General features: G+C 36.7%; 1 protein-coding gene across 1 annotated transcript; it reads right to left on the bottom strand.

Annotated features, from left to right (window-relative positions):
- Positions 1 to 16,323: 16,323 nt before the first annotated feature.
- LOC131155722 (uncharacterized) lies at positions 16,324 to 32,133 on the bottom strand. The gene is made up of 6 exons (XM_058109079.1): positions 30,089 to 32,133; positions 23,704 to 24,137; positions 23,389 to 23,550; positions 17,208 to 17,283; positions 16,844 to 16,999; positions 16,324 to 16,683 (listed from the first exon to the last, which is right to left on the bottom strand). Exons 1-6 carry the CDS (start codon positions 31,952 to 31,954, stop codon positions 16,597 to 16,599), a joined length of 2,781 nt encoding a protein of 926 aa, XP_057965062.1. The 5' UTR covers positions 31,955 to 32,133; the 3' UTR covers positions 16,324 to 16,596.
- Between the last annotated feature and the right edge of the window lie 39,956 nt (positions 32,134 to 72,089).

Here is a 72,089-nt window from a genome sequence, read left to right as displayed (position 1 = left end):
CTTCACTCATTCTTCTCTTGTATTTTAAGTGTGTCTATTAATTTTTGTTTAAAATCATATAAGTGGTAATGTTGATTGTTTAAATGCTTGTTCTTATATAAAATCATGAGTTTTGTAAAGAAAGATCTCATCTAGAATGTGTCATGTGTGAAATCATAGTTTAATTCATGAAAAAAATTGCATTAGGTTTCATTAAAAAACTACATTTGTCATTGAAAGGGCATTAAAACAATCACCGGGCTCTTGGGTTTTTGAAAAGTCATTGGCTGCAAGTCGACGGTCGACCGGCTTCTATAGGCAGTTAATTGACCTGTCTAAAGGCCATTTTTTTGGCCATTTTCTCTAGACTTTCTTGGTTTTCTTGTAATTTTTATAGGTTTACACTCCCTAAAGTGTATGATTGAGTCTGAATGTTGATCTTATGATATAAATTCATGGTTTTTCCATAAAAAAAAATCATGATTTCATCTTAAAACATAATTTTCAAAAGATTTCAAGTGTCTTCGAGTTTTAAACCAAAATCTTGGAGTAAATGCCCATGATGTGGCTTTTGGGCATTCTCCAGAGTCTTCAAGTTTTCTAAAGATCAAGTTTTCAAGGCAAGTTTGTGGTTCTCCCACCAAAAATCCACAATTTTTCAAGTTTAAGGAAGCCAATTACCATTTTTCAGAGTAATCACCTTTGAAGTGGCTTGAGGGAGGAAACATATTGTGTTTTCAAATATAAACTTGCTTTCAAATCTCTACTTTTGTAGAGAATCCATTGGAAATTCAGAGTTCACAACAAAAACCCACTTGAACTGTCAATGAAAAGTTTAGAAAACGCTCAAACACCTCTTCATGGCTGTATAACCCAATTAAATTAAAAACTTTTGCAAAAACATTGATAGTTTTAAGAAAGCCCATGCAAATGCATTAGCTGTTGATGAAAACTTTATTTTTTGTAGAGAAACCATGAAAACTCTTGATACCCCAAAATCAATCACAAATACTGCACCATATATAGAGAACATGAAATCCTAAGGAAAATTAAAAGAGAAATCGTGAAGTATAAATCATATAAAGAGTCACACATATGCTTCAACATGCCAAAATCAACCATATGCATGGAAATGAATGAAGTAAACGATTTGATACTGACTTTTTGAAGAAGAACTCTTTGTAAATCTACCAAAAGATCTCTCACTTTGAATAACACCTCTCTTATGAAAAACGAATTGCACGGCGGAATAAATAGATCTTACAACACAACACTCAATGGTAAAATATACAAAACAACAACCACTTGGATTATAATGAAAGCAATAACAATAACACATGAAATTACATGGTTTGGTAATGTCTACATCCACGGGAGCAATCAGTAGTGTTTTTCTTACTATCTTGTGCCCAAAGACATCAATATTACAGAGTTACAACATATAAAACATATATATAACCCTCTTAGAAGTTTCCCCCTGAAATCGAACCTATCCAATGTCCCAAAATTCAAAATTCAAAAATCGACACTAGTACCCTTAGCCAAATTGTGAATTTCATGGTTCGACAATACCTACATCCATGGGAGCAATCAACAGTGTTTTTCTTATTATCTCGTGCCCAAAGACATCAATATTATAGAGTTACAACATATACAACATATATATAACCCTCTCAGAAGTTTCCCCCGTGAAAGCGAACCTATCCAATGTCCTAAATTCAAAATTCAAAAATCCATGCTAGTAACTCGAGCCAAGTCGTCGACAGTATAGTGATCCAAAATATATATATATATATATATATATATTATTAAAATTAAAATTTAAAAAAATTAAAATTAAATTAATTAAATAATTATTATAATTAAATAAATAATATAATATAATAATATTATAATATTATAATAATATATAGGATAGGTATAAGGAAAGCAAATCCTGAGATTTCAAATCTCAGGATTTGTAGAGAGCCTTGGTTGCTGTTGCTGCACACAGAAGGCCTTCGTCTCCTCTCTCCCACCTCCTCAATCTCTTCTCCAATATTTGGCCGATTGGAAATTCGAAGATACCGTTGGGTTCCTATCACCGCCACTGACAATCCTATTAGAGCAGATTTGTTATAGGAGCGGCGCAGGCATATCTCCTGGGGTAAGGCCAATTTTCACTCTTACCTCAGTTTCTCGTAAATCTTAAGCCCAATTGACGAAAGGAAATTTTTAGGAGATTCATAGGGAGATTCTTTACAATCTAATCAAAGCGGGTTTTCGAATTGGAGCTCTGGGGCACCAATCGTAAATCGGGGTAAGTTTAATAATTTAGGCTTTTGTAGGCTATCTAGGGTGTTCAGAACCTAGGAGGATTTTAGGAAAATTTACTCTCGGGATTGTGATGAATAATATGGTAAAGTTTGAATTTTAGGGTTTCAGGGGTTTTGAACATCGTGGGGCGTAGGTTGGGGTTTATCGGGCTTTTTCAGGAATCGGATAAGGGGATTAAGTTAAGTCAGTAATTTTATGGAAATTGAATCAATTTAATTGTTATGTTTAAATTTATTTATTTATTTATTTAAGAATTTAAAGGTTATTTTGAAAACCAACCGTTCGAAATGGATTTTACAAACTTAGGATATATGGTATGGTATTTTTGAATAAAATGAATGGTTGAAAGCTTATTTGTTTACATGGTTATGTTAAAATGTGGAAGTCGTGTGGTAGATGATTTAATTGGTATGGATTATTGTATATCTGAATTTGGGATTTTGAAATACTAAACTGTTTGTAAAACACTGAAATTGTTTGCGAAATACTAGAAATGCTTGTGAATAATGTAGAGATTTGATATGACAGCCGAGGGCTGGGGTTTTGTTTAAATGGCTATAAGCCGAATTGTATTTGTTGCCGGGGGCCGAATTTTTGAAATAATAGGAAATATATGTGAATTGATATTTTAAATGGTGATTTCTATTATCTAAATTGCATGATATGCTTTGAGAACCTTGGGGACCAGTGTGTTATGAGCATAGTACCGTTGCTAGGGATTTGTTATGTGGCCATGTGCGCCCAAACCTATGCTGAGAGGTGTAGGGTGGCCTTATCCGATTTGCCTACGTGAGGCGAATGTACCCCCTGGGTGAGGGCAATCGGGCCAGCAGTTGGAACTATATAGACCCACGGAGTATGATAGCGGAGAGTACAGATGACTATTGTCTAGGTGGATCCCCCAAGACAATAGTCCAGCCTTTGGACAGCACAACCCATGCCATGGGGGAAGTAAATGGCGTGTTTGTCATATGGAGTGTCTTATATGCATATTTGTTAATTTATGTGAATTTGAATAATTAATAAGATAATTCCGAGGGCTTGCTGAGAAAGGTGAGTGCCCTAATAGCAGTAATGGTATTAGAGTAGAGGGAAGCTACTTGTATAGGCGGGTAATCTTCCCTATCCTCAGCTAATTGTGTGCGTGAGTGTAAAATAAGAATGATTTCATAAATGTGTTTATTTACTTAGCGAATTGGTTATTTTTTGTACACTAAACGCATGCTGGCCACACACTGACATTAACCTAGTCTTTCCCTTACTGAGTTGTGCCTCACCCATACTTTACAAACTATGTTTTCAGGAAATCCTAGAGATCGGGTCTAGCAGGCTAGAGGAGCCGAGCTAGTAGTGTAAATTTATGTAGGTAGTCTGTATGGACAGAGAGATTATTTTTGTGGAGTTTTATGGGTTGTAATTATGTGAAAATGGATATATTTGTATATAAAGATAGTTAGAACTTTGGTAATGTAATTTGAGGATTTTGTAATTTATTTCCGCTGAGTATATGTGTTTTATATTTGATGAATAAGGTATCAGATACATTGACGTCACTAAAGTAGCACCCCAGACGCACGTGGCGGGTCGAGGTCGTTATAGGTGGTATTAGAGCCTAGATTTGCTAGGTTCTGCAAACTTTGAGGATTGATAATTACTACAGTATAGGTTGAGATAAGATAGGGATAGGATTGGGTAGGTTAAGATAGGTTTTAGTCTGGAAGCTTGGAGGCAGAAATCTTTTGATGGACTTCTGTGATTTTTTGAATCAGTCGCATGTTTTAGAAAACCATGGTAAATCCATCGATGGCTTCATTTCTGGGTTGAGGGACTGGAACTCCGAAAATTTAGGATGGAATTTTAGGATGGGTGGGTATGTGGATGAAGTTAATGTTAGGATGGAGATTTTTACCTCAATGGTTTTGTGATAGAATTGGAATATGAATTATTAAATTAGAACTCGTATATTATATCAATTCCATTATTCCATATTTGCATTAATTATGTTAGAGGTGAAATTTCTAAGTCGAGTTATATCATATTTACATACTGTCAGATAGTGCCATTGTATTATTTGATTCAGGTACAACCCACTCGTTTGTGTCTCGAGGATTTGTTAAACTATGCTAGTTAGAGGCTCAACTATTAGAGACTGAGTTAGTGGTGGGCACACCGACAGGGTCAATGTTACTATGTAGTAAGTTGATTAAGGATTATTCAGTAGAGATTCAAGGAAGAGTGATGCCTGCTAGCTTGATAGTCCTTGACATGCATGGTTTTGACATTATTCTGGACATGGACTAGCTAGCATCCAGCTACGCGAGCATTAACTGTCGCAGGAAGAAGGTGGTATTCAGACCTCCTTGGGAGCATGATTTTGTATTTGTTGGTCATATATATGTTTGTTCGGGACCACAGATCCTTTCTACTATCCATGCGAAGAAGTTACTTTTGGGGGGATGTCAGGGTTACATTGCAATTGTGAAGGAAGCGCAGAAGGAGGAGCTCAAGTTGGAAGATATCCCAATGATAAGGGAGTTCTATGATTTTTTTCTAGAGGATTTACCCGGGTTTCCTCTTGATTAGGAGGTGGAATTTGCAATTGATATGATCCCAGGGACAGCATCAATCTCCAAAGCTCCATACAGAATGGCTCCAGCTGAACTAAAGGAGTTAAAGGAGCAACTACAGGAGCTTCTAGACAGGGGGCTTATCAGACCGAGTGTATCACCCTGGGTGCACTGGTGTTGTTTGTGAAGAAGAAAGATGGGTCGATGAGGATGTAGATCAACTACCGGGAGATTAATAAAGTAATGGTGAAGAACAAGTATCCATTACCCCGAATTGATGACCTATTTGATCAGCTTTAGGGTACACAGATTTTCTCTAAAATTGATCTGCGATCTGGATATCATCAGGTGAAGGTTAGATCAGATTATGTATCAAAGACTACTTTTGGGACTCGGTATGACCATTACGAGTTCTTGGTTATGTCGTTCGGGTTGATGAATGCTCCAGCGGTATTTATGGATCTGATGAATAGGGTATTCCACGAGTACTTAGACTAGTTTGTTATTGTGTTCATAGATGATATTTTGGTCTATTCGAGGAGCCCTAAGGAGCATGAAGCTCATCTGAGACTAGTACTTTAGGTGCTCAGGGAAAAGAAGTTATTTTCTAAACTTAAGAAATGTGAATTCTGGCTAGAGTAGGTTGCATTTCTGGGTCATGTGGTATCCAAGGAAGGGATTTCGGTGGACCCGAGCAAAATAGAGGTTGTAGTCAATAGAGCCAGGCCGAAGAACATGCAGGAAGTTAGAAGTTTCCTAGGTCTTTCCAGATACTACCGTCGATTTATCAAGGGGTTCTCCAAATTATCAAGGTTTTTGACACGACTCACAAGAAAGAATGTGAAGTTTGACTAGACCGACAAATGCGAGTAGAACTTCCAGGGGTTGAAGCAGCGTCTAGTCACTGCCCCAGTGTTGACCCTTCCATCAAGTGAGGGTGGGTTTGTAATTTGCAGTGATGCATCGCAGAAGGGACTTGGTTGTGTTCTAATGCAGTAGGGGAAAGTCATTTCGTATGCGTGTCGCCAATTAAAAGAGTACAAAAAGAACTATCCTACGCACGACTTGGAGTTGGCAGCAGTTGTGTTTGCATTAAAGATCTAGCGGCACTACCTTTATGGTGTAAGGTGCGAGATCTGTACTGACCATAAGAGTCTCAAGTACTTCTTCACCGATAAGGAGTTGAATATAAGGCAACGCAGATGACTCGAATTGACAAAGGATTACGACTGCACCATTAGCTATCACCCAAGAAAGGCGAACGTGGTAGCCGATGCATTGAGTCGAAAATCTAGTGGTACCAAAAGTTATGGCTTCGCACCAGATCATGATGGACCTAGAGAGGTTGGGTGTAGAGTTGGTAGAAGGGAATCATCATGCATTCATTTCTAGTCTGGTGGTTCAACCGACTTTACAGGAGAGAATCAGAACAACTTAGTTGAAAAATGTATAGTTGATGGAGATTGTAGAGAAGATACAGGATGAGCAGCATACAAACTTTAATGTTTCTGAGGATGGAGTTCTCATATTTCACACTTGATTGTGTGTGCCAGATGACGTAGAAATAAAGAGGATGATTCTGGGGGAAGCTCACCGCTCTCTCTATACTATTCACCCACGTAGCACGAAGATGTATAGAGACTTGCAAGAATCGTTATTGTGGAGTAACATGAAGAGGGAGATTTCCAGATTTGTGGGACAATGCCTGACATGTCAGCAGGTGAAGGCAGAACACCAGAAGCTAGTGGGACCACTTCAACCATTTGACATCCCTACGTGAAAGTGGGAGCACATCTCGATGGACTTTGTAACAGGATTGCCTTTGGCGGTGCATAGGCAGAATGCCATATGGGTTGTTGTTGACAAATTGATGAAGATTGCTTATTTCATTCCAGTTAGAACCAATTAATCCATGGATAAGTTTATAGAACTCTATGTTCAGGAAATAGTCAGAATGCAAGGCGTGCTTGTGTCCATCGTTTCAGATTGAGATTCGTGGTTCACTTCTCAGTTCTGGAAGATCTGCAAGGAGCGTTGGGTTCTCAACTCACTTTCAATACAGCATTTCACCCTCAAATGGATGGACAGTCCAAACGAACCATTTAGATTCTCAAAGATATGCTACGACCATGTGTGTTAGATATTTGGGGAAGTTAGATCTGATATCTGCCGTTGGTTGAGTTTGCATGCAATAACAGTCACCAGACCAGCATTGGAATGGCACCATATGAGGCTTTGTATGGTCGTCGGTGCCGATCTCCGTTGTACTGCGATGAAGTAGGTGAGCTGCAAATTTTGGGGCTAAAACTTGTTTAGCAGGCCTCTGCAAAGTTTATCGGGGAAAGGATTAAAGTAACCTAGAGTCGGCAAAAGAGTTATGCGGATACTCATCGACAAGAGTTAGAATTCGAGATAGGTGATATAATATTCTTGAGGATTGCTCCGATGAAGGGGGTGATGTGGTATGGAAAGAAAGGCAAGTTGAGCCTTAGATACATTGCGTCATTCGAGATTCTGGAGAGGATTGGTTCGGTGGCGTACATGATAGCATTACCCCCAGCGCTATCTAGGGTACACGACATGTTCCATGTGTCCATGTTAAGGAGGTACGTTCCAGACCCCTCACATGTGATCAGTTATGAGTTGTTGGAGATCGGGGATGCTCTGGCATATGAGGAGGTACTAGTTCAGATTCTGGATCAAAAAATACAGGAATTGCGTACCAAGGATATACTGTTAGTAAAGGTTTTGTGGTGGAATCATACAATTGAGGAGACTTCTTGGGAGTTAGAAACGGAAGTACGGCAGAAGTACCTACAGTTGTTCAACGAGGGCTAGTGCTAGAAGGATAAGGGTATGGTTGCATATGGATGGATTATAGTAGGTTGTGTAGTTAGGTGTTTGTAGTTTTAATTATGGCTAGTCTTTGGGAAAAATTAGTTATGGATATTGTAATTTCCCAAAGGCAGTATTGTAACCACGGTATTCCTCCTCTATAAGTGAGGGTAGTTAATAAACGTGGGACGGGGTCACTATATGGGTGGCTACCGACTCTTCTATAGATAGAAATAGTGAGTTAAGTGTAACGACCCAAAGAATAATGATATTTAAATAATAAAGAGGGAGGGAAATAGAAACAGAAACAGAAGGAGGTAGCATACTTCGTCGACGAGGGTACAAGAGGGTCACGTCGATGAGGACATGTTTCGTTGACGAGAAGATACCGAGAGAATGTTTTGGGCGATTCTGAATTTTGTCGACGAAGGGGAGAGTTTGTCGACAAATTTCCTATTAGACTCATTGACATGATAACGTGGCTCGTTGACAAAGGCCGCAGTTAAATAGCCCTAAACTTGGTTTCTGTTCCTCTCTCTCTCTCTCCCCTACGGTCTCTCCTCCATTTCTCTTTGATTTCGGCCCCGTTGTTCGCCAGATCGACGATCTTAGGCCACCACGACGCTCCTGACAAAGTTCTCTCCAAGTTTACCGGGACGAATCGTCGGTGGGATTGAGTTGAATTTCTTCCCAGAATCAGGGTAAGGTCTTTTAGTCAATTTTTTGCCTTCTGGCAGTTGTAGGAAATGTTGAATTGTTTTTCAAGTGAATTAACTAGGCAAGCGGAGCAGGCTCGCATGTAGAGGGGCTGTTGTACTGTCCTTTTTGAGAGTGAATATTTTTGGGTGGCATGTTTTTGTAATTCCTTGGTATCAGTAAGGGTAATTTCGAGAGAACAGTGATGATTATATATTGTTTGTTGATTTGACACTCTAGTATTGTATTATGTGCGGATTTATTTTATGTGATTGGTCTTCCGCTGTTTAGGTTAATGATTGGATTTAAAACTAAGGAAAAAGAATTTTATTTTATTAGCAGGTCGTTACGTTAAGAATGTGATTGGTAATAGTTCACAAATTTCGAGGACGAAATTTTTGTAAGGAGGGAAGAATGTAGTGATCCAAAAAAATTTATATAAATTTTAATTTTAATTTTAAAAAAATTTAATTAATTAAATTATTATTATAATAAATAAATAATATAATAATAATATTATTATAATAATATATAGGATAAGTATAAGGAAAGCAAATCGATTTGCAGAGAGCCTTGGTTGCTGTTGCTGCGCACAGAAGGCCTTCGTCTCCTCTGTCTCCTCTCTCCCACCCTCCTTATTCTCTTCTCCAATATTTGGCCGATCGAAAATTCGAAGATACCGTTGGGTTCCTATCACCGCCACCGACAATCCTATTAGAGCGGATTTGTCGTAGGAACGACGTAGGCATATCTTCTGGGGTAAGGTCAATTTTCACTCTCACCTCAATTTTTCTTAAATCTTAAGTCCAATTGATGAACGGAAATTATCAAGAGATTCGTGAGGAGATTCTTTACAATCTAGTCGGAGCGAGTTTTCGAATTGGAGCTTTGGGGCACCAATCCTAAATCAGGGTAAGTTTAATAATTTAGACTTTTATAGGCTATCTAGGGTGTTCAGAACCTAGGGGGATTTTAGGAAAAGTTACTCTAGGGATTGTGATGAATAATATAGTAAAGTTTGAATTTCAAGGTTTCAGGGGTTTTGAACGTCGTGGGGCGTAGGTCGGGGTTTTATCGGACTTTTTCAAGAATTAGGTAAGGGGATTAAGTTAAGTTAGTAATTTTATGGAAATTGAATCAATTTAATTGTTATGTTTAAATTTATTTATTTATTTAAGAATTTAAAGGTTATTTTGAAAATCAACCGTTTGAAATGGATTTTACAAACTTAGGATATATGGTATGGTATTCTTGAATAAAATGAACGGTTGAAAGCTTGTTTGTTTACATGGTTATGTTAAAATGTGGAAATCGTGTGGTAGATGATTTAATTGGTATGGATTATTGTATATTTGGATTTGGAATTTTGAAATACTGAACTGTTTGTGAAATACTGAAATAGTTTGCGAAATATTGGAAATGCTTGTGAATAATGCATGGATTTGATATGACGGCCAAGAGCTGAGGTTTTGTTTAAATGGCTGTGAGCCGGATTGTATTTGTGGCTGGGGGCCGAATTTTTGGAATAACAGGAAATATATGTGAATTGATGTTTTAAATGGTGATTTCTAATATCTAAATTGCATGATATGCTTTAGGAATCCTGGGGACCAGTGTGTTGTGAGCACGGTACCATTGCTAGGGATTTGTTATGTGGTCGTGTGTGCCCACACCTGTGCTAAGAGGTGTAGGGTCTGATTTGCCTACGTGAGGTGAATGTACCCCCTAGGTGAGGGCAATCGGACCAGCATTGGAGTTGCATAGACCCACGGAGTATGTTAGCGGAGAGTACAGATGACTATTGTCTGGATGGAACCCCCAGGACAATAGTCCAGCCTTCGGGCCACACAACCTGTGTCATGGGAGAAGTAAATGGCGTGTTTGTCATAAGGAGTGTCTTATATGCATATCTATTAATTTATGTGAATATGAATAATTAATAAGATAATTTCGAGGACTTGCTGAGAAAGGTGAGTGCCTTAATAGCAGTAATGGTATTAGAGCAAAGGGAAGCTACTTGTATGGGTGGGTAATCTTCCCTATCCTCGGCTAATTGTGTGCATGAGTGTAAAATAAGAATGATTTCATAGATGTGTTTATTTACTTAGTGAACAGGTTATTTTTTGTACACCAAACGCATGTTGGTCACTCACTGACATTAACTTAGTCTTTCGCTTACTGAGTTGCGTCTCACCCCTACTTTACAAACTATATTTTTAGGAAATCCCAGAGATCGGGTCTAGCAGGCTAGAGGAGCTGAGCTAGCGATGTAAATTTATATAGGTAGTGTGTATGGACAAAGAGTTTATTTTTGTGGAGTTTTATGGGTTGTAATTATGTGAAAATGGATATATTTGTGTATAAAGATAATTAGAACTCTGGTAATATAATTTGAGGATTTTGTAATTTATTTTCGCTGCGTATATATGTTTTATATTTGATGAATAAGGTATCAGGTACACAGACGTCACTAAAGTAGCACCCCAGGCCCATGTGACGGGTCGGGGTCATTACAAACGGTTTCAGACATACCGTCAACGATTTAATACCAAGAGAAAATAGTTGCAAAAACAAACTCAGAACCGTCGAATGTTTCACTGAACTGGGCCAAACCGTCCACGATTTCCTCCTACAAGAATCAGCTACTATTTTATTCTATGTTTTCTCATTGTACATGCATTCCACTCAATATATGAGCCACATATCACAACAATATCCACCTAGGCAAATACACGCCCCTTATGAGAAAATCGAAAACATAAACTCGCTGCTCCACTTAGGACAAAAATTCGTATATGTTTGGATTGCCTCTCGTCTAGCAACTAGAGACAAAAACAAAGTCCAAACAATGCTTAAACTTGTTAGTGGCATCTTCGGCTTCTACCAAAAACCCCGACTCAGTTGTAGATATAACAAACAGAGACTGTATCCTAGACTTCCAACAAACAATCCTTCCCACAATAGTAAACACATACTCCATTGTAGACCTCCTGTCTTCAAAACCCACTACATAGTCTACATAAACAAATTTCACAACTGACGGATCACTTTGTTGCCTGTCGAAACACCTCATTGCACCATCATATGGGACCTTTGAAATATCCCAAACATCACCGTCCGTCCTCGGGTACCAAATAGTAGACAATTTACATTGATTCTCCACAAAACCACCCTAAGACAACCACAATCTCCATGCAGTTCTATCCACAAAGTCACCCTAAGATAACTCCAATCTCCCTGCAGCTCTGTCCTTGCAAATCTCCAAACTAAAACTCTTATTGGTTGTATCCAAAATCTTCATGTCAAAAATTTTTCTCAAAAGAGTTCCCAACTGATTAGCCTTATTCAAAGCCTTCCCAACAAATAATATGTTATCCACAAACAATAGAAACATCACCCCCTTGCATCCTATCACCTTCTTCCATCTTGGAAGTTCCACCAACTCCCACATATGATTCATATACAGTAACCCCATCTCCTCCACCATAGCACATATCCATCTATTTTTTCCTTTGTTGTGCATCGCATCTTGAAAAATAGTAGGAATCTTGCTGGTAGTAATGAATGCATAAAACACCAGATCATCAAATTCATACCCGAGTGGTGGCCTGATAGTGCATCTAGACCCACTATTATCCCACTGGTATCCCAAGTTATAACTTCCTACATTATGAACAATGTCATCTTTGCCCTGAGTCTGTAACTCCATTTGTATCACATGTTCATTGCTGTTACAGTTTTCTGGCATTTTTTTTTTCTTCATCTACCTGAGTATGTTGTACCATAGCTTTCTAAAAAAAAACCATGCCTCCACTAATCACCACCTTGTTTGTCATTGCATCACCCAGCTTGAACCCCCCTTTCTTATACCCCAGAAAGATGTACTGTCCAGACATTACACCAAGCTTAGATCTCACTTCACTATAAACATGCACAGTGGACATCCAAACACTCTCACATCGGAGTGGTCTACCGCAAAACCTATCCAAACCTCTCTAACAACTCTCCTATCTAGTGATATCTTTGGCGATCGGTCAAATGAGAAATGTGTCATACTCACTAACTTGACCAAGAAGTTCCTTGTAAGTCCCACATACACCCGTCATACTACTCACAAAACTCCTTGAATAGTACCAGCGTACTCGATACCAATGTATGACCTGAGGATCTCTCTCCGGGTCTGGTTTTCCACCTCAGCCAAAAGTAAACATGGCACACATCTCTGACTTGTGCCATATGAGATATACATTTCGTGATAAACCTACAAAATACATATGTCCACCCTTTGATGCTATCTTCACCGGTCCCCAAATATTTGAACACGTGTAGTTAAGAATACCCTCCGTCTTGTGTGTAGTTGTTTTACACAAAACAGTACTACCTAACTCAGATTCTACGGCTGCAACTCCACTTACAACTATGATACCCTACAGTGCATAGATATTTCCCGCTAACTTCTTTCCCTTCATCACCATCAAATCACCTTCACACACCTTCATTATCTCACTTCCAAATTTGTAACTATACTCGTTACAATTTAAAGTGCCCCAATGAAATCACATTCTTTCGTAAATCTTGTACATGCCTTACGTCACATAAAGTTCTCACAACACCATCATACATCTTAATTCTGATATTTCCTATTGCAATTATTGTGCATACAACATCATTTCACATTTGAACATAACCAAAATTAACTGACTTGTAAGTGTTGAACCAATTTCTAATTGGTGTCATATGATAAGAACATCCATAATTTAGGATTCAAGAATCTATGAGGCATTATGAACCCGATGAAACAAATAGCATATCACTATCATTGCTTCTTGAGTCTCTTTCCACTACATTTTCATATTTTGATTAACCCTCTTGATTTTCGGCATTCCCCTTCTTCCACCCCGGACACTCCGATTTTATGTGCCCATTTTTCCTGCACTTAAAACATCTTATGTCCTTCTTTTTCCCAGACCGCAATCGAGATCCACTTTGAAACTTGCTTCTCCTATGTTCCTAGTTACCTTTCACCACAAGCTCTTCACCATGTGAAATTTGATTGCTGGCCATCTTTCTTTGATGAAAACCTAGCAATGTGCTTGTTACCTCTTCCAAATTCAAGGTTTCTTTGCCCCGTGTTAGAGTACTAACCAAATTCTCATATGTGTGAGACACAAGTAGGGAATTCAATAGCATATATCAGTGCCTTATATTCCTCCTCTAACTTCACATCAACATGTATCAAATCACTTACAATTTAATTGAATGTGTTGATGTGTTGGTTCAAATCCAAACCCTTCACTATCTTAAGTCAATACAAACTTTGCTTAAGAAATAATTTGTTCAATAAAAACTTAGACATATACCAACTTTCTAGTTTCTGCCAAACTGCTATCGGAAAATCTTCATCCATGACGTGATACAACAAGTCATCGACCAAAAAAAGTCAAATAGTCAGCATTGCCTTCACTTCCAATTCATTCCAACTTGTTTCATCCATACTTTCCGGTTGAATTTTGTATAAATCATTCACCATACCTTGCTGCACTAAGAGATCCTTCACCATTCTCTACCATAAATCGAAGTTTCACGTTCCTTCGAATTTAATGACATAGAACTTTGTAAAAGAAGTTCCAGAGGCCATTACAATGCACTGATACCAATTTGTTGTGAAAAATGAATTGTACAGCAGAATAAATAAATCTTACAACACAATACTCAATGGTAAAATATATAGAACAACAACCACTTGGATTATGATGAAAGCAAAAACAATAACGCAAGGAATTATGTGGTTCGGTAATGTCTACATCCACGGGAGCAATCGACAGTATTTTTCTTGCTATCTTTTTCCAAAGACATCAACATTACAGAGTTACAACATATACAATATATATATAACCCTACCGAAAGTTCCCCTCCTCCCTCCTCCCGAAACCCAACCTATCCAACGTCCCAATATTCAAAATTTGAAAATCAGCGATGGTAACCTGAGCCAAACCGTCGATGGTTTCAAACATACCGAACAGTTTAATATCGAGAGCAAACAGTCGCAGAAACAAATTTAAAATCGTCAACTGTTTCACTAAGTTAGGCCAAACCGTTGATGGTTTCCTCCTGCAAGTATCAGCTATTGTTTTCTTCCATGTTTTCTCATTGTACATGCATTCCACTCAATATATGAACCACATATCAGAACAACCTCCAAAGTCTCCTCAAAGAGAATAGAAGTGTGATTTCTCTTCTTTAAATGAATTCCACTTGAAAACACTTACCTTAAAATCTCCTTGAAAATGTTCTTTTATAGACCTTCAACGGAGGAAGGGAAAAACATTTTTGAATTTAAATTTCAAAATTCAAATTTGAAAATAACTACCAATAACCGCCAACCTTTAATTGCCCATGTCAGATGTTGACATGTGACATTAATGGAACACGTGGTTGGTCTAAAATCTTTAACCAACCGTACGAGGACAAGTATAAAATTTCAAATTTGTCACAGGCGAGTCGACCGCCTAGAGGGGTCGGTCGACCGCCTGCAAAATGGCACCAACGATTAAAAATAAGGGGAGGGCCTAGTCGACCGCCCAGTGTAGTTTTGTCTTTTCTCTGTATTTCCTTATGATTTTGCATCCTTACTTGGGTTGAATTTTTTTTTTCTTATCGAAAATTGACTATCGATTATCTTTTTATCACTTTGTCACCTTTTGTCTTTAGTCTACCTTTTGTCTTTAGTCTATCCCTTCTTTTTGTGTGCTTTTTTTTTTTTTCCCTCCTCTTCTAATATAAATTCTTTCACCGTAATATTTTTTTCCCTCCTTCTATGACTTCTATGAATTCTATGATTCTTATTATCTTTATCCATGCACCTTTGATGAGAGTTAGGATAGTAAGTCCATTCTCAACCAATTCACCATTTACGCATCACAATCCACACAACTTATTTTCCATCATGTCTTTAGTGTGTATGTGTGTGTATTTCAAGCAGGGAGCTTGGCCTATTAGTTTCTTAATTTATGAAAGATAAAATTTAGAGTCACTTAAACTTTCATAATTTAATAAAAAAAAGAGTAATATTATCTTCTTATTAATGATATGGACCATTTTTTTTTATTTTTTTATCAAATGATAAAAGTGTGAATTGATCAAAGTACGTATGTTCAAAGGTGTGTATATGGACCATTTTTCCACATATAGTTGATTGTTGACTACTAGAGTTTGTTTTTGTAGAGGATTTTTGAGAAACTTAAGGGATGGAATGTCATGTTTTTAAAACTCAAGGGATATTATTAAATTTTATCCAAAAAATGCTTCTCTAAATAGTTGTCCATGAGTACCATACACATGAAAATACATGCATGTATCTAGCATTCATCCATGAGTTGCACATTTGTATTATCTATAATGAAAGTTTATGTAAATACTAGCATAGATTTTGATATTGATTTTGAAACTTGAATTTATGTGTAAATTTAAGCTAAAATTTAATATAAAATTACATTAAATTTTATTCAAATTTACATAAATCTAAATTCAAACATTTAAATTTGTGTTTTATCCAATTTATACAAATCCATCAAGTTGTGATACTAATATTTCCAATACTCACATTAAAAATTAAAATAAAGAAGTGGACGATCAGGACACAACAAAAAAAATCAGTTCCTGTTGCAGGAGAGATGTGAATCAGAATAAAAATTCTTACGAGCCCAGTGGCAAGAATTAGAATGATCCCATCGTTTAGATCGATTTCCATTAGTAAGTGCAAAAGGTTGCTAAAATTTTTTCGTTGTTTTCAATTTTGCATTCTATTTTAATTTCTCAAACGGAAGATTAACATTAAGCATCCATCTAATAAAGCACAATCCAGAGGAAGTCAATATTTTGTTTAATGCGGACGCAAGCAAGGTGGAGTCCTCAGTCGAACAAGCATAAATATATAGCCCGTCTCTGGGGAGAGGCGTCAGCTAAAAATTCATTTCAAAGATTTCCGTGCAATTTAGATACAGAAGAAGGCGAACAGTAACAACAAAATAACACCAACAGCCAGCACAGAAAGAACACTTTGGCTGCCAAAATTACAGAAACAACCATTATAGGGTGACAATTGGATTGATAGAATGTTTAAACCTATGAGTAAAAACATATTACTAATTGACATGTTTTGCCATTGACAAATATAACACTACAAGGTTACAGTACCAGCCTCCTAGAGATGTTCTAAAATTGGAGCCAGCTTCAATCCAATGATTTTCACCTGCTTATTTGAGTGGCCATCCAAGAACACGTCCGAAATCTGCAATACAGAGCCAGCAAGCTCTATGAGACCTTATCCTTAACATCTGGCACATAAATTGAACCCTTGATCTACTGGTGTTTTCAAATTTAAATATTACATCGAATGCTTGATCAATAGTAGCATAGAGAACAAGAGATGGGTGTCACAAGAAACATACCTGACTGCATCCAAACAGCTTAAGCACCTTCAGTGACGTGCAACTATCCACAATCAACCCCAAGGCCTCATTCGACAGTTTGCGACACCAAGACAGATCAAGTCTCAGCAACTTTCTTGCACGTCTAGCAAGTGACATGGCTGTGTGGTGGCCAATCTATAAAACATTGAACAAAGCCCTCTGAAAAAATCATAATGGCAGGCAAAAAAGGCAGCTTACATTGCTAATGATCAGCCTCCAAAGCAGAATATTAAGGCTTACCACAGCCATCTAGAACACCAACCTCAAGAGAGTTTTGGACCGTTTGGGTGGGTGGGTTTTTGTTTTTTTTTTTTTTGGTGTGGGGAGGGGGGCGTTTATGTACCTTGTTGACATTATTGAGTGAAAGCTCTAGTAAAGACTCTCCACAAGTTTCCAGGAAAGCAGCAACAGCTTCATCACTGCCATGCAGAAAGCTTTGCTCCATTAGTTTGTCACAAAAGAATGCCAAGACTCTACAACCAACACTCAACGTTGCTTTTTGACTTCCATCGACAAAACAAGGCTGAAAACACAGAGGAATATCGAAATCTAGAAATACTTTAATTTAAAATATATCTGAAACAAGGTAATAGTGAATGGCTTGTGAGGAAGTGATCATCACAAAATCTTCACATAGAGATGGAACTGTAGTATCTAACCCGTCAAATGGTCACATTTCTGATAAGATTTCTGACTCATCAAAACATGGGAAACTGTATAAACCTAATAAAAATAACTTCTTGATTGATCAAACCTCAAACAATCCAAGTTATTAGGAAGGAAAAATTATCATAAGGAGCTGATTAAAATTAAAGTCCAATTTGATTGATTGATAAAATATAAAAGGAGGAAATTACAACACATCAGAGGAAATGCAGTCCTCCTGAAACAAAAATAAAATAAAAGCAATCTAAACCAACAAGATCTACTGTTTCATTGCACATCAATAAACCATAGCCCCAGAAACAAATCAAAAGCAACACCACAAAGAAACCAAAAAAAAACCTCACCGTGCACCAACACTGGGTCAATCACCCTCCCCCCTAAAAATTCTAGAATTAGGCTCCAACCAAATACTCCACTCAATAGCGAAAGTCGCCCATCTCCCAAGTATAAGGAGAACCAAATACCTTAACCTTATGTTTGGTAGCCTAGATTTGGAGGCTAAGATTTGGATTTGTGAGGATTTGGACAAAACATAGTACAAAATTATATTGTGCTCCATTCAAATCCATGCAAATCCAAATCCAAGGCTCCAAATCCATATTCCCAAACATTGGGTAAATCTTTTAAGAAAAAATCAGTCCAAAGAAGTCGGGCACACACGATACTCCTCGTACCAAAAAGCTTGCACCAAATGCCCAAAGAAAAAACGCAATGCAAAAATAAATGAGCTTCACTACCATGGAAACAAAGAAAGCAAACATCTAGAATCAAAGTGATGTAGAACAGTAGCAGAAACAGAAACATAGAGAATTAAGGGGCAGAGAGAAAAGAGGAATGGAGGAAGAAAGGAGAAAAGCAAGAAACAGAAGCAGGACAGAACAAAAACAACAGAATAGAAAGAGAGAGAGAGAAAGAGAGAAGGGAAGAAGATGATGGAAGAAGAAAGGAAGAAGAGAAGAGGGAGAGGCTGCAAGAGGGGGAGGGAAAACGATTCTGAAATCTGAATTCAAAATATGATAATCGTCTAATACAAATAAACACAAGCACAAGTATTTACAACAAAAACAAATAATTACAAGATAACTTCAAAACACTAAATGCACAAAATAACCCTAAATTAACTGAACTTTAAAATAACCAAAATTTTCCAAACTAAAATTAGAATCCAAACATCTAAAGCTGTATGTTGGGCTTTTGTGGAGCCTAGTTGTGTCTTAATTTGGATGACGACCCGACCTCCGTTTAATTAGAGATTTCTATCCTAAGGCTTAGTCCATGGAGCGAAGGCTTGGGCCTCGCAGCGCTCATGGACTAAGCGGTACAAGCCGCACTCGTGGGGGTTGCCCCGGGGGAAAATTTTTGGAGCTCATTCGGAACGGAACCCTAGGCGCAACATATAAAAAAGGTGCTTCGGGTGATTAGTTTTTTTTGAGTGGTTGTATTCTTGAGAGAGAGCGAGAGCGAGAGAATTGTATCGTCGCACTCTCTGTGCTTTCTTCCTGATAATATTGAAATCCCTGCAACTCCGTGGACGTAGGCAAAATTGCCGAACCACGTAAATATTGTCTTGTGCGTGTGATTGAATTTTTCTTTGGCGTTATTCTTTCTCTATTTGTTTCTCACAGGTTTCGGGAATTTGTTCGTATATTCCTAACACTGTAGCTACAATATAAGCACCTAAAGTTTGCCATTAGTGGTCCTCCATCACAATTCACAGAACTTTCAAAGGTCCTCTAAATTTGGAGCCAATCATTAGTACAGTCCTGTCAAGAATAGCAGATCAAATAAAAAAGCCTTGATTCTAGATGGAGTTTTGGCTTCACAAATGAAGGTGTATAAAAAAAAACAAGAATCATTAGCATCATGAACTAAATGACTGAAAAAATTCGCAAGAAAACTCCCCCGATCCATCCAAAACCCAAACTCCACAATCAGCATGAGAAGGTGGAATAAAAGAATCTATCACTCGTAAGAGTTGGGCAGTTCCCCAGCTTCCCTCTCACTCATAGTCCTAAAAATGAAATTCCAAGAGACAATAGGCCCTTCGAGAACCAATATGTCTGAGTGGAGCATTATGGCAAATCAAGAGAGAAGCCACACAGAAAGGTTTTATCTCAATAGTTCAGTTTTATCTCAATCCACAAAATCCTCCTATAACTGAACTCTCTCCCGATTACCCACACAGAATTCAACCCAAGGAAGAATTATGAAATCCAAGAAACGAACTTCCAGGGGTTCCCACAATTGGCAGTAATACTGAATTTGGAATCCCACCAATTCTGCAGGATTCCAAGCTTGCTGAGAATAAACTTACACCATAAGGATCCACTGTGTGTGGATAATTTATTTTAACTGACTTCTACAATAATTTAAAAAAAAAAAATCAATAGGTTAATTTTTCCACTGTGTGATTGCCTACACACGTCTATGGGGTGTTTGTTTGTACTGGATGTGCTCTAAATAGAGAGCTCACTTAATGGCCTCCAAAATAAGAGACATTTCCTGTTTGGTTGCATCTTTGAATATCTTTTGAATGGCTCTGATTCAGTCAGCAACAAACTCGTCGCTGGATGCCATTCCCAGGGAGAGTTGACGCTCGTGACTACAACACCCTTGTTCTTCTTTCATCACCTCCCTATGTGCCTTTCTCTCTCTCTCTCCCACCTCTCTTCCAACAAGTAACATCTCCAGGTTACGTCTGGGATCCAAATTGTTGGGTACCGTCAGTGATTGGAAGGAGATCAGTGGCACCAAGGAAAATCAGAAAGATCTGCAATTAGAGGCTTCAATCAACAAGTTTTTTTCCCCCTGTTTCTGTAATGCAAAGGAAGTTTGATCTGTGATGGAGTGTGGGGCTTTTGATTTGCTATGGGATTTAAAAAATTTTCCGATGATTCTTGAACCTGAATCTTCACTTTCATGGAATCAATTTGAAAAAAAAAAAAAAAGGTTGCTCATGCACTGGATGAGAACAAAATTTTCCAGTGTTTGTTCAGCCTGGATCTGGCTTTCTCACAAAATTTCAATAGTTAAACTGGTGTTTGTTCCAGAATCTCGTCTCCTATGGGTTTCATTTTTTTATTGTTCAGGTGGGGCTTTTGCAAATGGAACTGGCTTTCTTATAAATTTCCAATTGTCTGAAGTTTTCCACAACCAATTGCTGTGTTCAATGTTTCTCTGTGATGCAATTTGAGCATCAATAAAACTTCCTTGCGGTTTGATTTTTTTTTTTTAATGCAACTCTAAAAACAATTACTGAGAAATTCTTCTTGCAACCTATAATTATTAACAATGTTTTAGATATTTTTCACTTTTTTTCCTTTCAAGTTGTAAGATGCATTTTTTTTTTGTTTACATGCAAATAAATATGACCTCATAGTGTTAAAGGGTTAAAGGGTCATAACACATGTTCAGATGTTTAAATAGATCAATAACAAACAGCCTAAATTATTTAATGTTGAGTGGTTCAGTTAAGCTATAAATGTGATTCAGAAATTTAGAACTTGATTCTGCATTCAATAATTAATAATAAATTTTCTCAAATGCCCCATTGTCAGTCAAAATGGTGCCAAAAGCCAAACTACTTGCATAAAAAACAAAGTGGGCCACTGCCATTGCAGCCACATCATTCACAAATGGAGGCCATTAAGAATGAGATCCTTCAAAATGGGAAACCCCAGACAATAGCCAGCAGCTTTAGCACGTTTATACAAGCACTCGCTTGCCTGTAGGTCAATAGGTGACTACCACTGCCAATAATTTAGCTGTTTACACAACAGCAACACAACTGATGCATATTAATTCAACCTCTGTATCTCTCTCACAAAACCCACAACCAATAATAAGCTTGTTACCATAATAAAGTCCCCAAACCTTTATTCCCACAATAAAGCTCAGCCCTTAAATAAAAGTCCATATGTGAACCTCTGTATTTATATCCTAGCCAAAAATTTATATGAAGTTCACTAGTACAGCATTGATTAGGGTAAAAAAACAAGTTCACATGTGAATAAGATAAAAATGTCAACTAGCAGGCCACACATGTCCATGCAGTGAGCAGGAAGAAAGTGTCAGGTAGTGCAGGGGGGATATTCCAAATAAAAGTTCATTTTTGCCCCAAACAAAAGGAAAATTTTGTTAAACTAGGAAAAGCCAACACAGTGCATGCTAGGAGTACAAAAAGCAAACAATTTATATCTGAAGTTTATAAAGAAAATAAAATCACCAAAGTATGGCATCTAGAGCTGCAAACGAGCCAAGCCGAGCTGTGACGAGCTCGAGCTCGGCTCGTTTATTTATAAGCAAGCTCGAGCTTAACTTGAGCTTAATGTTTTCTGTTCGAGCTTGACTCGTTTAGCATATATATAACTCGAGATCAGCTCAAGCTCGACTCAACTAAAGCTCATTTCACATATAAACAAGCCGAGCTCAAGCTCGAGCTCAAACTCGGCTCGACTAAAGCTTGTTTCAAACTAATAAACGAACTAACACACTAACTAATTAAATTAATTGATAATTAATAAATTTATTTAAAAATATATTTTAAAGTAAAAAATCAAAATCAAATATTTAATGTGATTAATATTGAGTTTGTTCATGAGCCTAATATCGAGTTTGTTCAGGAGTTGCCAACGAACTAGGAAACTAACTGATAAATGAGCCGGCTTGAAAGCTATTAAACGAGCCAACTCGCAAGCCTAACAAGCTAAGTATGAACCAGCTCGAGATCGATCGTTTAGCTGACAAGCTGGAAATTTGAGCTCAAGCTCGGCTTGTTTAACTTAATAAACAAGTTCGAGCAAGCCATTATTAATCAAGCACCAAGTACCTCACAAGAAGCTCGGCTCGGTGCCAACAGTTTCTAACCCTTCAAAAGTAGAGCTTCCTAGCAACCAAGTTTTGGAACCTTGAAATGGTAAACTGATGAAGCACAAGAAGCCAGAAAGTGTATGGATCATTTTCCCCCTATTTGGTGAGCCTCAATACAATGGTATGGGTGTAACACCCAAACATGAAGGTTACATATTCAAGTCAAGAAAAGAGCATATCCGAAGGAAGTAAGGCTTGCATACATCACCTTCATGCCCTCCCTAGACAATTCCACCCCCACCACCATCACCCCACTCCACGGCAGGTGCAAAAAATGGAGAGGGAGTTTTTTGCAGTGGATATTTTATTTTGACTCACTTTGGAGGCTGATTTTGAAGAACAGGACTATCGTTTGTTAGGTCCTCAGTCCAATAAATTTTGGTTAATTAATTAGTCCAGGTTATGCTTATGGGAGGTTTTATTTTTAAAAGAGTGATTACTTAGAGCTTTGGTTGCAATTTCCTAAAATTTAGTTTTCTTAAGTTATATGATTTGTTACAGTTAATCAGGTTGGTTAATTCGCATTCAATTGAAATATGTTAAGTAATGTGATTTGTGGCCACTGGCCGTAGCACATCACGAACCCAATCTCATACTAAAAAAGTATCCTATTGTCTCTTTCCATGAAACAGAAGAGAAGCCTGTCATTTTTAAGCCTTGCGCATCAGGCACCCAAGCTACATGCCATCATCCAGTCAATAGCTTAGTTAGCAATACCCATCAAGCTCCAAAGCGTACCGTGATAGTAAGTTCAAACACAAACTCACAGCTCAGATAAAAAAAAAAAAGGTATCAGGTACCATCAGAGGGGCATATCATATAATTCACACACAAATATGCCCACATGCACTCACAAGCACACACAAGCAAGATGGGCAGAACTCAAAGCATGTCTCTCTCAAATATGGCAAGGTTAACAGTTGTGGCATCTAGCAAAATAACAAACTGCCTTAAATTGTACTTTACAGATAAAGAAGAATAGGAAAAACCTGAAAGCATGGCGGCAGAGCTTTAGTCTTTGAATAGCTTGACAACCATTCGCAAGGTATCCTATCGCAGAATCTGTCAATTTGCATAAGTTAACTAGGTCAAGTGCAGATAAGCTAGAACAGGTTTCAGCTATGACTTTCAAGGAAGAATCAGTCAATTTCCTGCAATCAAAAAATTTAAAAAGAAAAAACTACATAATTAAAGAATGAAAGTGACGTAAGTAACACTTTAAAACTCAATAATAGCACGATACATCATAAGGGCACAGGTTAATAAAGATTATTTACAGACATTGATGTATTAAAAGAACATACACGCAATCAGTTAAAATGAGCTCCTTCATATTTTGACCTCTCATAATAATGAAGCTCCTTATAAAATCATCGCACACAGATTGAAGGCCAGCTAGAGACAACACTTCCAAGTGTTCTAGCTTCTGCAATGCTGGCAGAATATGCATAGCATCTATGCTTTGGCAATCATCAATGTATAATTCCCTCAGAACTGACCCATGTGAGTCTGCCAAAGCGTCAATAGAACTTGAGCTCAGAAGGGAGCACTGCGAGAGATTTATAGATTTTAGTGCAGGGGCAGCACGAAGAAGTGCACTTAACCCAACGTCCGAAAGCCTGCAAGCCCCCTTCAGGGAGATGGTAGTTAATGCAGGCAAGCAATTTGATGACTGAGCCAAGGTTGCCAGTAATATATAATCTGGCATACAGCGCCCACATTGGTCAAGTTGTAGTACCTGAATCCAGATAACAAAAATATCCAGGTTAATTAGACTTCCTGAGAGATTAGAAGCACGAATGTAAATTAACTGACTACTCTGGGCTTGTAGCAACCCCACCCCACCCACCACCACCCCTCCAAAAATATACCAGGTCAAGGGGACTAGATAGGCCCACGGATAGTCCCAAAGATTCTTATTTGCACCCAATAGGTTTCGAACCAAGGACCTACAGTCTCAAGGCACTTGTTCTGGCTCTCCCAACCATTGGCTGCCTCCTTGGGGTTAATAAGCCAAAATTTCATATTAAAATAAATGAAGCTCCAAAACAATGGCACTTCAAAACAATGGCCTTGTGGCAAGTAAGAAAAAACATTTGCAAAATTAAGCTTGCATGGGAAAAATATTGACAAATTATAAGCTCGTGATCAAGTCAAAAGTGATCCAAAACAATATTTTAACAACTTAAACTACCAAAGATAGATGCCCAAAGTCAGTGCAGCTTTTCCTAATGGAATCACGAGAATGGCCAAGAAAAGAATACCTGATTTTTTTCTCCCATCAGCATATCTAATGGCAAAGCACACTAGCAGAATATATCTTATCTTCTAGGCCATTAAAAGACTTGAAAAGGGCCAGGTGGCCTGAGATGGAAAACTGAGTACACCTGGTGACGAAGGACCACAACTATTTACCATTTAGACTGCCAATTCGGCAACATATTTTAGGTGTCGATTAGGAAATTAGAATGTATGTATTAAGCTTTATTTATTGCATATTTTCAATTATTTAGGGGGCTAGTGTAAGTATGTGTTTTTGTTAACTGTAGGGCATCTATGTCCTTGGTAGTTATGCATGGAGCAGTTTTGCAAGCAGAATTGAATTAAGAATCCCCTCTGTTTTCCCTCTCCCTCCCTGCACAGGGTCTCTCCTCCCTCTCTTTTTCTGTTCTCTCCTTCTCTACTTCTTCCTGTCTTCTATTGCTTCTCTTCCATTTTCTTGGTTCTCTCTCTTTCCCTTCATCTCCCTGCCGTCTGGCATCACCTGGTCATAGGAATATGAACCTGGTCCCCACCTCAATAGATTATTATAAAGAGAAAAATGTATGTTTTATATCTCGCACACACATATTATATTTTAAATATAGTTCATTCTAGTATATAAGCATATATATATATATATATATATAACAACAACAAAACCAAGCCCTAAGTCCCACTAGGTAGGGTTGGCTATATGAATCCTTTTCCGCCAATTTATGCAATCATGGACCATTTCTTTTGATAGATTCAGGGATATTATATCCTTACTATCTCCTCCCAAATTATTTTAGGTCTACCGGACCCCCACCTCTTCTACTGCCCCTCACAGTAACTAACCCACTCTTCCTCACTGGAGTACTATGTGGCCTACGCTGCAAGTGTTCATACCATTTAAGTCATCCCTCCCTTATCTTATCTTCTATAGGAACTACACCTAACTTACTGCGAATATGTTCATTCCTTAATTTATCTTTCAATGTTATATCACTCATTCATCTAAACATTCTCATCTCGGCAATTTTTACTTTTTGGATATTCTGTTTCTTTACCGCCCAACATTCTAATCCATAGAGCATAGCTGGTCTTATAGCTGTCCTATAAAACTTCCCTTTTAATTTTAAGGGTATTTTACGATCACAGAACACACTTGAAGCACTACTTCATTTTACTTAACCTGCATAACTCTATGCATTACATCATCTTCAATTTCTCCTTCAACTTGTATAATTGATCCAAGGTATTAAAATCTAAAAGTGCGATTTATTTTTTCATCATCAAGTTTAACTTTATCTCTAATATTCTTCCTACCATTACTAAAATTACATTTCATATATTTTATCTTATTTCTACTTATCCTAAAGCCTCTAAATTCCAAAGCTTATCTCCATAATTCTAACTTAGCCTCTACTCCGTCTCTAATTTCATCGATTAATACAATATCATCTGCAAACAACATACACCATGGAACCTTCTTTGAGTACTCTTAGTCAGTTGTCCCATCACTAAAACAAAAAAGATAAAGGCTCAAAGCAGATCCTTGACGTACATCTGTGGTGATTGGGAATTTTTTAGTTTCTTCATCTATAGTCCTTACACTAGTCATTACTCCATTGTACATATCCTGAATGACATCTATATACCTACTACATACACTCTTTTTTTCTAAAACCCACCATAGAACTTCCCTAGGTATCCTATCATGTGCTTTCTCAAGGTCAATAAATATTATATGCAAGTCCCTCTTCTTTTCCCTAAACTTTTCCATTAATCTTCTTAAAAGATATATAGCTTCTATGGTAGATCTCCCTGGCATAAAACCAAATTGGTTTTCTGAGACCTTCGTTTCTAACCTTAATCTTTGTTCAACTACCATTTCCCATAGTTTCATCGTATGACTCATAAGTTTAATTCCTCGATAGTTATTACAATTTTGACTATCTCTTTTATTTTTGTATATATGTATTAAAGTGTTTTTCCTCCATTCATCTTACATTTTCTTAGTTTTTATAATTGTAATAAATAAATTAGTAAACCATATAATTTTGTTATCACCTAAGCATTTCCTAACTTCAAATGGGATGTTATATGGTCCGATAGCTTTCCCATTTTTCTTTTTTTTTTTTTAATGCAAACTTAACTTTGTTAACTCTAATTTTGCAAATAAATCTCATATTTTTAGTTTTTTCCTCATTTGACAATTCTAAATTTAAGTCTTCTATTTGGTTTTCATTAAACAACTTACTAAAGTAACTTCGCCTTCTTTCTTTAATGTTTTTATTCTTAACCAAGACAATATCATCCTCGCTTTTTTATACATGTTACATTTCCTAAGTCCTTACTCTTCCTTTCTCTACCTTTAGCAAGTTTAAATATATCTTTTTCCCCTTCTTTTGTATCTAAACTATCATACAAATTGTTAAATGATCTGCATTTAACTTCACTAACGGCCTTTTTTGCATATTATCTTGCCTCCTTATACTTTTGAAGTTATCCATATTTCTACATTTTTGCCACGTTTTATACCAAATTCTTTTTGTCTTTATGATTTTTTGTACATCTTTATCCCACCACCAACTTTCTTCGTTATTCGAGAATTTTCCTTTTGATTCACCTAAAATCTCTTTTGTTATCTTTTTAATAGAGCTAACTAATCTACTCCAAAGAGTATTTGTATCTATCTCATCCTCTATAGTCCAATACCCATCTTTGATCATTTTATCTTTAAATTTTATTATATTTTCTCCTTTTAGGTTCCACCACCTAGTTCTTTTACGCTGGTTTATTTTATCTTTTTTCTTCTATATTTTAACACATATATCTACCACTAAGACTCTATGCTATGTGATTAGGCTTTCACCTGGAATAACTTTACAATCCTTGCATGATAAAAGATCTACCCTTTTAGTTAAAAAAAAAAAACCTATTTGACTTCTATTTTGTCCACTTTTAAAGGTTATTAAGTGTTCTTCTCTCTTCTTAAAGCAAGTATTCATTATACTAAAACCATATGACATAGCGAAGTCTAAGATCATCTCCCCAGGCTCATTTTTATCTCCATATCCATATCCTCAATGTACCATCTCACAATTTTTATTATCCCTTCCAACATGTCCATTCAGATCTCCTCCTATAAATATTTTCTCAGTCCCTAGTATGTCTTGTATAATACTATCCATATCTTCCCAAAATTGTCTCTTTTAAGATTTTCTACTAAGCCAACTTGAGGAGCATAAGCACTAATGATATTTATTATTTCTTGTCCTAATACCATCTTGATTTTTACAATTCTATCCCCTACTCTATTTATATCAACAACACTATCTTTTAAGTTTTTGTCTATACTAATTCCTACTCCATTCTTATGTATTTCTTTTCCAGTGTACTAAAGTTTAAATCCTGATTTATCAATTTCTCTAACTTTCTTCCCCACCCACTTAGTTTCTTGAAGGAAAATTATATTAACTCTTCTTCTGATCATTGTGTCGACAATTTCCATACTTTTACCCATAAGTTTCCCTATATTCCAAGTTGCTAATCTAATCCTAGTTTCATAAACTAACGTCTTTACTTGCCCATGTCCAAAATGATGCAGGAACCCTTCCATATTTGTCACCATACCCGGGCGCCGACACAAAGCATCGATTCATGGCGACGACCTAGCCCACCCTCGCCCACTTTTTGCTACACCCAGCTCATACAAGTACAATGCGTTGCTCGTAGGGGACACTCCAGCAAATATTCGGTAAGGATTCATATTATAGTGATCTAACAAATTTTACACTGGCTGTCGACTACCTAACGCAACCCTCCTCCATAGTTTAGTTGGCAAAGCCCACCTAATGCACTTTTCGCTACACCCAAGTGGTACAAGTACAATGCGTTGCTCGTAGGGGACACTCCAGCAAATATTCGGTAAGACTTCATATTATAGTGATCTGACAAATTTTACGCTGGCTGTCAACTACCTAACGCAACCCTCCTCCATAGTTTAGTTGGCGAAGCCCACCTAATGCTTGGAACTCATTATTAGGAATAACTAGCACCTGCTAAATATTTGGCATGGAAGCAAAGTACAGATTCCCCCCCCCCCCCCCCAAACAACAAATTAAGATGTCTTAAATTTTCCTAAAATGGAGTGGTTTTAATCTTGTATGAAGCTAAGGTACTTTAAAGCCACGCAAACCCAAATTATATTTCTCTCTCTTTCTCTCTACACTGGTTGTCAACTACCTAACGCAACCCTCCTCCATAGTTTAGTTGGCAAAGCCCACCTAATGCTTGGAACTCATTATTAGGGATAACCAGCACCTGCTAAATATTTGGCATGGAAGCAAACTACTGATTCCCCCCCCTCCCTAACAACAAATTAAGATGTCTTAAATTTTCCTAAAATAAAGTGGTTTTAATCTTTTATGAAGCTAAGGTACTTTAAAGCCAGTTATCTATAGGAAAACTTCACACCTCGTAATCATGGGCACGCTGATATTGATAGTTTGGGAGGAGATGGCATTATTCTACATGGGATAAAATAACAACCTAATTCTAGAGCTTATATCACAAAACACCACTGCAGATTCATTCTCTACTTAAAATGAGGGAGATAAGTTAATTGCTCTTTATTTGATAAAATTTAGGGAAAGGATGGAGCCAATGGCGACTCTCCCCACTAGTATAAGAGGTTTGTTTATCCGGTTGCGAGTTTGGCCTATGATGGAGATAAGGAACATGAGCATGGTTGATGTTAAAATTGGCAAAGAGGGTTTTGAGTTTGGCTAGCAAGTACGGTGAATATGATGATGAAAATTGGACTTTTTGAATATGATGACAAGTGTTAATTGGGTTCATGAAAACACAAATCATGGGGCATAGAAGCCGCTAAGAATGTGTAGTGGTGTTGGTGTTGAACTATGGTCATGGAAGCTCGCACAAAGTGCAAAGAAGGAGGTAAATGCTTGGGGGATGGGTTACAAAAGTCAATAGTGTTTAATTGTGTGTAAACATTATGCAACGGTAGTTTTTATACTTTTTGGATTAGTGGGAACAAATAAAAAATTCTTTTAAGAAAAGAAAAAGAAAGATAGCCTAGTGCTTACATTTAGGCGTAACAGCCTCTTCCAAAGAAACATTATAAACAATGTATTTACAATCAATGAAAGTCAACACAACATTCATGCCTTTTCCCACCCATAATTCTCAGCCTAGTGTTAAATAAATAATTTATTTGCAAACAACACTGCTAAAAAATTCTATTTTTTTATATCCAAGAAAATATGGAGATGATCATTAGTTAACAGGTAAAACGCATTTATTTCGGAGTGTGCATAGTAAAATTGTTGAGGCTTTGGTCATTCCTCATTTTATGATGTAATTATGATTCCGAGATAAATAATAAAACATAATATAAGTCAAATAAATATGAGAATATACCGTCAAGTTATTGGAGTCACACTGGTCAAAGGTTCTTGTGAACTGTTCCTCTGTTAACCATGAGCAATCCCTAATACGAACTTCCGTAGGGCACCCACAAAAAAGAAGGTCAATAAAATGACCAGTCATTCTCCGAGAATCACATAGCGACTGACTGAGCTTGTGCCTAAATTCATCAGGGACATGCTCAAGTGAAGTGATTGATTCGGCATTCCTGGCAAGAACTGCCAGGCATAGCTCCTGCAATGAAGGAACTAACGGCTCTAAGTTTTGACAGCCCTTATCAACCCTTGGATGCCATTTTAGCGGAACTGAATTGCATTTGTCGGAGGAAAAGTTCTGTTGCTTATTCAGATGCATTGCCCGGTCCTTAATAATCTTCATAGCAGTAGAAAAAGGACCAGGCCAATCTTCAATTTCCTGTCCAGCTTCTCTAGATGGCATTTCCTGATCAGCCTCAACAGAAGCATGATCCTCTTCTTCTTGGGGAGTAAAATGAGCAAACCGAGATGCATTTTTTCTAGCTATATGTCGAAACCGTTCCTTGTATTCCGTTGCTCTTGACGAATTCCCTGTTGGCTTAGTCTCTATCACCTGCTTCTCAACCTGCAATGCTACATTACCCTTCAGCCATACAGCATCTGAAATGATATCTTCAATTGAATTCTTATCTTTAGGTTCTACATTCAATGTCACTGGATTGTCATTTGGTAACAAAGCATCCTCAACTAATTTCCCCTTCCCCTTTTCTTGCTTGCTGAATCTCCTCCTGCCCTTAACACAACCATTTTCATCAGAACTTGGCTCTTTCTCCAGCTCTTCAGCACCAACATCCTGTTGAATTTCATCAAGCAAAATCCCTTTTCTTTTGCTAGTTCTCACTCCTTTCCCTTGAACCGATTCACAGTCTTCATTCTCAACTTGGGTAATATCAGCACCAGCTGCATCCAGTTTCCTCTTTGAAAGTCTAGTTACCGGAGGCAAACTCGGAGTGTTTTTGAGCCGTGAACAGATGGAACCCAAAACTGTGTCTGTACTCAATTTCTTTGCTTTAGCTTGCAAATTCAATCCCACTAAAGCTGTACCATTTGATAGCAGAGCATCCTTGACTGATTTGTGCTCCTCATCTTCCCTGCTGAATCTTACCCTATCAGCGATTGCTTCCTTCACCAACTTTTCAGCAACAACACCTTCTCCTCTTCTATCTCTCAACACTCTGTCAACTTCTTTATCTGTTGCTTCCCTTTCTCTTTCACAAACACAGTAGCTACTTTCATTCTCAATTGCAACTGAACCAATACCAACTACATCCCTTCCTCTCTTGGCAACCCTAGCCCCTGATCGCAATCTCAAAAACCCATTACGACTCTCATGCTCTTCTCCTACCTTCATACCCACCAAATCCTCCAATTTTCCAGTCTCTTTGGCCTTTTTTGAACTCTTACTCCTTCCATTACTGATCCTAGAATTTTCCAAACAATAACCTGATCCATCCATACCCATCTTCTGCTCTGAAACCCTAACCTTGTCTACAATCGAATCGTTACCCTCATTTGCAGAACCAGATTCATCTTCTCCGTCAAGGCTCTTCCGTTTGCGAACGGAAACCGAGACTGAGGCCTCTCCGGTGCTTTCGCCATTTGGATTTGGTTTCGAAGCGAGTCGGAGACTCCGCCTCCGAACTGCTCCAGATACCGAATCAGAGCCGAACCCTAGGGCGCCTGAAAGATGAGACGAAGATGGGACCGAGCAGGAGGGATAGTGTTCGTAAGGTTTGGCGGGGGTGGCGGGTTCGAGCGCCTCTTTCTCTAGGGCTTGGGAAGGAGATCTACTCGGGAGTGATTTTCGAGACCTTAAGACCGCCATTAAAGAAGAGGGTGCAACTCTAGGCGAGAGAGAGGGAGAGATGGAGTACCATTACGCAGCGGCGATGGCGGTCGCGTTGGCAACAGGGAGTGCGTGTACCGTTTGGGAAGCTGCTTCCTCCGGAAGCCGAGATAATATGGTAACATTTTCCCGCCAAAAGAAGGGATTAGCCGCATGTCTAATCTAAACGACGGGTTCCATTTGCTGCAGAAAATAATATTATTTTAATTAAAATTATTAAAAAAAATCATCCAAATTCAACTTCCAAAATGGTGTATTTCTAAATCTCCTAAGTTGATCTTACAAGTTTTAATAAAATCTCACAGGTTGATATGTGAGTTTTGCATGGGGGAGATATCTCAAGGTATTTTTATTTTAAAATAGAAATAAAAGTAGTGAAATTTTGGAAAGACATACTTTGTGCTCGATTGCCCATTTTAGGCAATTTTTTTTTTATTTTATGTAATTTTTAGAAAAGAAATTCATTTAAAGTAAATAAACGAGTACAAAGATATGTCATTTCAAAGTTTCATCACTTTACGTCTATTTAACTTCTTTTTTTTTTAAATAATTAATCCTATATTGTAGAGGTCTTAAATTTGAACATGTATTGAATTTGGATAAAATCTAATATTAAATAATATTGAAATTTGTTCAAATTCACTTAAATCCAAATGAAAGATTGAAATTCATACTTTCAAATGTAAAGTAAAACTTCATAGATCGATCAACTAAGTCCAAAAGATTAATTTGTGGGTAGGCTTAGCAAAATGGATACAAATCCGTTAATCCGAACCAAATCTGACCCGCTTTAACCGACTTATAATCTACCCGCTCATTAAATGAGTTAAATATGGTTTTTCATTTTATATGTCCCCTTAGCAAGTCAGGTCGAGTTTATCCAGTGAATATTCGTCAACCCACTTAAAAGTCAATTAACTGATTAACCATTGTCGCGACATCCTAGACCAGCCAAAAACACTGGCACGGGTGCGGCTGCGAATTAGGAAAAATGGATGGTATGAATTTTGAAAAGAATTTTTTCGTGGAAAACATGGTGTATAGAGTCGCCACTAACCTTTTGGAGTGTGATTAGAACACTTGATTACCACCCAATTAAGGGTAGAATCGATCTGCACTACCGGAGTCAGGCTAGAGAGTTCGGTTACGCGAGGGGAAGGTATTAGCAACCCCTATGTACTCGTTCTTATGAACGGTACCTAATTAATTGAAAATTATCCCTTTAAAATCCTTAAAAGAAGCATAACCTAACAGCATTCGAATGACTTCCATTCTTAACTACAAGTGCGAAGATTTCCTCAAAATCTATTCCTTTCTCCTGGTTATATCCCTAAGCTACTAGTCTTGTCTTATTTTTAACAACTATTCCATGTTCATATTTCTTGTTCTTATATATCCATTTTGTTCCAATAATTGTCTTATCCTCAGGTCTATGAACAAATGTCCAGATTTTATTTCTCTTAAACTGGTTTAATTCTTCTAACATAGATATTACCCATGATTCATGCTCAATTGCTCCACTCACATTTTTAGGTTCTTCTTGTGATAAGAAGGCAAAATGACTAATCATATTTCTATATGAGGATCGTATAGTTATTCCGCGTGATGGTTCTCCTATAATTTAATCTATAGGATGATTCTTTATGTACTTCTATTCTCTAGGTATTTCATTAACCTCTTTTTCTACTTGATTATCTTTAAAATATGTTTCCTTATCTTCATTTCTCTTGTCTGAATTATCTTCAATAGATAATTTTTTAAATTCCTTATTAATCTCAACTTCATTCTCATCAATTTTTTGAGCAAATGGATTGGATTCATTGAATACTGCATGAATGGATTCTACAACGGTTAGTATTCATTTATTATATATGCTGTAGGCTTTACTATTTAAGGCAAATCCTAGAAAAATACCTTCATCATATTTCACATCAAACTTTCCTAAATGTTCATTGTCTTTAAGTACAAAACATTTGCAACCAAAGAGATGGAAATATGAGATGTTTGGTCTATGGTCATTCCATAATTCATAAGGAGTCTTATTTAGAGATGGTCTAATCAAGACTCTATTTAGAACATAACAGGCGGTGTTCACTACCTCAGCCCAAAAGTACTTAGGTAGTTTATGCTTGTTAAGCATAGTTCTAGTCATTTCTTGTATAGACCTATTCTTTCTTTCAACTACATCATTCTGTTGTGGTGTTCTAGGAGTTGAAAAATTATGAGATATTCCTAGTGAATCACAGTATTCTTCCATACCTTGATTTTTAAATTTTCTACCCCTATTAGTTCGGATTTTAGTGATAGTATATCCCTTTTCATTTTGAATTTTCTTGCATAGTTTAATAAATTGTTCACACGCTTTATCTTTGTGACCTAAAAATAGTACCCAAGTAAATCTAGAATAATCATCAACGATAACAAAGGCGTATGATTTTTCTCCTAAACTCTGAATTGGATTTGGACCAAATAAATCTAAGTATAGCATTTGAAGTGGCCTAGTAGTAGAGATTACTTTCTTCTTCTTAAAACTAGATGTTAATTGTTTTCCTAATTGACATGCATTACAGATTTTATCTTTCATTAGTTTTGTCTTAGGCAATCCCTTAACTAGTTTAGATATTAAGTCCATGTTTGCGTGTCTTAGTCTCGTGTCAAATTCAACTAATCTCATTCATAGTAGAGAAACATGTCACACGTTGAGAAGTTAAGTTATCAAAGCTGGTGGTATATACATTTTCATGACGATCAACAGTAAATAGAATTTTGTTATTAGTTTTATGTTCAATAATGCACTTATCATGTTCAAACGATACTTTATAACCTTTATCACACAGTTGACTTATACTTAATAGGTTATGTTTTAAACCCTCAACTAGTAAAAACATCATCTATAGTAAGTGATGGATCGTTACCAACTTTACCTACTCCTATGATCTTCCCATTTACATTGTCCCCAAAAGTGACAAATCCTCCGTCCTTTGGTGTTAGGGATGCGAATTTTGCTTTATCCCCAATCATATGACGTGAACATCTACTATCCATATACCATCTATCTTTTGAGGAGGATGATCTCAAGCATACTTGCAATAGATATTTAAGTAACTGTCTTTGGTACCCATTTTTTTCTTGGGTCCATAAGGGTTAGTGCTTGAATCTCCTTTAACTCTCCATACCTTTTTCATTTTGACATTTTTGTTCTTAAAAAGACAATGAAATTTTATTTGATCCATCCTTTTACATTTAAAGTATGTAGTATATTTATAAGGGTCTTTTGATGGAGCATAAGCTTTTGATTCTCTTACAAAATAACCCATGTAAAAATGTTTTTGTTTCAAATTTTCCTTTCCATTAAAACCAAGTCTTTCTTTATTTAGGGATTTTCTTTGTGCCCCAAGAAGTCTTTCAAAGTTACTCCTGCTCTTTGTGAATTTATGAATAATTTTAGAATTATCTTTCAACTTTCTTTCCAATTCCTCAATTTTTATGTCACGGCCTGCTCATTTTTCCACATTTTTTTTTAACAATATCAATAGCACATTTCCCATATTCCAGTTCAGCAGGTAACAATCCACCTGGACCCGTGGGTACCAGGGATATATCAGAATATACAGCAAAAGCCCTAGCAGCAGAAAACATACAATAATGTACATTTTAATACCATATATCACAATATACCAGAGTTACTATAGTCCACAGTATTTCCATAAATACATCTCAAAAATAAAATCTAGGGACATACCCCACAAAAATCTAACTGTCCCTACCAACTTACCCTTCACAGAGGGTAGATAAGCAACACTATATCAGCGGGGCTTTTCCCGCTCACCTATCTGGGGCTCCTGAAAAGTTTATAAGATTTAGGGGTGAGACACCTCTCAATATGGGAAATAAACTAATACTAGTGTGTGGCAACATGAGTATTCTGTCTTTTATATCATATATAACATAATCAGTACTGTTTATCAAATTTGGGAAAACATATGTATATTGAAACATGGCTGAACATACTGCATTTCATAAGCACATCTCATCTCATATCATAATAATAACATAAAAACAATCCTGGTAGGTTAGCTGGCTATTGTCATGTATTACCCTCACATGACTGGGTTGTGTGGCTCGAAGGCGGGACCTGACAATGGTTGGCCGATCACTGTCAAGTCAAACAGTAGTCTGTAGGTCCGATGGGTCTGCCAGACCTGGTCCGTACACTAGGGGCGATCAGCACACTTCTTATAAACCACATCGACCATCCAATCTCACACCACTCCATACAGCGGCGTTAACACAAATATCATGATCACGAAGACCATGGACACATAGCAACGGTACCGTGCAAGTGCTAGCCTAGACCAAGCCAACCAGGTTCTGATATTATATAACATATACTAAAATCGTGATACATAGATATCTCATATCATTTATTTTCACATCAATCATATCATTTTGCATATATACATGTATCATGAAAATTATCGGCCCGTACGCTGGTATTACACATTTTAACATAGCTCGGCCTGTACTCCAGCAAATCATAGCACAGCCCGTACGCTGGCAAATCACATCCACATAGCACAGCCCGTACGCCGGCAATTTATAGCACAACCCGTACGCTGACAAATCACAGTCACATAACACGGCCCGTACGCCAGCAAATCATATAAAATTTTGGCCCGTACGCCGGTTTTCCATCATAAAAATCCATATCATCCACATTCCCAGAAAACAGTATTTCACAACATTTTTACTCATGCCACACAAATAGATTTTCACATATTCAACATACGATCATTTTCATAGTATTTTGCAAATATAAATCATATATATAAATATATTTATTTTTCTTGAAACCAGATGCTATATATACATATACATGCATTTTCTTAAAACGAAACTAACTTAGTTTATCTCCTTACTTGATTCCTAGAAAGCCCCTAATAAACCTGCCCTGCACCCGTAGGGTTCCTAACTCAACACCTTGAAAATGAAAGCTCCCAGTATTAAAGTTCAGTATTTTTTGTACGTACAATATTTCCTATAAATACCGCAAATTCAAATTTCGGCTTAAAAGCCTTACCTCAAATTAGGGATGATTTCCTACGTTCCCAATTCAACACCCCTGGAAATGAAAATTCCCAATATTAAAATTCGATATTTCTACGTGTATAACACTTTTCTCAACTGTCAAAAGTCCAAATAATGAGTAAAAAGTCTTACCCTGGATTTGGGATGGTTTCCACCTTGCTTTCCCCGACGATCCGCTCCAGCAGATTTGGAGAGAACTTCCCCAGAAGCGTCGTGGTGACTTCGGATTGTTGATCTGGCGAAGATTTGGCCCAAAATCGATGAAAGAAAGAGGGAGAACCAAAGGGGAGGGAGGGAGAGAGAGAGAGAGAGAGAGAGAGTTAGCTTCTTAGAGAAGCTTAAAATCCGGATTTTTGTATATATAGACAGGGGATTTCGTCGACGAGCCCGTCCTTTTTCGTCGAATTCTTTATTAATTTCGTCGATGAAATTCAGTCCTTCGTCAACGAAATTCAGTTGGCTCATACCCCGCTCTCGGTATTTCTTCGTCAACAAAATTCAGTTTTCGTCAACGAATTTTCTTAAGCCTTCGTCGACGAAGTCACCTGCTTCCTGCTGTTTCCAGTTTCCATTTCCCTTTCTTTATTATTTAAATTTCATTTTAAATTCGAGTCGTTACATTTTTAAATCCTTTTCTTTTATCACATATGCATGGGACTCATTTTGTTTTTCAATAAGCTTTGAGAGTTCTTTTACTTTAAATTTCAAATCAGAGATTTTCTTAATTTTCTTCTCAAGCATTTTAAGAGTGTACAAATATTCTTGTTGCAATTCATTATAAGAAAGCATGCTATTTTTATTTTTAGACTCACTAAAATAATAAGAAGATGCTGAGAAAGATGATTATACCTCAAAGTCATTATGTGCCATTAAACATAGATTGGCTACCAAATCATCACTGGACTCAGTGTCGGAACTGCTTGTGCTGTGTGTGTCCCAACTGACTTTTAGAGCCTTCTTCTTTTTTTTGGAGGCTTTCATTAGTTTAGGACATTCAGGCTCCAACCTCTTTGAACTTGTAGCAAGTTGGTGGATCTTCCTTCTGTTTCCTCTTGCTAGACTCTCCCCTTTCTGATTTCGAGTTTCGAAATTTTCTACTAGACTTTTTATTCTTCTTCAGGAACTTTCTGAACTTCTTTTTTAGCAAGCCATGTCATATTCTGATTCCAAGTCACTTCCTTCACTAGAGCTACCAGACGATGCCTTAAGAGTTGTAACTCTCTTTGCTTTATTTTGCTCATTTTTCCTCTCATTTATTGCTAGCTCATACATGATGAGTGAGTTATTCAGTTCATCAACCAACATTTTTTCAGATTCCTTCCTTTGGCAGTAGCACTAGCTTTAGCTTCCCAAATTGGCGGTAGTCCCCTAAGGATTTTCCTAATCAACTCATAAGTAGGATAAGATTTACCAAGAGCATTCAATGAATTCGTGATGTGTGTGAATCTAGTGTACATGAATTGAATAGATTCATCAGAAGTCATTTTAAATGCCTCATATTCACTAGTAAGCATATATATCCTACTATCTTTTACTTCCTTAGTTTCTTCGTATGTTACTTCTAATTTTTCTCATATCTCTTTAGCAGTTTTACAGACCATCACCCTATTAAACTCATTAACGTCTAGTGCACAGTATAAAAGGTTTATAGCAGTAGCATTTATTTGAACAGATTTCCAATCATCATTAGTATACTTATCTTTAGTCTTAGGTACATTTACTTTATTAACTACTTTCATAGGAAAATGATTTTCTTTAATAACTATTCTCCACACTTTCCAATCAACATTTAAAACATATATACTCATCATTCGTTTCCAGTAGGTGTAATTTACACTGCAAAAAATTAGTGGTCTAGTGGACGAGTGTCCCTCCCCGAATAGGGTTACACCAATGTGTGCTATTGTGATCTTTTACAAAAATAATGGTTAAGTCTATGTAACCTCGTTCTGATATCAAATATGAATTCTAGTGTTATCCCAAGAGGGGGGGGGGTGAATTGGGTATTTTTAAAATTTAAGTCCTTCAAGTTCTAATTTTGAAAACAAACAATTATGAACTTGCAATCTACTTACAACTACCTTAATGTTTTTCAATTCGTTAACCTAATGAGTGATTTTATTAATCAACCTAATTTACCCAATTACTTTGAAGACCTACTATCTATTTAAAATATTTACAATATTCATAAAAATTAGATTATGAAGAATTAAATAGTGGTAAAGGTAAGAGAGATGCGAACTTGATTTTTACGAGGTTCGGCCTACCCCAACCTACGTCCTCGCCTTGAACAACACACTCAAGGATTCCACTAAAAATCTACTCCTTTAACTGGGACAGAGCTTCCTTTACAATTTGCTCCTTACAAGAGGCGTAGCTTCCTCCTCAACCCCGATTCACAGCCCAAACCGTGAATACAATATAAAGATTACAATTTCTGCAAAAACTCAAAATGCTTCTGTTGATTAAGGTGTAATCCCAAGAGGGGGGGTGAATTGGGTATTTTAAAAATTCTTTGAAACCTATTTACCAATCAAACCCTATTTCTAAGTTTAACTAATTAATGATAAGAACTTATGTCTGAATTAAAGTTATTTTATCAATGAATTCCTTTTTACTCAATTAAGTGCGTATAAAGTTATTCAACATACACAAGCAAGTAGGAAATTAAATGCGATGCTGAAAATAAATAGTGAAGGAAAAACACAGTTTTACGAGGTTCAGCCTACTTGGCCTATGCCTCGCCTTGAGCAACCACTCAAGGATTCACTAAAACCCTCCTCCTTAAAGTGGGACGGAGCTTCCATTACAATCCACTGCTTACAAGAGACACAACTTCCTCCTACTCTACTGCTTACAAGAGATAAAACTCTCTCCTCTCACACCGGTTCACACACCGAACAGTGTATACAATAAAATCTGGAAAATACACTAAAAAACAATGCTTCTAACAAAAGTTGGTGAGTATAATTCAAATTCCTAAAACATTGACATATGATATAACTTGAAGCTCGTGAATGAATGAAAATGATAAAATCGTTTTATGTATGATTTGTCTCAACACACAAATCCCCTTTTAACCAAAACTTTCAAGTAAAGATAAATTCAAACTGTTTTGGAATAAACTAGGGTTCTTGGTTCACTTTGCAAAAATGCACACTTATATATTTGAAGTGAACTAGTTAGCAAAAACTTTGTCTTGAATATACACTTAATCAAAATCACAAAGTTTTATTTCATGTACTCAATCACAAAACTGAGTATATTAATTTGCAGAAAATATCCCTCAATTAAAATTATAGTTTTACGTACCAAGGATATTAAATCAAGCTCTAATGTATCTAAAGATAGATCTGTTTAGAAACCACACACTTGAATCAAACCTTTCAATTAATCACACACCATAAATGAAATAATGATCTTGTTTAAAATAGCTTTGTATATGTATGGGTACTTTAAAGATCACCCTTTTAATCAAAACTAGGTTTTTCAATAATAAGCTCTCTGAGAAAATATATGTATATTTATATTCTCTAGAATCAAAATTTAATCTACCAAGTTAGATAAACTTTCTTAAGTAATGATCTCTTTAGAAAATTAATTTTTGTACGAATAGGCACACTCAAGATCAATACTTTTCAATACTAGTCAAGAACAAGCAATGAATGAGATTTAAAGTTCACAAGACTAATAACTTGAAAGATTAAACCTCAATATTAGATTGAAGTACAGTAGAGTAAACAAGTTTCCTTTGAAAAACTGATTTGATTTTCCTAAGCTTGAAGATTTGAGATTGATGTATATGCAATCGAATAGCAAAAAGAGTAGATAATCAACAATCTTGCAACAAGGTGTGTTCTTCTCTTTCTTGTGTGTCTAACTTCTATTCTAGGGTTTAGATATTTATAATATATAGTATATTATCCTTAGGATTGATCTCAGCCGTTTGATCAATAAGATACCTCGCGTGTCTTTTTAATAAAGAACTGATTTTTAGGTTTTCCTGCGAGTTCAGGGAAGCGAACTCGACTTCAGGCGCCTGAGGTTCCAAGGTCAGGCGACCGAGGTACCTCTGTTAGGTTCTGTCTTTCCCCTTTAATTCTTCAGGCTACCGAACTTAATCTTCAAGCTACTGAAGAAATTCTTCAGGCGCCTGAGGATAACTTTAGGCTACCGCAATCCCCTTTTTCACACATATTCATTTCCAGTTTAAAATTCTACTTTGATTTTTTACTTGGGTCTTTTATAAAACAAGTTTTCAATGATTTTAAAAACATTTCTAAGCCCATGTATGTACTCTAATGATCTACATGAAATGTATGAATCCTAAAATCATTCTAAGTTGTATTGAGCCTCAAGATAAATCATACGAAAATGTAAGTATATGAGTTCTAAATACCCATTCCCAAAACATTCTTGACCTTTGCCGCTTGCATCTTGATTCTCATACTCTTTGAGGTCCATGGTGCTTTCTGAAATGTATAATCTTTACTTTATGTCATCCATGACTCGTTATCTTTCCGTGCATGCTCAATGTAAGTCCTGTTCACAAACTCAATGCACAGATCAAATATCAAGTGATTTGTCATTATCAAAAACCGGATTGGACTCATAGAGTCAACAATCTCCCCTTTTTTGATGATGACAAATGCACGAGCAAAAATATATAATGAGTTACACCTAACAAGGCTCCCCCTCAATTAATGCATCAAATAACCAGTAAATTGCTCATTATTCATATACACATGATAAATATGAAATTTTCTAGATCTCTCCTTATCTCACCCTTTGCATGACTTTCAATAGATTTTTCTCCACCTTTGGTTCCATTGTATTATTTTTGCTTTCAAATTTTCTCCCCCTTTTGACATCAACAAAAAGGTGTAAAATAACTAAATCAAGAGTAAACGTACCCTTATGTTTTTCTCCCCTTAGAAATCTTACAGCTTTGAAATGTGTCCAATTGTTGATACCAAATATTAAGTAATGTGAATACCAAGTGATGATTATTAAGTGATGTAGCTCCCCCTGAATTACATCATCTAACATGATTCTAAGCAACATCTCGACTATGCATGAGACCTAATTCACGTCTAATTTGGATAAATCTATCCTCCGCAAGTGGTTTCGTGAATATATCTGCCCATTGTTCATCCGTGCATACAAATTCTAGTCTTACATCCCCTTTTTGTACATGGTCATGAAGAAAGTGATGTCGTATTTCTATGTGTTTAGTTCGTGAATGTAATATGGGATTCTTTGAGATATTTATTACACTCGTATTATCGCATCTTATAGGGATTGTTTCATAATTTAATCCAAAATCCTGTAGTTGTTGCTTCATGTAAAGCGTTTGAGCACAACAACTACCAGCTGCTATGTATTCGGCCTCAGTTGTGGAAAGTGCAATTGAATTTTGTTTCTTGGAAAACCAAGAGACCAAGGAGTGTCCTAAGAAATGACAAGTACCACTAGTGCTCTTCCTATCCACTTTGCTACCGGTAAAATCAGCATCTGAATAACTAAGAATCTCAAAGGATGTGTACTTAGGATACCATAACCCAATGTCCATAGTTCCTATCAAATATCTAAGTATCCGTTTAACAACTCGCAAGTGAGACTCTTTTGACGTCCATTTGATATAGTTTGAAATCTTTAAAAGCTGCATATGCTAATAACATTCGTATGACTTCCATCCTAGCTACAGGGGCAAATGTTTCTTCAAAATCTATACCTTCTTCTTGATTATATCCCTGAGCTACTAATCTAGCCTTATTTCGCACAACTACTCCATGTTCATCTTTCTTATTCTTGTATTTCCATTTGGTCCCTATGATTGACTTATCCTCTAGTCTGGGGACTTAAGTCCACACTTTGTTTCTTTCAAATTGATTTAATTCTTCTTGCATGGATAGCACCCAAGATTCATCCTCTATAGCTTCACTCATATTCTTAGGTTCTTCTTGAGATAAAAATGCACAAATCATGTTCCGAAGAGAGGAGCGAGTGGATACTTCACGTAATGGTTCACCTATTATTTGATCTATGTGATGATTCTTTATGTATTTCCATTCTCTAGGTGGTTCATTAGCCTTATTTGTAGTTTGATCAATTTCAATGGATGGTTCTTTAAGTTCATTTTTCTTTTATGAATCATTCTCAATTGATAGTTCTTTTAGTTCCTTGTTTAATTCAGGTTCATCTTCATCAATTCTTTTGGAGAAGGGATTTGTCTCATCGAACACTACATGAATACATTCTATGACCGTCAATGTTCGTTTATTATATACTCTATAGGCTTTACTATCTAAAGCATACCCTAGGAAGATACCTTCATCTGATTTCACATCAAACTTTCCTAGATGCTCATTATCTCTAAGCACAAAACACTTACAGCCAAAGACATGAAAATATGATATGTTTGGTCTATGTCCATTCCATAATTCATAAGGAGTCTTATTAAGTGATGGTCTAATTGAAACTCTATTTAGCACATAGTAGGCGGTATTTACTGCCTCGGCCCAGAAGTATTTAGGTAATTTATGTTCGTTAAGCATAGTTCTAGCCATTTCTTGTATAGATATATTCTTTCTTTCAACTACGCCATTCTGTTATGGTGTTCTAGGAGCTAAAAAATTATGGGCAATTCCTGATGAGTTACAATAGTCTTCCACGCCTTGATTTTTAAATTCTCTACCCCTATCACTTTGAATTTTAGTAATTGTGTATCCCTTTTCATTTTGTACTTTCTTGCATAGATTTATAAATTTTTCACATGCTTCATCTTTATGACCTAAGAATAGTATCCATGTGTATCATGAAAAATCATCAACTATGACAAATGCGTATGATTTTGCTCCTAAACTCTGAATTTGGTTTGGTCCAAATAAGTCTAAGTGTAGCATTTGAAGTGGCCTAGTAGTGGAGATCTCTTTCTTCTTCTTAAAACTTGTTCTTGCTGGTTTTCATAGTTGGCATGCATCACAAATTTTATCTTTCACAAATTTAGTCTTAGGCAGTCCCTTAACTAATTCTTTCTTAACGAGTTTTGAGATTAAATCCATGTTTGCGTGTCCTAGTCTCCTATGCCAAATCCAACTTATTTCATTCATAGCAGATAAGCAGGTTACACTCTGTGAAGTTAAGTTGTCAAAGCTTGTGGTATATACGTTTTCATGATGCTTAGCAATAAACAATGTCTAATTATCAGTTTTGTGTTCAACTGTGCACATGTCATGTTCAAATGATACTTTGTAGCCTTTATCACATAGTTGACTTGCACTTCATAAATTGTGCTTTAAACCTTCAACTAATAACACATCATCAATAATTAGTGAGGAATCATTATCGACTTTACCGACACCTGTGATCCTTCCCTTAGCATTATCTCTAAAAGTAACAAACCCTTCATCCCTAAGTATGATAGATGAGAATTTTGCTTTATCTTCAGTCATGTGGTGTGAGCATCCGCTATCCACATACCATTTGTATTTTGAGGATGCTGATCTTAAGCAAATCTGCAAGACACAATTAAACAACTAGCTTTGGTACCCAGATTTTCTTGGGTCCAAGGGGGTTAGTGCTAGATTGACCTTTGACCTTCCATACTGTCTTTATTTTTACATCTCTATTTTTGAAAGGGCAGTCAAATTGTATGCGACCCAAACTTCTACATTTAAAGCATGAGGTATTTCTATAATGATTCTTAGTTGGAACATATGACTTTGTTTCTTTTGTAAAATACCCCATGTAAAGATGTCTTTTCTTTATATTTTCATTACCATTAAAACTGAGCCCTTTTTTTCTAGGGAGTTTCTTTGAGATCCTAAGAGCTTTTCAAAATTGTTTTGACCTTTAGTAAATTTACAGATAATTTCAGATTTATCTTTCAAGTCCTTTTCTAGCTCCTTAATTTTCAAATCTTTATCTTCTATGAAAGATGCATGGGATTCATTTTGGTGTTCAACTAGATCTGAAAGTTCTTTGATTTTGCTTCTTAACTCAGAAATTTTCTTTGTTTTCTTCTCAAGCATTTTAATAGCGTATAGGAATTCTTGTTTTAGTTCATCATATGACATCATTTCATTTTTATTTTCAGATTCACTAGAATAGTATGAAGATGATGAAAAAGTTGATTGTACCTCTAAGTCATCATGTGCCATTAGACACAAATTGGCAACCTCGTCGTCACTGGATTCATATTATGAATTGCTAGTGCTGTGTGTATCCCAGCTGACTTTCAGCGCCTTCTTCTTTTTCTTTGAAGCTTTTATGAGTTTGGGGCACTCAGGCTTGATGTGTCCAACTTCTCGGCAATTGTAGCATGTTGGTGGATCTTCTTTCTTTTTCTTCATGCTTTGCTCTCCTCTTTCTGATTTAGAGTTCCGGAATTTTCTGTTGAACTTTTTGTTCTTCTTCAAGAACTTCCCGAACTTCTTTGTAAGCAACGAAATGTCATCATCCGTTTCGGAATCGCTTTCTTCACTTGAATAGCTTGATGATGCCTTAAGTGCAGTGACCTTCTTAGCTTCGCTTTGCTCATTTTTCCTCTCGTTTATTGCCAGCTCATAGGTGATGAGTGATCCAATCAGTTCGTCCACCGACATCTCCTTGAGATTACTCCCTTCAGCTATTGCAGTAGCCTTAGCTTCCCACACTAGAGGTAATCCCCTGAGTATTTTCTTGATCAACTTATAAGAGGGGTAAGTTTTTCCAAAAGCATTTAAAGAGTTAATGCTGTGTGTGAATCTAGTGTACATGGATTGTATGGATTCATCAACCGTCATTTTAAATGCTTCATATTCACTAGTAAGCATGTCTATCCTGCTATCCTTTACTTCCTTAGTGCCTTCATATGTAACTTCTAATTTTTCCCAAATTTCTTTAGTTGAGTTACATGCCATTACCCTATTAAATTTATTGACATCTAGTGCACAGAAAAGTATATTCATGGCAGTGGCATTACTTTGAACTGACTTCCAATCCTCTTTAGTATATTCATCTTCAGTTTTAGGTACATTAATCTTATCAATTACTTTCATGGGAATGTGATTTCCCTTAGTCACAATTTTCCAAACCTTCCAATCTACGTTCAGTATATATATGCTCATCCTACGTTTCCAATAGGTGTAATTTACACCACAGAAAATGGGTGGTCTAGTGGATGAGTGTCCCTCACCAAATGGAGTTACACCAATGTGTGCCATGTGATCGTTTTACAAGTTAACTATCAAGTCTAAGTAAACCCGCTCTGATACCAAATGTTGATTAAGGTGTAATCCCAAGAGGGGGGGGGGGTGAATTGGGTATTTTAAAAATTCTTTGAAACCCATTTACCAATCAATCCCTATTTCTAAGTTTAACTAATTAATGATAAGAACTTATGTCTGAATTAAAGTTATTTTATCAATGAATTCCTTTTTACTCAATTAAGTGCATATAAAGTTATTCAACATACACAAGTAAGTAGGAAATTAAATGCAATGCTGAAAATAAATAGTGAAGGAAAAACACAGTTTTACGAGGTTCAGCCTACTTGGCCTATGTCCTCGCCTTGAACAACCACTCAAGGATTCACTAAAACCCTCCTCCTTAAAGTGGGACGGAACTTCCATTACAATCCGCTGCTTACAAAAGACACAACTTCCTCCTACTCTACTACTTACAAGAGATAAAACTCTCTCCTCTCACACCGGTTCACACACCGAACAGTGTATACAATAAAATCTGGAAAATACACTAAAAAACAATGCTTCTAACAAAAGCTGGTGAGTATAATTCAAATTCTTAAAACATTGACATATGATATAACTTGAAGCTCGTGAATGAATGAAAATGATAAAATCATTTTATGTATGATGTGTCTCAACACACAAATCCCCTTTTAACCAAAACTTTCAAGTAAAGATAAATTCAAACTGTTTTGGAATAAACTAGGGTTCTTGGTTCACTTTGCAAAAATGCACACTTATATAATTAAAGTGAACTAGTTAGCAAAAACTTTGTCTTGAATATACACTTAATCAAAATCACAAAGTTTTATTTCATGTACTCAATCACAAAACTGAGTATATTAATTTGCAGAAAATATCCCTCAATTAAAATTATAGTTTTACGTACCAAGGATATTAAATCAAGCTCTAATGTATCTAAAGATAAATCCTTTTAGAAACCACACACTTGAATCAAACCTTTCAATCAATCACACACCATAAATCAAATAATGATCTTGTTTAAAATAGCTTTGTATATGTATGGGTACTTTAAAGATCACCTTTTTAATCAAAACTAGGTTTTTCAATAATAAGCTCTTTGAGAAAATATATGTATATTTATATTGTCTAGGATCAAAATTTAATCTACCAAGTTAGATAAACTTTCTTAAGTAATGATCTCTTTAGAAAATTAATTTTTGTACGAATAGGCACACTCAAGATCAATACTTTTCAATACTAGTCAAGAACAAGTAATGAATGAGATTTAAAGTTCACAAGACTAATAACTTGAAAGATTAAACCTCAATATTAGATTGAAGTACGGTAGAGTAAACAAGTTTCCTTTGAAAAACTGATTTGATTTTCCTAAGCTTGAAGATTTGAGATTGATGTATATGCAATCGAATAGCAGAAAGAGTAGATAATCAACAATCTTGCAACAAGGTGTGTTCTTCTCTTTCTTGTGTGACTAACTTCTATTCTAGGGTTTAGATATTTATAATATATAGTATATTATCCTTAGGATTGATCTCAGCCGTTGGATCAATAAGATACCTCGCGTGTCTTTTTAATAAAGAACTGATTTTTAGGCTTTCCTGCGAGTTCAGGGAAGCGAACTCGACTTCAGGTTCCTGAAGTGGCAACTTCAGGCGCCTGAGGTTCCAAGGTCAGGCGACTGAGGTATCTCTGTCAGGTTCTATCCTTCCCCTTTAATTCTTCAAGCTACCGAACTTAATTTTCAGGCTAGCGAAGAAATTCTTCAGGCACCTGAGGATAACTTCAGGCTATCAAAGTCCCCTTTTTGATATATATTCATTTCCAGTTTAAAATTCTACTTTGATTCTTTGCTTGTGTCTTTTATAAAACAAGTTTCAATGATTTTAAAAACATTTCTAAGCCCATGTATGTACTCTAATGATCTACATGAAATGCATGAATCCTAAAATCATTCTAAGTTGTATTGAGCCTCAAGATAAATCATACGAAAATGTATGTACATGAGTTCTAAATACCCATTCCCAAAACATTCTTGACATTTTCCGCTTGCATCTTGATTCTCATACTCTTTGAGGTCCATGGTGCTTTCTAAAATGTATAATCTTTACTTTATGGCATCCATGACTCGTTATCTTTCCGTGCATGCTCAGTGTAAGTTCTGTTCATAAACTCAATGCACAGATCAAATATCAAGTGATTTGTCATTATCAAAAACCGGATTGGACTCATAGAGTCAACAACTTCTAACCAACCTAATGAGTACAATAGAAATTCTTGTACATGGTCATATGATAAAACATGAAACTCAATATGTATGTAATGAAAAGATCATTATATAAGTAATGTGAAGCTTCCCAAATTTATTTTTTTAATCAATATCTCCCAAAAATAATTTCTTAAAAATAAAAACTGGAGATCGTAGGGTTTGATTTCAACTCACTTTATGCAAGAATAACAAATAAAATCTTTATAAAAATAGTCTTGAATAATATGCAGATCTAAGTTCTTGCCATTAGATTAAACCTTTGAATAAAGATATGTTTTTGGATATTACAAAGATTTAAAAACAATAGTTTTTCAAGTACTTTTTGCACCAATAATGTAAAACTCTTTGTATAAAGATGTAACTTTAAATATCACAAGGATTCAATATTTAGAGTGCTATTCCCAAAAGATTTTTTCAAATAAATAACTATGGGAAAATAGGTGTCTTACTCCCAAGAATATTTGTATATAAACAACTAATGGAGAAGAATACCGTTTAATAACAGATTGAATGCTCAATGAAAGATTTTTCCAAACCTCAAGATCAAACATAAATTAGCAGAAGTTGTGTGTGCATTTGCTTGAATCTTGATGATGAGAATGCCCAGATAAATGTGTATTCTTTGGAATGCAAGCAAAGATTCTTAGCAATAGGATGAGGCTCTCAGAATGTAGACAAAGAGTTTTAGGCTCTCAATAATAAGCAAAAAGTATCCTTCTAGGGTTTAGAGATTATTTTTATAAGTGTTCTCGACCCTAGATTAAGTTCTTGCCGCTGGATCAATTACATTCAATAATTTCCGTGCATATCCTCGCTGAGACGCCATTCAGCACCGCGACCTTCGTCGACGAATGGGTACGTTCGTCGATGAGTGTACAACACTCGTTGTCGACGATGCCATGAGTTCGTCGACGAGAGCACTGTCTGATACTCTTAGTATTTTTTTGTCAACGAAGAAAAACTGTTCATTACCGAGTGGCCTTCATGCATTTGTCGATGAGGCCATGGGGTTCATCGACGAGGCCTCTAAAATTTTGCTTCTAAAAATTTATTCAACCTATAACTAATATAAATGTGTCTTTCATGAAATGCATGAGTCCTAAGATTTTCTAGGGTATATTTGAGCTTTGAATTATATCATATGACATATGTAAATACATTCAATTCTAAATACCCATTCCCATTGAAGATCTTGAACTTGAAGCTTACTTCTTCATCCTTTTATTCTTCTAGTTTCATGGATTGAGTCAAGTGATATGTACTTTAGATTCCTCATGGCTTCCAATTCAAGCTTACCGTTCGTGCATTCTAAATCATGATCCTGTCCACAAACTCAATTGCACAGGTCAAATACCAAGTGATTTGTCATTATCAAAACAGGATTTGACTCAAAGAGTCAACAAGTACAATTGGTCTACCCAGCTGGTTAGGACTCCAAAGGGTAACTCTACACTTCTATGACACAATTTACTATATACTACCAACACTCTATCTAAGAAGTGTGGTTGCACTAGTATCTATGAAGCTACAGTACCATGCTTAGCTATGGTCCATTAGGGTTCTTAAAACATATAATGCAATTTCTAAAACCATATAATAACATGATTTCATTCACAACTCAGTATAAATTGTCACACTATAAACCTGTATAAAATCTCTGAAAATACTGTAACTCTCTATAAAAATACTATTATGTTGTAGTTCTATATAGAACACTATCATTCTATATTTCTGTTTCAAATGTTGTACTGTAGTTCTATATAGAACATTGTAGTCCTTTATAGGATGCTATAACTTTGTATAAAAATTGTATTGCAGTTCTATATAGAATGCTATAGTCCTTTATAGGATGTTGTATACTGTACAAATTTGTACGGTAGTCCTTAATAGGACGTTGTATAGTGTATAAGTTTGTACTGTAGTCCTTAATAGGACATTGTATACTATATAAAAATTGTACTGTAGTCCATAATAGGACACTTTATACTGTATAAAAATTGTACTGTATAAAATCATATCTCTGTATATATATATACTTCTTTATAATAACTGACAAATTTATTTATACATGCATTCAAACTCATGTCACACAGATTAAGTGATACTTTATACTATACTTTTCTACTGAAAATATTGATGTGACTATCTCTAGGGTTTTACTTAACCCAGTAACCCAACTTTCTCAAAACACACACACACACACACACACACACACACACACATATATATATAATTTCCAAAATTCCCATTTTCAAATGTTTGTATACCCATGAATCTCATATATCATTTCTGAAATAGCATACTATAATTTAATCAGTTAACTTAATAAAAATGCTTGACATAATCTATTCCCCTTACCTATTTCCTGGAGCTATGCCTACAAGGAACCCAAAATTGTGCCTGCGGCACTCGCACAAAGCCTGTATCCATGAACCCTTACTCAATCAGCTCAACCCCAGAATGTTTACCATTTTAATACTCTTAGGCCCATACTTTTCCAATAACTAATTAAACTGGAAAAACAACTTCCTTACCGTAGTTTTGGAGTGGTGTCTGGGAAGCCTAAAAAGCAAAATCACTATGGTTAAACTATGGAGAATCGTCGCCGGGATCGCGAAATGCCGTTTATCCTTTTATTAGGGCTTAAACCGGGCAAAAATCAAAGAGAGAGAGAGTGTAGGTCGTAGCTAGGGAGAGAGAGAGAGAGAGAGAGAGAGAGAGAGAGAGAGAGAGAGAGAGAGAGAGAGAGAGAGAGAGAGAGAGGAGAGCTTTAATTTTTTTCCTAAAAAAATGAGCTTGATTCCCTTTTATAGGCTGCTGGCACAGGGGAGAACCATCGACGGTGACGGTTTCCTCGTAACCGTCGATAGTTTGGCCTTTTAGCCAAACCATTTCTACTATTTTACCCTTTACTGAGCCTTAGTAACTAGAACCGTCGACGATTTTTTGAGCTTCACCAAAACCGTCGACGGTTTGGTCTGTGCCTAACCAAATTTCATCTTTTCCTTTACTATTCCATTACTTACCATTTTTCGGGTCTCTACATTCTCCCCTTCTTATAAAAATTTCATCCTCGAAATTTGCTATCCAGTACTTTAGTCCCCATTAAAAGAAACCACTAAAATTTTATTAATCACCCTCACTTATGGCAGAGGAATACCGTGGTTACATATACGACTCTAGGAGATTACAATAAACCAAATCAAAACTCTCCCAAAACCCATTCAAAATACAAAAAATATTACATGGAAATCTATCATTAAACACACCTGCATTTACTCAAAGCATACTTACATACCATTGATTTCTTACCTGGACTATTATGTTATCTGTCTATCTCTGAGTCCCACTGAACAAATGTGGGAACCTTCAGCGCATTTCCTCCTCTAGCTCCCACGAGGCTTCCTCAACTGTATGGTTTCTCCAGAGTACTTTACTAGTGGAATTTTCTTAGTGTGTAATTCCTGTTTTTTATGATCTAAGATCTGAATTGGCACTTCTTCATACGATAGAGTATTCCCAAGCTCCAGTGCCTTATAACTGATTACGTGTGATGGATTTGGGACTTATTTCTTCAACATAGACACATGAAATACGTCATGGATTCTGGATAGTACTGGGAGTAATGCTAACCTATAGGCAATTGGACTGATTCTTTTCAGTATCTCAAACGGTCCAATATACCTAAGGGTCAGCTAACCCTTCTTCCCAAATTTCATCCCTCCTTTCTGTGGTGCAATTTTAAAAAACACGTTATCCTTTAAACCAAATTCCAGTGCTCGTTGATGGGTGTCTGTGTAGCTTTTCTGTTGACTCTGAGCGATCTCAATTCTTTCTTGGATAAGCTTGACTTAATCAAAAGTCCACTATACAATCTCTGGCCCCAAAATTTGTCTTTCACCCACTAAATCCCAATATAGTGGAGTTCAGCACCTCTGACCATATAATGCTTCATACGATGCCATTTGAATACCGGTCTAATAATTATTATTATAAGAAAACTCCACTAGTGGCAGATACTAAATCCAACTGCCTCCAAAATCTAACACACAGGCCCGCAGCATATCTTCTAGTATCTGTATGGTCCTCTTTGTCTGTCCATCGGTCTGAGGATGAAACTTTGTACTGAATGTCAATTGAGATCCCAAGGCTCCTTGTAAACTCCTCTAGAATTATGACGTGAACCGTGGGTCTCAGTCAGAAATTATGGACACTGGCACGCCATGCAGTCTGACTTTCTCTTGTATATACAACTCTGCTAATCTACCCATGGAGAAGTTAACTCTGATGGGAATAAAATGAGCAGTCTTCATTAGTTGGTCAATGACTTCCCAGATGGCATCCTACCCATGGAGTGCCGGCGGCAACCTTGTGACGAAATCCATAGAAATGTGCTCCCACTTCCATTCATGAATGTGAAGTGGTTGCAACGATCCCGCTGATCTCTAATGTTCAGCCTTCACCTGCTGATAGGTCAAACACTGCATAATTTCTCTTTTTATATTGCCCCACTAGAAGGATACCCACAAATCCGTGTACATTTTTGTGCTTTCTAGATGTACCATATACAGGGAACAGTGTGCCTCTTCCAAAATAGTACTTTAAATTCCAGCATCATTAGGAACACACAGTCTGGTATGAAACCTCAAAGCACCATCATCTGAGATATTAAAATTGGCTCCCTGTCCACTTTGCATTTTATCCCTGATCCTTACCAATTCTGCATTTTGCATCTGTGCAGTCTTAATTCTCTCCAGCAAAGTAGGCTGAAGTACCAGATTAGTAATAAATTTCTGGTGATTTCCCTCTACCAGCTCCACACCAAGTCTTTCTAAATCCATTCTGATCTGATGTTGCACCACCACTGCTGATACTGAGGCAAGCATCAGCTACAACATTAGCCTTTCCTAGGTGATGGTGCAGTCGTAATCCTTTATCAATTCTAACCATCTCCCCTGCCTTATATTTAACTCCTTTTGCGTGAGAAATACTTCAAACTTTTATGATCTGTAAATATTTCACACTTCTCACCATACAGATAATGCCTCCATATTTTCAATGCATACACCATTGCAGCCAACTCCAAATCATGCGTAGGGTAGTTCTTTTCATACCTTTTAAGTTGCCAAGAAGCGTATGCAATGACCTTTCTCTACTACATTAAAACGCACCTGAATCCCTTCTGAGATGCGTCACTGTATATCACAAATCCACCATCTCCTGATAGAATATACAAAACTGGTGCAGTGACGAGTCGCTGCTTCAATTTTCAAAAACTTTGCTCACAATCATTGGTCCACTCAAACTTCACATTCTTCTTCGTTATTCGTGTCAGTGGTCCCGATAGTCTGGAAAAACCCTCCACATATCATCGATAGTATCCTACCAGACCCAGGAAACTTCTAATCTCCTGAACATTCCTCGGCCTCTATTGCCTCTATCTTGCTTGGATCTATAGAGATATCATCCCCGATTATCATATACCCGAGAAAAGTAACTCGTTCCAACCAAGATTCACAATTCTTGAATTTGGCATACAGTCTCCTTTCTCTCAGTATCTGAAGAACTATCCTCAAATGTGTCTCATGCTCCATGCTCCTCGGGGCTCTTTGAATAGACCAGAATATTATCGATGAAAACCACTACAAACTGGTCTAGATACTGACGAAAAACCCTGTTCATCAGGTCTATAAATGTTGTAGGAGCATTCGTTAGTCCGAACGATATAACCAAAAATCATAATGGTCATACCGAGTTTGGAACGCTATCTTTGAAACATCCTCTACCTTGACCTTCACTTGCTGGTACCCAGATCGAAGATCAATCTTTGAGTAAACTTGTGTTCCATGGAGCTGATAGAACAAATCATCAATATGAGGGAGAAAATACTTATTCTTAACTATCACTTTATTGATCTTCCTGTAGTCGGTACACATTCTCATCGTCCAGTCTTTTTTCTTTACAAACAAAACTGGTGCTCCCCAGGGCGATACACTAGGTCTGATAAACCCTTTATATAATAATTCGTGCAACTGTTCTTTTAACTCTCTCAACTCTACTGGAGCCATTCTATAGAGAGCTTTAGATATCAGCACCGTCCTTGGTACATTTTATAAAGAGCTTTAGATATCAGCACCGTCCTTGGAAGTAGATCAACGAGAAATTCAATCTCACGGTCAGGAGGCAATCTAGGAAAATCTTCTGGGAAAACATCTAAGAATTCCCTTACTACTAAAATATCTGCAAGTTTCAATTCCCCTCCTAGTGCTTCCTTTATACAAGCTAAGTATCCCTGACACCCATCCAACAGTAGCCTCCTCGCTTGCATAGTTGACAATAACTATGGTGAGGAGCGCATATACGACCCCAAAAATCTATACTCTTGCTCCCAGGAGGTCTGAATATCACTTATTTCTTATGACAATGAATGCTAGCATAGTTGGCAGCTAGCCAATCCATTCCTATAATTATGTCAAACTCATGCATGTCATATGCCACAAGATTGGCTGGTAGCATTTTCCCTTGCCTTCTCTACTAGACAGTCTTTAAGCACCCTTTTACATATCACTAATGATCATGTCGATGTGGCTACTATTAGTTTAGTGTCTAACATCCGAGTTTCTATCCCATATAACTTCATGTATCCCAAAGATATAAAAGAGTGGGTGGCTTCTGAATCAAACAAAAGAATAGCTTTATTTGAAGATATAGAAATGATACCTATCACCACATCGCCGGCAACCTTTGCATCTCCCGGTATCAGTGCATAGACCCGCACCGAGGCGGCGTTCCTCTGCTGGTTGCCTCGAGGTGCTTGGTTGTTTCCCTGGTAATGACTAGGAATGGGTGCATTAGCTAGCGGTGCCCGATAGTCTCTCGCAATATAGTCAGGCCGACCACACCGATAGCAAGTATTTGATACGATTCGGCAATCCCCTCAATGCCTCCGATCGCACCTAGTACAAATAGGGGGTTTTGGATCACCCTGAGGGGCTTGGCATCCCACTACTTGCCGCTTCCCTCCATCATATCTCCTCCTCTAGCCCTGACTGCTGCCTGCTCGAAATTTAGGAGGCATAGGCCTTTTCTTATGACTTTGCATCCCAGCACCTCTCTGTAGACTAGTCTCGATCATTGTGGCTTTATCCACTAGTTCTAAAAAAGTATGCACCTTGAATGCACAACCTGCTCATAAATACTCTATCTTAGGCCCTCCTAAAATCTCCTCGCCCTCTTCTCCTCGTCCGGCACCATGTACGTGGCAACACGGGACAGCTTGATGAATCTAGCTACATATTACTGGACCGTCAAGTGCCCTTAAGTCAAATTCAAAATTTATGCCGCTTTACCATTCCTGGTAGTAGCGGGTAAATACTGCTCAAAGAATATCTCCTTGAAGCGGCTCCAAGTCAAAGCTATAGGCACCAACCTCTGCTCCTCTAGTAACTTCACTAACCTCCACCAGCGTTTAGTCTCCCCTATCAACTTAAAAGTAGCGAATGATACTCTTTACTCCTTAGTGCAAGGGAGAGCTGACAACGTCTCCTCAATCTCCTGGACCCAATTTTTTTCCAAGAACAGGTCGGCTCCTCCTGAAAGTGACGGGGGATTCATTCAAGTGAACTGCTCGATCGTGCAGCCCAGATAAGCTGGTGGGCAACTCTGCTCCCCTGAATTTCTCGCTATATCAGCCATTACTTGTTGGGCGATGCTACGTAACACTGCATCAAAATCTCTGCTGCCTATACTGGAAGGCCCTACATCGTCACCACCACCAACATTCGTATTGTTATTCCCGGGGTACATCCTGAAAATAGCATAACATAGTCTGAGAATCCTAACTTCATAACACAACTCATACATTAATCTAATAATGAACCATACAATATCATTTTACCTCCAATCAACTTAGCATCCTTATCCTTAATTTAAGGTTCATTCTTACCACTCAAAAACAAAAACCGACGATAGTTTACCATGACTTTTCTGAAATTGTCATTCCAGGAAAGTCATAGAAGCCATCACGGAATTCCAGCCTCCGGGCTATGAGACAAAACCCTAAATTCTCATCTTAACCTCTAACAATGACTCACTAAAAATTGATCTACCCATTTCCTGTACTCATCAAGATCCATTCCTATACTCTAGTATTGCTTTCCGTTGTGCACTAAAGTCTACAGAATCTAATAACCTAAACTCTGATACCTAATTCTGCTATATTTTTTCCATACTACTAAAAATATAAAATTACTTTGATACCAATAATAATATCCACAATGTCATCCCGAACCCAAAATGGGTTCCAGGGATACCTGTCCATAATTACATACTATCTATGCACCAGAAAACATAATATACCTGAACCTCATATACAATACCAGAGTTCTACTCCATAATTATACATGTACCTCCCCAAAATCCATAAACATCCTCAGGATTACACAAAAGCATATCTACTAGCTCAAACACTTACCCTGAAACTAGGGTAGTACCACAACCTCCTCTACCTCGGAGCTTGCTCTGCCTGTCTATTTGGATCTCCTAAAATGTTTGAATTCTTGAGGTGAGACACCTATCAATAAGTAGGAATAGGTTATTATCAGTGTGTGGCAATATGATTTTTAGTATTTTAAATATACTACTATTATTTACCTTTTCTTTCACTATGAACACACACACACACACACACACACACACACACACACACACACACACACACACATATATATATATATATATATATATATTACTATATTTCAAAATACATACTTTCATTTCACAGCATACTTTGTATCAGTAAATGCGCATATAAGCACAGAAGAATTGCCCTAGATGGATAAATAATAATGTAATGTATTAACCCTGTATGATCCGGGTTGTGTGGCCCATAGGCTGGAGCTAGCCATGGTTGGCCTAACCAGGCTAAGTCAACTATATATGTATGTGTATCTGTATCTATATCTGTATCTATAACTATGAGTACGATTGACCTACCCAGGTGGTCCGGACTGTAGGGGGTAAATCTACACTTCTATGGTACAATCGATTGTATACCACCAATACTCTATCTGAGAAGTGTGACTGCACTGGTATCTATGAAACTACGGTACCATGCTTAGCTATGGTCCATCAAGGTTCTTAAAACATATAATGCGATTTCTAAAACCATATAATAACATGATTTCATTCACAACTCAGTATAAATTGTCATACTATAAACCTATATTAAATCTTTGAAAATACTATAACTATGTATAAAAATACTTTTATGTTGTAGTTCTATATAGAACGCTACCATTCTGTAATTTAGTATCAAATGTTGTACTATAGTTCTATATAGAATGTTTTAGTCCTTTATAGGACGCTATAACTTTGTATAAAAACTATACTATAGTTTTATAAAGAATGCTATAGTCCTTTATAAGACATTATATACTATATAAATCTGTAGTGTAGTCCTTAATAAGACGTTATATATTGTATAAAAACTATATTATAGTCCTTAATAGGACGTTGTATACTGTATAAAACTGTATTGTATAAAATCATTGTTGACCCTATGGGTCATGCCCTATTTTGATTATGACAAATACGCTGGTATTTAATGTCTAACTAGTTTGTGAGCAGGTTTATATTAGCAAACCAATTGATGGCACAAGAAGACTTGAAGACTAAAGACCCTAAAGACTTATTATAATTTACATTTTGTGTAATTTGGGTTTGTAATAGTAATTAGGTATATTGGTTTGTAATAATCTCTGCATGTCATACATGTAGGTATTTGTAAGCTCTCAAAATGACCGTAGAATGACCATAGGGGCTAAATGACTTTAGGGCACCCTTTGGTCGACCGATGCCAAATTTTTGGAACTACCTCAAAACGGCCTCAGTAAGATCCCAGTATGACTATAGGTCCCAACACTCACGCACATACATCATACAAAATACAGGAGTGTTAAAATTGCACTTAATTGAACATTATTAGGAAAGTTAAGAGAGCTCGGGCGATTGAACCTTTGGAGTTCAAAACTCCTCGGGAGCTCGAACTGTTAAGAAGTCAATAGTTGACTTGGGCTCTTGGGCGACCAAACTATTTTGTGCATACCTACCACGGGCGTCTGAACCCTTTGAAAGGGACATTCCACTAACTCAGGCGACTGAACTATTTAGTTCAAAATGGGTCCCGGGAGACCGAACACACGGATTCGGGCCACCGAACATATGACTGAGCACCTGAAGTCACGAAGCAATGCTATTGACTTTGATTCGGGCTGCCAAAGCATGACACGGGCGATCGAACTCATTTAAATTACTTTTATCCCTTTGTCTGTTCGGGCGACCGAACCAAGGTTCAGCTACCTGAACCTTGCCGGGTTAAAATTAATTTAACTGAGGTAAAAATGGGTTAAGTTGGGCTAATTGTGTTTAAACATTTTTTGAACTTTTCTAAGAATACCCAACAAGTCCCAAACGGTTATATTTTTTACCTTGCCTATAAATACGGGATCATTTGTGAGGATTAGTAAGAGATCAAGAAAAATCATTAGCCAAAATTCTCTCAAACCCAAAATCCCATTTTGCCTATAATACTTCCAAACACTCCCATACCTTCATCCCATTGATTATTTTTAGCTTTGTGAGAGTTCTTGCTTGGGATATTAATTAGTAGAGGTTGCTAATACTCCCATTGTTCTTGTTTGATTGATTTATTTATTTTTGGGGAGTTAGCAAAGTTTATCCCATAGATTTGAATATAATAAATTTTGTGTTGGGATAAACTAGCAAGCTTAGGATATTTGCATTGTTATTGCAAGTGTCTCATAGCTTTGATTTTGTTATGCCAAATATTTTCTACGAGCTAAAACATTTTTCAAACTACTCATATGCTTATTTCATTGAAGAAAATCTTTTGAGTTAGTTTGAATATTTGCAGCATCTTTGAAACCCTGATTATTGTTGAGATTTGATATATACTGTTTCAAAGAAATAGCTTGATTAGAAAACTATTAAGCATATTAGTGATCATATCTTGTTGAGTGTGGCTTGCACAAAAATACACATCACTGAGTTTACATTTACCTACACTATTGATGTGTATGTGATTGCGCGCATTGGGTACATATATGCTTTACATGAAAGCATAATCACTGTACCAATTATATTGTGAAAATACTGTTGTATTTCTAGGCATGGCCTGGGGGGTTTGATCTAACCCGGAAGGATTAGGTTGGGGTCATCCCTGTGAATTTGACCTAGGGCCTTCTCCGCCCTGCAAGGAAAATTTGTAAAGGTTGAGGCCAGTCCTGTGCTAATTGACCTGGTTGTAATCGGTGTCGCTCCACCCGTTAAGTGAGCCATTAGTGGAATCCTCGAGCTTGTGAGCTAGAGGCGGGGACGTAGGCACAGTTGGCCGAGCCCCAATAACATATCATGTGTGCACTTTACTTTTCGGTAATTTATTTTTTGCAAGTGTATGTTATTTTATGAATGTCGCGCATGATTTAATTTTCGCATATTATTTGCACGTTTGGGTTTATGTGTATATAAAAAGACCCTAGGTTGTGAAATACTGCTATTTGATTAGCTAAACCTAGGGGATTAATTTTTAAATACCCAATTCACCCCCTCTCTTGGGAACACACCAAAGCTAACAATCATATATATATACTTCTCAATAATAACTAACAAATTTATTTATGCATACATTCAAACTCATGCCACACAGATTAAGTGATGCTTTATACTATACTTTTCTGCTGAAAATATTGTTGTGACTATCTCTAGGGTTTTACTCGACTCAATAACCCAACTTTCTTAAAACATATATATATATATATATATATATATATATATATATATATCATTCCCAAAATTCCCATTTCCAAATGTCTGTATACCCAGGAATCTCATATATCATTTTTGAAATCACATACTATAATTTAATCAGTTAACTTAATAAAAATGTCTAACATAATCTATTCTCCTTACTTTCCTGGAGCTATGCCTACAGGGAACCCATAACTATGCCTGTGGTGCTTGAACAAAGCCTGTATCCATGAACCCTAACTCAATCAGTTCAACCCTAGAATGTTTACCATTTTAGTACTCTTAGGCACATACTTTTCCAATAACTAATTAAATTGGAAAAACAACTTCCTTACCGTAGTTTGGGAGTGGTGCCTCGGAAGTCTGAATAGCGAAATTGCTCTAGTTAAATTGCGGAGAATCGTCGCTAGGATCTGAAAATGTCGTTTATCCTTTGATTCGGGCTTAAACCGGGTGAAAAATCAAAGAGAGAGAGAGAGAGAGAGAGAGAGAGAGAGAGAGAGAGAGAGAGAGAGAGAGAGGAGAGCTTTAATTTTTTCCTAAAAAAATGGCTTGATTCCATTTTATAGGCTGCTGGCACTAGGGAAAACCATCAATGGTTTCCCCGTAACCATCGATACTTTGGTCTTCTAACCAAACCATTTCAACTTTTTTACCCTTTACTGAGCCTCGGTAACTAAAATCATCAATGATTTTCTTAGCTTCACCAAAATCATCGATGGTTAGGCTTGTGCCAAACCAAATTTCCTCTTTTCCTTTACTTTTTCATTACCTACTATTTTCCAGATCTCTACACTTAATGGTAGAAATGTTTTTCTGTTCCAATACTCTATTCGAGAGTTATCTGTATTTATCAAATCTATTTCTATCTAATGGAACACTATTGGATCAAATGGCAAAGACATTGTTAAGAAAAAGATGACTTTTCTTAAATGAAATGAAAATTGGATTTATGTAACTAGAGAAAGATTTCCCATTCCTTAGCCGGAAAGATATGTGGCCATGAAAAGGGGATTAAGTGGAATAGAATTGACTAGGTGGAGTCATGGAAACACTTGTTTCTTTCATATTTTGGACCTTAGCTCCATGGAACAATACGTTATTGCTAAAATAGGGAAGAATTGAAATCTTAGATTTGAGCGTTAACTATGGGGTTTACTACTGTGACGCCTCAAACCCAGTGGGGTCTAGGGTGCCACTTTCCATAAATAAATTCAATGTAGCAGTGGAAACATTCTAAAACCTCAAATATATAATATCAGAGTATTAAACCACCAAATTTACATGGGTATCACCAAGTAACAACATTTACATCACGTGAAACAAAAAACATACTTAACTAATATTTTACACAAACACTTACCCAACACTATTTTTTCTAACCTCGCCCACAAGTTCGCTAGGCCTGATCTCCGGTATGTCCTGAAATATGAATTAATTATTGGAGTGAGACATCTCTCAGTAAGTAAGGACTAGATTATTATTAGTGTGTGACTAAAATGAGTTTTAGTGCAAAAATAATTTAATAATCAATTTATCTGAATAAAAACTTCATTTGTAAATTGTAGATCACATATTTAAATAAATATTCGTACTTTCTTTCAAAACATTATTTATGCCTATTAAAGGTCATAATCAAATAAATACCCAAATATGTATAAAATATTCCTTTTTGGCCGATGCATGTCATGTTTAACACCCATGACAGGTTGTGCGGTCCGAAAACTGGACTTAATTTAGTTGGTCTGCCAAAGCTAAATCAAAATATTACGTCTGTAACATCGATTTGCCTACCACATCCTAGTATGAAAACAGGTGGGTACAACCCTACTTAGGCCAAATCGACTATCCACCGTCAACACTTCCACAACAGTGTGGCTGCACTAATATTCCTCTGTAGCTACAGTAATGAGCATTCACCACATTCGGCCCATTATGATTCGTAAAACATATAATTGCAATTTATGTAATACAACTGTATAATAATCTCATCATTATTTCCAATAAAACACGTAATAAATATAGTACCATAAAATTCACAATAAAACACATAATAAATATAACTTCGTAAAAACCCCAACATGCTTAATTATGCAATAGAATAAATTAAACTCATGTCACATAATTTGTGTGTTAATTATAATTTAATAAATTATCGGAGAAAATATATAATAATATACTCGGGTATATTTTATTAAAAATGCCGGTATGATCACCTTCACATATTTAATTTAACTCAAACATATTTAAATAAAATATGACACGATCAAATCTACGTACTTTAATTTTACTCACATAAATATTTAAATAAAACCAGTATCACCAAATTCGTATGCTCAAATTTAATCGGATATAATTAAAATAAAAATATGATCAAATCCCCACGGTTTAATTTGACTCAGGCATATATTCCAATATATTCCCAAAAACCTGATTTGATCAAATCTTCGCAGTTTAATTTAATTTCAAAATATATTCTCAAAAACTCGATTTGATCAAATCCCCGTAGTTTAATTTAATTCGAAAATATATTCCCAAAAAACCCAATTTGATCAAATCCCCGTAGTTTAATTTAGCCCAGGCATATGGGTATAATTAAAATAAAATAATTAATTTAAATCAGATATATTTTAAAATAAAACCTGACATAATCAAACCCACCTACCCTATCCCTAGAGTGGTACCTATGGCGTGCGAATGATGAAATTTCTCTGGTTAAATCGTTGAAGAGCGGGCTGGGACCCGGGAATGATGTTCGTTCTTCAATCTCGCGGAGAAATGGAAGAAAAATTGTGTGTGTGTGTGTGTGTGTGTGTGTGAGAGAGAGAGAGAGAGAGAGAGAGAGAGTGAAGAGAGAGAATGTGAGAGAGAGATTGAGAGAGAGACAGTTTAAGAGAGGGGGGCTTGATTTCAATTGAATTGAAATTGATCAGGATGCAAAAAGCATCCTAATCCTTTAGGTTTATATATATAATATTATGTTATATTGTATTAATATATTATGATATTATATTATATTATATAATTAATAATTAATTAATTAATTAATTTTTTTTTAGGATTGTTCCACTAATCTTTTATATATAGTTTTGGGGTCGTTGCAACTACTCTGTTTTGAAATCCGACATGAAGTTCCTTGGATCATTTGTGAACGGGTCAATCAATTACTTCTTCAAAATTAGAAATGTTGGAAATGGTGTATTCCCAAGAGAGGGGGTGAATTGGGTTTTAAAAACTTTTTGTCTAATTTAAATATTTTGCTAATTCACCACAGATCATATCCCATTCAAAGTAGATGGGTGTATGTAGAATAACTTTAGCAGTGAACTCAAACATACACGTATGCAGTAAATCTTATTTAAATTAAATGTGTGTATGCAGATGATTATTTCAATGTACATAAACTGGCATACACGTGCAGAAATTAAAGTGCATGAATTTAAATAAGATAAAGAGAGACACACACAGATTTGTTATTGAGGTTCGGTCAAATCAGCTTACGTCCACGCCTTGGGCATAACCTCTAAGGATTTCACTATCCCTGCTCACTTAAACGGGCGGAGTAAAAGTCATTTACAACCATTCCTTATGGGGTAAGGTAAACCCCAAGTCACATTACAGGGCTGACCCCAACCTATACACCTCTCCTTACGAGGCGAGGAATACCCCAGCTCAATATCAGGCTGAGCCGAACTAGTCTTCCTTACGAGGCAGATACTCCCCAATTCAATTACGGGTTGAACCCAACCAGTCTCCCTTACGAGACAGATACTCCCCAGTTCAATTAACGGGCTAAATCCAACCAGTACATTAAAAACATTTTTCGTACATATGAAATGCTTCTAAAAATACAAGCAAAGATGAACACGTTTAAACTCAAAATGCACTCTCTAATGATATGAATTTATGCTCAGTAGAGTAAAGGTGTTTTCAAAATAATTTTTGCAATATTTGAATATGATATATATGTACATATATATATATATATATATATATATATATATGATAAATACCTCAAAAATTTAAACCCTAATGAAATATTTCTACAAAAGATATTTTTAATATGAAGCAAGAGAACCTAGCATTTTGCTCTTCAAATAAATTTTGCACAAATAATATATATATATATATATATATATATGAATATATATAAATGATAAATATGTTCTCCAACAAATATTTTTGTAAATGAAAAAATATTTGGAGAATCTGGGATTTAAGTTCAAAAATATTTGTGCAATAAATAATTTCTCCCAAGAATATTTATCAGGAAAAATGATCGGGAGAAACTAAAGTTATTCTCAAAAATGATTTTAAGAAATCAAAGCATATGTGAGAGTAAATGCTCTACAAATAAATGCCCAAAGTAAAAATATTCTGTTCTAAACTAATTTTTGAAATGAAAAAGTGCAAGAGAGTTTGAGAGAAATTTGTTTAAAAAATATGCCCCAAAAAAATGATTTTTGTAATAAAAAATGGTTTGAGGGAACTTTGATTAACAAAGGATTTAAGAGAAAATGATAGCTAATCAAAGTTACTAATATAAGCTAATGAAGGGGTATATATAGATTTTTAGAAAAATATGATCGTTAGGAATACACTGGGTATTTTTCAATTTATTTAATTAAAAATTAATTACGTTTAAGCCCTTAAAAAATTTGGAACCCAAGATGTTCGGTCGGTTGACCTTCAACGTCGGTCGACCGAACACTCATAGCCAATTTGTTTTTAGAAATAGGTTCGGTTGGTTGTGGGTGATGACCAGTTGGCTAAGCCAAGGCAATTTGCCAAACCTTTATAGATTCGGTCGCTCGGACCTAAGGCTGGTTTGCCGATTCAAAAGGGTTGGTCGGCTGAGGTTTTTTTTAACCATAAGGTCGGTCGGGGGTAGTGGAAAATTCAAAATTTTAGGTTCGATCGACCGTGGAAGTTATGTTCAAATTTAGTTGGTTAACTGAGCTTTGGTCAACACTTTGACTCCAAGAAAACAGTGCGTTGGTCGACTGATGGGTTATAACACATAACTAGTCGGTCGACCGAGGTTTTTTAATTAAGCCCAAAAATCCAATATCAGTCAACCTTCAGTGTAAAATCAATTTTTGCCCTAAAGTTATTTGAAACCTTTTGTATGATTTTGATATTTACGAAAAAAGTTTTCAATGGAAGGTTGGTTCCCCTAAGGTCAGTATATGGTCCTGTCTGAGCATTCAACCATATCATGTAGATGCATGCATTATTACAGACCAAATAATAAAAATTAAATGCAATTACAATGTCTTCTTTATCTTCTTCTTTACTCTTCTGACTTCATGGATGCGCCTAATCGTATAAGCTTTAAGTCTTGCAAGCTTCCATCTATGTTTCCTTATGTGTGTATTAAATTAATGGACCTATTCACATGCTAAAAACACACATAAGGAACATGTGACTTGTCAACATCAAAACAGGGATCGGACTCAAAAAGTCAACAATAAGGATTACTTGGTTTTCTTAGTCTACATCTTGTTTAAGTGGCGGGACAACATGAGGGCTTCGTCTACTGCTCAGCATTCATTGCCCTACTGTAGGTTTGAGTTGGACATACACCAATATCATGAGGTATTTTCTTCACAAATCACAGTTTAACTACATAACACATAATCTATTTTCTTGGAGGGGTTATGTATAGTCCACTCATTTTTTTCAACTTATGTGCAGTTTATTTGGAGGCCGTATACTGATGAGATTATACAGGAGTTACCCGCCATTTATCAAGTTGGGAGTGACTTGTGGATGACTTGAGTGCCACTCATCTGTTTTTATATTGACGAGTGGTATCTCCCTCATTGATTATTGCATCAACTTGGCTATCGATAAGGCATTCTCGACCCCTTCTCCACGTCGGGGGTACAACTTCATGGGTGTGACCTCCATCACATTGACGGTCGAAGTCAAGGGGTAACCAATTGGAGGACTTTCCACAAAATATATGTGGATTTATGGGAGGATATGAGAGAGCAGATCATCAGTGGAGCGATGGAGGATGGTCCTTTGTGTGTAGAGGATCTATACATCAGATGGTATAGGTCCATCACACGACGCGTCGTGGACAGAACTGCAGCTGTATATATGAGCCTAATAAGTCGACATTAACACACGTTCAAGTTCTATTTTAGAATTTTATGATGTGAATGTACTAACTAACTTTTTTTCTATATAGTAGGCTGACAAAATGCATGAGGTAGAGCTGGTCTCTCCAGATCTATCTGTTCAGGGATTTGTGAGGGATGGATTGATGATTTTCCATAAGCATAGATGACGAGGACATGTACTTGGACATCCCCCACCTACACAACTAGTTGGACGTCGAGTAGTTCCAGTACGAGGAAAATGTGCTCAGCGTATAGAAAGTGGTTCACAGAGCCGTTCCAGTGACACTTTTGAACAACCGCCATTCTTAGAGAGTCCAGACCTCTTTGGCCCGTCAACACCATATACATGTTTGACAGGACTTGACATAGCCTAGCCATCTAGTAGGAGACTGTTGTGAATTTTGGCTCACATACTAAGTGGATAGCATACACAAAGGAAGAAAACATGGCAGGAAATAAAAAATGCTGGATGAAGTAGGGGAAATTATCGACGATTTGGCAGTAACTGTTGACAGTTTGACCAGTCAGTCAACGGAAGTTGCAACGGTTTGGAGCAGAATTTAGATAATTTACATTTTGTCTGAAACCGTCGATGGTTTGGCCCAAACCCTTGATGGTTTGGCTTGGGATGCTCAACATAGATTTTAAATTTTGAACAGTGGACGTTAATATGGTTGGGTTTTGGAGGGAAAACCTTTGGGAAGTCTATTTTTACGTCTTATTGATGTATTTAGAGTAAGATAATTGTAAGAGAAGAGATCATAGTATTGTTCTTGTAATTTACACAAGAAAAGAGTGAATCCTTGTCATTTGCACCCATGGATGTAGGCATTGCCGAATCACGTAATTCCTTGTGTCTTTTCAATTGTTATTGTTTTCATTAATTTTGTAACAGTTGTGGATTATTTTGTGTTTTCATCATTAAAGTGTTGTAGTGTGTGCTTGATTCTTTACATAAAAATATACATTCTCCTACGCAGATTTGGAGGTTTTACACAACAAATTGGTATCAAAGCATCGTTGTAGTGGCCTCTGGCTCTTCAACTGCAAAATTTGACATTATCAAGTTTGATGGAACCCGGAATTTTGGTTTGTGGCAAAGAAAAGTGAAGGATTTTTTGGTGTAGTAAGGCATGGTGAAGGCCTTATACAGAATTCATCCAGAAGACATGGATGAAGCAACATGGAATGAGTTGGAGGCAAAGGCAGTATCAACCATACGTCTTTGTTTGGTTGATGAGGTTTTGTATCACGTCATGGATGATGATTCTCTGGCATCAGTTTGGAGAAAATTGGAAAGCCAATATATATCTAAGGGTCCGTAAAAATCTACAAATGTAGTGGAAGGAGACTCAGGAAGCAGTGATGGTGATATGCTATGTGTTTCATTGGGTTCGGAGTGCCTCACGAATTATTCTTGGATCCTAGATATCAAATACTCTTATCACATGACAGCAAATAGAAAATGGTTCGACACTTATAAGTTAGTTTAAAATGGTTGTGTTTTGATGCGAAATGATATTTCATGCAAAATAATTGTTATTGGAAATGTCAAATCAAAATGTATGATGGTGTTGTGAGAACCTTATATGATGTAAGGCATGTACTGGGTCTAAGGAAGAATATAATTTCATTAGGAACTTCAGATTGTAACGAATATAGTTACAAGTCTGAAGGTGGGGAAATGAAAGTATGTGAAGGTGACTCGATGGTAATGAAAGGAGAAAAGATGGTAGGAAATATCTATGCACTGCAGAATAATACGGTTGTAGGTAGAACTGCAGCTGTAGAATCTAAGTCAGATGTTCTGAGGCATATGCAGTTTCCGCATATGGGTGACTACATGTATTCAGATGTTTGGGGACCGGCGAGGATAGCATTATGGGACAAACATATGCTTTTCGTGGGTGTATCATGAAAGGACTTGGTTTATCTTATGTGGTACAAGTCTGATGTGTTTCCTAGGTTTAACTTGTGGTTGAGGTGGAGAACTAGACTGGAAGAGAGATCCTTAGGTTAAACATTGGGGTTGAGTACACTGGTTTTGTTCAAGGAGTTTTGTGAGCAGTGCAAATTATATGTAGGGCTTGCAGGAAACTTCTTGATGCAGTCGGTGAGTATGGCGTGTTTTTCGTGTTATCGATTGCTAAAGGTATTACTAGATGGGAGAGTTGCAAGTGAATTGTGTGTAGCTTTTGTGGTAGACTACTTGGTTGTAAGTGGATGTCCACTGGTGCACTATTATAGTGATGGAGGATCTATGCTTGGTGTGATGTCCAGACAATACATCTTTTTGAGGTATAAAAAAGGTGGGTGCAAGTTGGGTGATCCTGTGGCAAACAAAGTGTAGAGACTCGAAAAATTATAATGATTAAAATAATTAGGAAGGATAATAAATAATATAATAAATAAACAATAAGGGAAGAAGGGGAAATTTAAAAGGAAAAGGCAATAGATCTCGTCGATGAATCCTCTGACTTCGTCGACGAGTTATCTTCTAGGGATCGCCGACGAAGTTTAGTCCCTCATCAATGAAGAGATCTTGAGAGAGTGAAATTATACATTTTAGGTTTTGTCGACGAATGCATCCTTTCATCTATGAATGTTCTCCTGTGATTCATCGATGAACCCTTTCTTCTCGTCGACGAAGCCACGTGGCAACATCATGTATAAATTGATCTGAGGTTTCTTCTCCTTGAAGAAACTTTTCCTTCTTTGTTTCTCTCTCTCTAAATCGCCTCTCTCTACCTTCTCTCTATGATTCCAGCCCGGATTCAGCCCGAAACAACAAATGGAAATCGCTACGGTATTCTAGGGGAGATTCTCTACACATCTAGTGAAGCAGATTTCTTAACTGGGCTTTCCAGGCATCGCTCCAAAGTTGAGGTAAGGGTTAGGATTCCTAGTTTGGGGGTTTAAAACGTTTATTCAAGGATTAGGAAATGTTGAAATAGTAGGTTATTCGGGGTTTATTTGATTAAACTAGGGTTTTAATTCAGGGTTTAGGTGAGCGCTGCAAGCATCATTTTGGGGTCCCTACTGGCGTAATTCAAGAAATCAGGTAAAGGGAATATATTAAACCAGGATTTTTGAGGAAATAACTAGTGAAAAATGGAAATTTTATATGTATATGTATATGATTTACTCATGAATTCTGAAAAGCCGACCGTTTGAATTGTAAATTTCTAAGCCTAGGGCTGTGCTACTAGATATTATTTGCGAAAATGGAAATTTAAAACGATAGATTTTCTAGATAATTGTGTAAGAAATTAAATGTATATTTTTAGTATATTAATGATGAATGTGGGTTGACTTATTTTACAGTAAGCGTATGAAATATGTTGTTAAATTGTGTGGCATGAGTAAAATGAAGTTTCTGTGTTGAACTATGATATATGTATGAGATGCTGGAAATACTGGAAATGTATTGAGAATTAAAATGTGATATGATTTATTTTGCATGTGTTTGAGAATGTTAACTTACAATGTATAGTTTGAGAACTCCAGTGGACCAGAATAGGCACAGTACTGTTACGGGTATTTTTGGTAGCGCTAGTGCACCCACACGTCTTAGAGAGAGTGTGTAGATGGGATGGTCGATTGTGCTAGGAAGGGTAGGGTCCCCCTGGAGTCTAGACCAATGTGGGAATAGCCAATCAGATCTATAGACTGTAGAATGTGGTTGATTTAACTTTGGAGGGCCAACCAGGGTTAAGTCCAGCCTTCGGACCGCACAACCCGTCATGAGGCAGAAGCATGACAGTGATTTTTCCATTAGTATAGGGAGTTCTAAATGCATAATTGTAAATTTGACCAATGATAATATAGGAGCAGTAGGTATGAGAACAACAGATATAAGAACAGCAGACGAGAATAATATGAAAACAAAATATGTGAAAGCAGACATGAATACATAAATGAGAATGTGAATGTGAAATAGGAAGTGAAATTATGTAATACAAAGATAGCAACAAACAAAGGAATGTAGTATAGTATTATCAGTATTAAATATAGTAGTATTATATGTATTTGGGGTGAGGTTTACTCTCCGCCCGAGGGCTTGCTGAGAAAGGCGAGTGCCTTGATAGGTATCAAATGTAGTTGTGGGTTACATAACGTACTAGAGCAAAGGGAAGCTACTTGTATGGGCGGGTAAACTTCCTTATTCTTGGGAGCCTTTGCTATTAAACATTTGTGTGAATGTTGTGAATATGAGATAAATCATCTACCCGAGGGCTTACTAAGTAAGGTAAGTGCCCTGATATGCTTCAGTTGTGACCGTAGGTTGCTAAAGCTATCAATGCAGAGGGGTGCTACTTGTATGGGCGGGTAGTCATCCCAATCCTTGGGAACTCTCGTTAGTAAAATATTTTGCATGTGTTTGAATAGGAACAGAGAATTATTTCATAATTATGGTTTCATTTGAAAATGGTAAATATAAATATGTTGTACACAAACCTCATGATAGCCACACACTAATTTAATGTATTCCATCCTTACTGAGATGTGTCTCACCCGATAGTTGAATTTCATCTTTTTCAGGGCCTTCGCGTGATTAAGCTTCGTGAGCTCCGGCCTGGTGTAGCATTTTTTTTTTTGAAAGAGAGCTAGGGGTATAAACTTTGGTTATAATTTTTGGAGTTGTAATATATTTATGTTTTCAAAGATGTATAAATGTTTGTGAATACTGACTATTTGGAGGATATCTTTTGAGATTGTATATAGATGTAGAAACTCTAGTATATCTTTGAGGAATTGTTAGTATTTCTGCTGCGTGATTGAGTTTATGATATCAGATACAGATGAAATGAACATGTGGCACCTGGACCCCACTTGGCGGGTTTGGGGCATCATAAGGTGATATCAGAGATATATTTTAAATAACACTCCAGACCCTACTTTCAGGTTCGGGCGTTACGCAAAGGGGTGATTGAGGACATGACTTTTGGTGATAAAGTTATGGGGCAGCATACTCAGGTAAAGGAAGAGAATCAAATTCTAGAAAACTTAGGTAGCATCAAACATGTAATTCGGATGGAGTTAGACACTCAGGGTAGAAATGCGGAGAAATCTATCTCAAGTCAATAGTATCACAATATAAATAGGCATGTGATGCAGGTGGAGCAATAGACTCAGGGCAGAGATGACATTATTTATATTGCAGGGAGTTTCAGTTCGGGAGATCAGCATAATCATAGTGAACCCAGGTACACTATCAGACCACCACTCAAGTAGGTATAATTTGGCATTTTGGTGTTTTATGCATTCATTACTACAACTAGCAAGGTTCCTACTATTTTTCAAGTTGTCGTGCACACCAAACAGAAAAATAGATGGATGAGTGTTATGGTGGAGGAAATGGAGGTATTCCATAAAAACCAGGTGTGGGAGTTGGTGAGCCTTCTAGTGGGATAAAAGGTGATAGGATGCAAGGAAGTGATGTATCTGTTATGTGTGAATGACATATTATTGGCTGGGAAGACTTTGACTAAGGCTAATTAGTTGGGAACTCTGTTGAAAGGTTTTGACATGAATGTGTTGTGTATGACCAAGAAGGGTCTTGGTTTGAAGATTTGCATTGACAAGGCTGC

This window comes from Malania oleifera, chromosome 5, assembly GCF_029873635.1.
Source record: "Malania oleifera isolate guangnan ecotype guangnan chromosome 5, ASM2987363v1, whole genome shotgun sequence".
Lineage (NCBI taxonomy): Eukaryota > Viridiplantae > Streptophyta > Magnoliopsida > Santalales > Ximeniaceae > Malania > Malania oleifera.
Note: the sequence above shows the minus strand (reverse complement) of the source record. Positions and strands in the feature narration are given on the sequence as shown.

Bases quoted from the DNA above. Each gene is read 5' to 3' on its own strand.
- LOC131155722 (XM_058109079.1), bottom strand. From the start codon at position 31,954: ATGGCGGTCTTAAGGTCTCGAAAATCACTCCCGAGTAGATCTCCTTCC. The intron at 17,000-17,207 runs GTACATAAACGC...AATGTTTTATAG, and splicing joins CACTCAATAATGTCAACAAG to ATTGGCCACCACACAGCCAT. The intron at 16,684-16,843 runs GTATGTTTCTTG...TCTGTATTGCAG, and splicing joins AGCTGTTTGGATGCAGTCAG to ATTTCGGACGTGTTCTTGGA.